General features: G+C 36.8%; 5 protein-coding genes and 1 non-coding gene across 12 annotated transcripts; 1 reads left to right on the top strand and 5 right to left on the bottom strand.

The window, feature by feature from the left end:
* Positions 1 to 4,587: 4,587 nt before the first annotated feature.
* On the bottom strand, positions 4,588 to 8,296 carry LOC110627798 (indole-3-acetic acid-amido synthetase GH3.10). Its single transcript, XM_021774163.2, has 4 exons — positions 7,890 to 8,296; positions 7,396 to 7,497; positions 6,461 to 7,287; positions 4,588 to 5,276 (listed from the first exon to the last, which is right to left on the bottom strand). The coding sequence occupies exons 1-4, from the start codon at positions 8,222 to 8,224 to the stop codon at positions 4,741 to 4,743; spliced, it is 1,800 nt and encodes a 599-aa protein (XP_021629855.1). The 5' UTR covers positions 8,225 to 8,296; the 3' UTR covers positions 4,588 to 4,740.
* Positions 8,297 to 27,017: 18,721 nt separating this feature from the next.
* LOC110627548 (pentatricopeptide repeat-containing protein At1g03560, mitochondrial) lies at positions 27,018 to 29,309 on the bottom strand. Its single transcript, XM_043949085.1, has one exon. The coding sequence runs from the start codon at positions 29,260 to 29,262 to the stop codon at positions 27,307 to 27,309; it is 1,956 nt and encodes a 651-aa protein (XP_043805020.1). The 5' UTR covers positions 29,263 to 29,309; the 3' UTR covers positions 27,018 to 27,306.
* A 92-nt stretch (positions 29,310 to 29,401) lies between these two features.
* On the top strand, positions 29,402 to 29,473 carry TRNAQ-CUG. Its single transcript has one exon. It is a non-coding gene; the product is annotated as a tRNA-Gln (tRNA).
* Positions 29,474 to 31,759: 2,286 nt separating this feature from the next.
* On the bottom strand, positions 31,760 to 41,006 carry LOC110628611 (protein SYM1). Of its 5 annotated transcripts, none has more exons than XM_021775378.2 (7): positions 40,885 to 41,006; positions 37,047 to 37,187; positions 36,823 to 36,936; positions 36,570 to 36,743; positions 36,191 to 36,306; positions 35,731 to 35,812; positions 31,760 to 32,356 (listed from the first exon to the last, which is right to left on the bottom strand). In XM_021775378.2, exons 1-7 carry the CDS (start codon positions 40,912 to 40,914, stop codon positions 32,300 to 32,302), a joined length of 714 nt encoding a protein of 237 aa, XP_021631070.1. In that variant the 5' UTR covers positions 40,915 to 41,006; the 3' UTR covers positions 31,760 to 32,299. The 5 variants fall into 5 exon arrangements, with proteins under 5 accessions (XP_021631070.1, XP_021631072.2, XP_021631071.1 ...); XM_021775380.2 differs by lacking the exon at positions 40,885 to 41,006 and adding an exon at positions 39,170 to 39,259; XM_021775379.2 differs by lacking the exon at positions 40,885 to 41,006 and adding an exon at positions 38,926 to 39,063.
* LOC122721336 (pentatricopeptide repeat-containing protein At1g03560, mitochondrial-like) lies at positions 39,028 to 41,370 on the bottom strand. The gene is made up of 2 exons (XM_043948622.1): positions 39,217 to 41,370; positions 39,028 to 39,073 (listed from the first exon to the last, which is right to left on the bottom strand). Exon 1 carries the CDS (start codon positions 41,297 to 41,299, stop codon positions 39,344 to 39,346), a length of 1,956 nt encoding a protein of 651 aa, XP_043804557.1. The 5' UTR covers positions 41,300 to 41,370; the 3' UTR covers positions 39,028 to 39,073; positions 39,217 to 39,343.
* A 1,876-nt stretch (positions 41,371 to 43,246) lies between these two features.
* On the bottom strand, positions 43,247 to 50,604 carry LOC122721246 (protein SYM1-like). Of its 3 annotated transcripts, none has more exons than XM_043948623.1 (7): positions 50,008 to 50,604; positions 49,434 to 49,574; positions 49,210 to 49,323; positions 48,959 to 49,132; positions 48,507 to 48,622; positions 48,047 to 48,128; positions 43,247 to 43,318 (listed from the first exon to the last, which is right to left on the bottom strand). In XM_043948623.1, the coding sequence occupies exons 1-7, from the start codon at positions 50,434 to 50,436 to the stop codon at positions 43,262 to 43,264; spliced, it is 1,113 nt and encodes a 370-aa protein (XP_043804558.1). In that variant the 5' UTR covers positions 50,437 to 50,604; the 3' UTR covers positions 43,247 to 43,261. The 3 variants fall into 3 exon arrangements, with proteins under 3 accessions (XP_043804558.1, XP_043804559.1, XP_043804560.1); XM_043948624.1 differs by lacking the exon at positions 43,247 to 43,318 and adding an exon at positions 45,067 to 46,189; XM_043948625.1 differs by lacking the exon at positions 43,247 to 43,318 and adding an exon at positions 45,067 to 45,381 and having other exon boundaries at positions 50,008 to 50,603.
* Between the last annotated feature and the right edge of the window lie 21,212 nt (positions 50,605 to 71,816).

Here is a 71,816-nt window from a genome sequence, read left to right on the forward strand (position 1 = left end):
TTTCTTAATTTTTAAAAAATTAATTAGTTTATTTCTATTTTAAATTATTTAATTAAAATATTTTTATATTTTATAAACTAAATTATTTAATTATTCTTTTAAAAAATTTATTAATAGACTTATTCTAATGACCAGCTTTCATATTCATTATTACTAAAATTTGTATAGCGTGTTTACAAAAAAACAAAAAAAAAAATCAATCGCGTCATCATTGAGATATACGTGTACGAACGAAGATAAAGCTTTTATATGCAATATGGCAGTGACCACAGAGGATAATATATGACGACCAGGATTCACGTGCCTCTCCCATTACAGATATCTGAATTGTGGCTCCCACCTGCTGTGGAGATTTGATCAGGACCGTCAATTTGATCTCCAGTTAGCATTAGGATCACAGGTGGCCCATGCGAATTTGGGCTCTCACGTGAAAGTAGATATTGTCCCTTCTTTCTTTTTTCGGCTGACAATTTCATCATCTTCCTCTTCTTTTGATGGTAAGGGAACTCCAAGTCGTGGATTAGGTTTTACACTCAAGTCTTGGTCCCACTTCTCCCCTTCCTCATTGAGAAGATTGGCCCCATGTTATGAATACGACAACTGATCACTGCTATGACTTGCTGGGAAACCTTGATTCTCTACCGCACCGGAACTTGATCTACGTAGCCGGCTGTTGAAGAAGATAAGAGATAGTGCACTGGCGGATGGAGGCCCAATCTTAAAAAAACTATAGACCTTAGGCAGCTTAAACTATCTTTAAGGTTAAAATAAAAAATTTTTGACTGTATTACAAAATTTTATATTTAATAAATTTATAACGATTAAAAAATATAAATTCATTAAAAATATATTAATTAATAAACTTTCATGATTTAGAGATTTACGTAATAATTTTAGGAGTTTTAGCTTTTTTTTCTTTCTTGACCTCTTAGCGAGCTGTGTATATCTTTATTTTTTATTGCTGGCAGATTGGTATTTTTTTGAAAGAGTTTTTCTATAATTACAGCTTATCTTTCAATTTTCTTTTTCTGTGTTTGCTTCTATTTATTATGATTGTGCATGTAGATTGAGCCGCTTTATAAGGGATTGTTAGTAATATACTCTACAGCTAATCTGTTGATTATAGTTGAATATTATTTTTCATATATTTTAAGTGTTTAAATACACTACAAAAACCATTATTTATTTTTAACGTTAATTAAATTTTGAGTAAAAATAAAATCTATCAAACTATATTATTATGTAAAAAAAATTATAATTGTGAAATTTTTATTGTATTTAAATAACGTTTTTAAATTTTTTTTTCAATAACGAATCCAAATATTTTATTAGAGAGTTCAATTTTAATGAATGATCACGTAAAATAAAATAAATATATTAAAATATTTATAAAAAATTAATAAAATATTATAATTAAATTATAATTTATATATACATATATATATTTTTTGTTTTAAAAAAACTTATATATTTTTTTATTAATTAAAATAAATTAATAACCCCTTTACTTTTAATATTTATAAATATAAGCGGATATATAATTTATCTCTTATTCTATTATGAAATCGACTTTTTAATAATATTTATTATAGAAAAAACTCTTTCTATTATGGTTATGATATACAAACGCATAAAAAAATAATACTATTAAAGTAACATAACTATTTAATATAATATTTACTATAAAATATATTTATTTATTTATTAAATTATTTAACCTATTAATTATAGAAATAATATTTTTATTTTATTTTCTTAAATTTAAATAATCTAACTTATTATCTATAAAAATAATATTTGATTTATATTTAAATATTTTTAAATTTAAATTATCTAACCTATTACTTATTAAATTTATATTTTTTAAAATTAAATTATTTTTTAAATTTAAATAGTCTATCAAACACATTAATTAATAAAACATTATTCATAAAACACTTTTATTTACAAAAATTTAAAATTGATTTCTGTAAATTTAGATAGTTTAATAAATAATTTTAATTATATAAATAAATTAAAAACTAATTACGTAAGATAATTACTTTTTAATAATAAAAATAGCATATAAAATTAAATTACGTAATCAATGAATAATTTTTTTAAAAAAATTACATATTGGAGTTGAAATTTTAAAAATAAAAAATAAATTTTTTAGATTAAAAAAAATTTTAAAAAAAATACATATTGGAGTTGAAATTTTAAAAATAAAAAATAAATTTTTTAGATTAAAAAAATAAAAAAAGGAGGGACAAAATAAAATAAATAATTAAAATTAAATAAATTAAAGAATGCGGATGAGGATTTATTTGATAAACAAAATATAAAAAAATTAATTTTATAAAGTATAAATTATTTTAATTGAGTGAGTTTAAAATAAAGACTAATAAATAAATTTTTTAAACATACACAGACTTAATAGTAATTTTTTTTCATTATATGTAAAACTACCTAAATAGATATATAAATTTTAAAAAATTTTAGGGGGCCATAGATCCATTACTGTTCCTAGTCGATATTCTTATTATAATTAGACAATTATTAGAGTTATTGAGACTAATACATCTTATGTTCATTTATTTTTAGATGAAACAACTGATTTCATATATTGAAATATGTAGTATATCTAAAACTAATATGTAGGTGCTTATTTTATAAATAAGTGTATTAAATTGACTCGCCTGAGAAATCAATATGGAAAATAAGCTGTGTCTATGGATTACTTAAGTGATGATCGTATAAGTGATCATTTAACTTGAAATCAATAAATAATCTTATATAGGGACTTTTATATTTTAATTCATGTTACACATTACTTGGTTCATAAGTAATAAATGGGGATAAATTGAATATATTATGAATTGTATGAAGGTATTTATGTGATTAATATAGGATTTATCACCTTAGGTTAAATTAGGGAATGTCTCATTTGTTCTCTACTATCGTTAATAATGAAATCCTTGCGCAAGGTAGAATGAAATTAGCAAATGAGATTTAAAATTTTGAACTTGCAATTAGTAAATGAGATTTAAAATTTTATTCAATAGATCAATGGCCAACAAATGAGAATTAATATAATTTAACGTATGTTCCATGCATTAAATATTAAATCGAGACATTTGTGATAAAAATATATTAATTACACCAACAAACCATGTACAAAAAGGTCTAAGTCAAATGACTTTTGACATTTTGAATATTTGGATAATTTTAATATGTTGCTAGACAACGTTCTTAATCTTTAAATTAATTAATTAGTTAATTATATTTGTTGCCAATATATTTGAAATCTAATAGGTCACACACATAAAAATTTGTATGAGAAAATAAAACGAGAAGTTAATTGCATATAAATTGATATTGGTATAAAATTGTAATTTGAAAGAATTATGATTTTGATTTAATTAATTTAATTAAAATTGTCTACAATTTATATGGTTTGCTTATTAAAGTTCTGGATCATAGTTGTAATTTATTTATTTAAGTATAACTTGATTGCATATAAATTGATATTATATAAAATTATAATTTGAAAGAATTACGATTTTGATTTAATTAATTTAATTAAAATTGTCTACTATTTATATGGCTTGTTTATTAAAATTTTGAACTATAATTATAATTTATTTATTTAAATAATTAAATAAATAAACAAATACTATTATATTAAAACCCTAGGGTTTAAGGGTTTCCGTATGAAAGGGTATATTTTGAGAATTTATACTCACTCTTGTGAGAAATCTTTTGAAAATCTACATAATTTGTAGTAGAGGCAGTTTTGACTGTAGGTTTTAAACACAGCTCGAGAAATGGAGTAGCCACTATTTCGGAGTTAGGCAGGCAAAGCGGCATGAATCAAGGAAAATTCAATGTCACTAAGTCACGTGTCCCAAATCGTGAGAATAATTGTCACTTTCGAATGTGAAAAATTGAAAACCAGTAAGGAGAGATCTCTGATGTTGTCACCACAAGACAAGACTACGTGGCAATGATCTAATGAGTGGGAAACGCAGTCTCAGGTAGAGAAAGAAAGATTCGGACACCTTAACACTTGGTTTATGATCAAGATTCGTCCTCCCCTAAATAAGACGAGTCTCAGTATAACGTTATTGTTAGCAAGCACGACCCAGTATTGCGTTGTTATGCCTGTAATCATCGAATTCCCTACCGGTTAACCCGATGGGATTTCTCATCAAGTTAGGCGGCTACATCATCGCCGAATCATTAGAAAATGCTATATTTATTGTCATCTTACCATATAAAAGGGAAACGATCATAAAAGCAAATGTACGCAATTCTTACACTACTCAAGTTCTAACCAATTCATTATATTCACCTTATTTTTCAGAATACTGACTAGAGATTTTGCCATCTTTGATGCTATGTGATGTGTAGTTTTTAAAGTATAAAAGAAAATAATCATAAAGGTAAATGTAAGCAATTTTTATCCTACATGAGAATTGGAGTGGCCATCGTAGATATCCACCTTATCACGTTCTCCTTTTTGCATATCAAACTAATCATAATACAGCTTTACCTTTTGGCCGCATCACATAGCATCAAAGATGGCAAAATCTCCCGTAAGTGAACTTACAATAATTAATATATTGCTGTAAATAAAACCAGAAAGAACTACGCATTCGTAAAGTCAAAAGAAGTACAATGTGTTTAATTGTATCTGTTGATCTAGAATAGTAAAATTCTAGGTTATAAATAGTTATACTATAGGAATTCTTTCATCTTTCAGCCGTACGCAGTGCTGCGAAACCTTTTAATGGTACACGTATTGAGAATTCTCAAGAGGACCTGGTTGCTTGTGCACCTAGGAGTCTTGAACTGGCTCAATGCAGACCCATTCCCTATAAAATAATCCATGATTTTCTTGAAAGTTCCTCTCTCCACGATGCAAAGCTCTAATGGTCCAATGGAATTGGCTTTTCTTGAAACCACATAACCATGGTCCAGAAAAGATGCATCCATTTCCCTGCAACACTCTTCAAGAACACCCTCTTCTACCTCTCCTTTTATTTCCCAGTAAATTATATAGTAACCAGGTTGGTTCGCGACATCAGCATGGCTAGTAAAATCAACAAGCTCCGCTCTAGCCTTGCTCAGCAGCTGAGAACCCCTTTCCACCACTAGTTGAAGGTCTTTCTCAGTATTCTTGTCAATGTTTACTGTTAGTATTAGCTTTCTCCTGCATATAAAGTTCAATTTGGGGGTTCCTTTGTGGAAACCAGCTACTTCCACTACATCTCCTAACCTGTATCTATAAAGCCCTGAAAGGAAGGAAACATGGAAAAGAGTTCTCTTCATGCATATTAGCTAGAGATAGTTCATAAGTGCATGAAAATTGAAGCAATTATCACTACATAATAAATTCAAGGAACTGTTAAAAATTATTTTTATATATATTTAAATAAAAAAATAAAAATTATATATTTTTAAACGGTTTAAATTTATTTTTGTTATCATAATATAAAATAATAATTTATTTATTTTTTATAATTAATAAAATTAATATAGAAAAAATTCCACTTTTACAGATGATGCAAAAACTGAATGCTACGTTAAACCTTACAAGGTAGAGTAGCGAATAGGGTAATAAATTAACGATGACTCCAGAATCTTGTGCGCCACACAAAACCTAATAGAATACGTGGCAATTATTTACTATTTTTTTTCCTTTAATTGCCACAATGTCTATTATACGTGTCAGTCACTTTCCCTTCCTGTCTCACTGTCACTAATGGATTGTGAGACAGATTATATAAGTAAATAATTTTTCCATTAACTCAAATTCATATCAGATAAATATGAAAAAAAAAATGCTTTCTCATGTAAAAGTTCTGCGCCATCAAAATTTAAATTTAATTATTTTTAATTAAAAAAAATATGTGACATTTCATCTTTCCTATTAAAAATATATTTATTATTATTATTACTTGCAAACTGATTCATAATAGACCAAGAAACACCCAGCATAGTTATTGTGGCATGTGTCTACATGCATGAACAATTAATGTCCCATTCAAATAGTAGAGTCAAAACTTAAACATCGCTCATAACAAGTTGCCGAGAATTTTGAATCGAAATCTATCCATACCATTAATTCATCCCTAGCTAGTAACTTTCCTCGATGTAATAACAGATCTTCTACCATTGAAAGGTTTAGATTTTATGGACTTCTGTGATCTTCAACAGTCCACTTGTCTATGTCAAACAGATGCCTTGCTTTGTTCTAGGCTACTGTGGATTAAAACATAGATAGCTAATGGACAAACTTATAGTGGGACTAAATGTGGGAGGACAAGTTGCCATTCCCATGACACATATATGGTTAGAAATGCTCATTTGGGCCTACCAGTTTGCCATATATCAAACCTATAAGATTTAAATTTCGTGGGATAGCATCATTTCTAAAGAAAAAATAAAAAAAAATATATTAAAAAAAGCAACTTACCAGTAAAAGTAGTGAGGATAATCTCGTACTCTTGTCCAAGCTTAACTTTAGAAAGTGGAACTGGCTCATCTTCTACGAAGTCATCAATGGCTGGACTGCAATCTTGATTCTGCCTGTGAAGTGGCATGAACTCAAAATAAGAAAAAGTGGGTATTACTGCGAAGGTAACATTCTCTGGAGACAAAGATGGATCCATATTAACCCCAATCCAACTCTCTGTGGATCCATAGTCAGCGCTAACTAATGGTAAATCCCCAGCATAATGCCTTAATTTTTTCACGTAAGGTTGCATGGAGCCTGTCATTATGGAATATACATACTTGGCATTAGGCCACAGCTTAGGAATCAAACCAAACCAATCCAGATTTTCTAGCTTGTTGCAGCTTTCTTCAATTCTTGAAGCTAATAACATTGGGTTTGGAGATGAGATGATATTCAACACAGCTTTCCTCATTTCAGGCGAGGTGATTCTTGAACTTAAAGTGCCTTCTTTAAGGTCATTGCATATCTCTCGCCATATCTCTTCAAATGCTGCAAAGGATTGTACTATGCTATAGGCAAAAGTGGAGGTTATGAATTCTACTTGATCATAAAAGAAGAGGCCAAGCAGAAGATGGCAATAAGTGGACTGCTTATAGTCTCCACCAGAAATGACTTCTGGTGGGCTACATGTGAAGGACTTAGTTTTTTCTTGCTTGATCCTGAACTCTTCACTTGCATAATAGTGGGTTGTAGCTGTTCCTACTGTTAAGCCCCCTTTTGTTTTGAATTGTTTGCTACTGTATATGAACTCTAGGATCTTTCCTCCTTCCCTTGTGGGATAAACCCTATATCAACGAGTGAGAGAGAGAGAGGGGGGGAGATAACTAATATGTATGCCAAATAGAGCTTAAATAATATAGTTATCAAACTAAAAAGGAGAGTTCTGATAGAACCTTGATCTGTAAGCAGCTGCCAAGGTGAAAATTTGTAGAGTAGTCCGGGAGCTATGGCGAGTGAAGGGAACAAACTTCGGTCTTCCATCTGTGGTTCCAGAGCTACAAGCCATTACCCATGAAAAGAATATCAGAATATTGAATACAAAGAAAAACAAATCTGAGAGCTGTAGTGGAATCCTATCAAGGCAATATGAAAGTGGCTTGAATATGACCTGGTTTTGCCTCAAGTCTCGCAAGGCTATATAAGATAACCTTGAGCTACCCAATAAAATATGAAATAGAAGGAAAAAAAATAAGAGTGATCTTACCCTTAAACTCATTATTGTATCAAAGGAATTGAGAGTTTAAGTTACTATTTCGCATATGCAAAAGTCAAATCATATCCATTTGATATTACATGTTACTCTATAAGGATTTTTAAGAAAAGGGGACAAACAATAACTATAATAATAAATTTTAAATAAAAAGAGCAAATTAAGAAGGGGACCTGCCTTAAGGAGAGAGTGGATATAGGTTGTTGTGTGAGTAACGGACTTGTGTCCCCATCTGCGATTCTATGAATATAAGGCTCTAAATCTGCATGGCAGGCGAGAGGCACCAAAGAGGTATAAAGAGATTCCAATGCACATGAATCCATATCTTGGACTTTAATATCGCCTATCCATTTCTTGAGATATTCCACACCCCAGTTGAGTTCAAGAATCCGGCGAAGAGTCTCCGTCTGGACGAGGCCAGCTTTCTCTGATATGCTGTCGAACCAAGCAATACTGTCATAGTAACCATGGCTTCCATTAGTGTCAATATTGAAAGAAGCTGCGGATTCCATTACGATGGTGGGAGGAGCAGTATCATAATAGTGGCTGTAGTGGGTGCCAATAAAGCACAGTGAAGGAGAGAAGACGGGGGGGGGGGGGGGGGCTGCTGTGTGGGTCTTTCTTTACATGTACATGGAGGCCTCAAGAGGAGCCCACCTACTGAAATATCCTTCTCTTGGTTGCGTTTATTTCATCTGGAGGTTTGTCCTGTAGGTAAAAGGTCAATGAGACTCCTAATATTGCAGAAGTTCCCATCTTGGTATGGTACGATGGTTTCTACACCACAAGATATGGCTTGTCAGCCGGCCTAAAATCTCATTAAATAATTTTAAATCTATTTTTCACATGTTCAAAATAATTAAATTAAATTATTTAATAATTTCTAAATTATATATTATATATTTCTTTTTCATTTTATATTCCACCGAGATTAAAATCTCATAATTTTTTTGCTAAATTTGCAATTCAATTTGATATGGATCAAGAAAATTTTAAAATACAAATAAATTAAATTTTTTCATAAAAAAATAGATATAAAAGGGAATGTTTTTCTTTATAATTTACTATATAATATTTAAAATTTAATAAGACTTATAACTTAAATCCTATTTTTTAATGGTAGATAATTCATTTTTAGAGTTTTTATTTTATTAATAAAATAATCAACCTATTAAATTTTAATAAAAGAAAGATTTTGTTAATAAAATTTTAATAAAAATATTATCTTATTGGTATTTATTCTTCTTCACTATTTGAAATAAATCATTTATAAAATATTTAATATTTCTATATCTTTTTTGTAGTATTAGATATTTGGAGAGAAGTAAGGGAATTAACTCCTTTTTATCAAGAGAATTTTAAACATATATTGGCAACTCATTTAGAGTGTGGTAGAAATTTTAAACATATATTGGCAACTCATTTAGAGCGTGGTAGATTAAGATTGGTTCAAAAGCTAAGAAAATTAATTAAGAAATTGAGGTTGTTATTTTTCGGAATTTTTAGAGTAGATAAAACTAGAAATTTAACTACAAAATTAAGAAATTAAACTACCAAATTTTTAAGCTAAGTAAAAAAGAAAAATTTGTAATTCAATTAAAATTTTAATTAATTCAAATAAAAACTTAAAATTTTCTAATTAATTATCTTAAAGTGAATAAATAAACAATCGAATTGCACTTAATTAAATTGATTATTTTGATTATTTAATTTAATTTAATTATTAATTTTATAAAATTTTAATTTTTAATTCGATTTGATTGTATAACCAAAATTAGTAGAGAAAATCAAACCTGACTGCATGCATATAAACATATTAAAACCCTAAATTCTGACCCCCATATTTATTTCTCTCACGCTTCTCTGCTGCCGCCCACCCTCCTTCTCCTTCTCCTCTCGCTCATTCCCATCTCTCACTTTATAGATTGACCAACAACCTCCACTCCTTGGGCATTTTTTCTATTTAAATATTTTTCCTTAAATAACATTACCTAAAATCTAGTCTGAAAAAAAAAATTTTCAAGTCAGGACGAATCCCTGCATTAATGTATTTTTAAAGTTGAATAAGTTTTATGAGTGCAGTAATATAGTTTTATTTTTTTATTATAAAAATAATACTTACTAACTTTCGAGTATATTATGATATGTTATTTCGAATATGTTATGATATGTTATGACGGTTATGAAAAGATTAGAACTGTCCATTCTACGCTCATGGCACTATGTAAAGAAAGATCAGGGCTGTCCATTCTACGCCTCTGACACTATGAACATGTTATGTTATATTTAAGAGAAAGTCTTAGGGAACACCCGTCGTGGGCCGAGCACTATTGGAATTTGTAGAGGATTACTGGTGACAAGTTTATCTTGATATGAATTGCTTGTGTTGTGATGTATTCATATGATCATATGTTTCATTGAACTTTTTTTTTTTTTCCGGCTCACTAGGCTCTTATAACTTATCCCTTTCCCTTAACCCTACGCTTGCGAGATCAAAGTTAACTCGGAAAGTCGGCTGAGTTGCTGGTATAGCCTGTTATAATAGTATAGCTATGGACATGTATTAATTTGTGAATTAGAATTGTGTTTTGCCCGGGTTCTTCCTTATAATTCCTGCTTCATGGTCCTTTTATATAAAAGTTTTTAAGTATAAGTTATGTTTGAACTGCGCTTGAGACATATTTTGTTGACCATACTGGAGCATTTGATGAGGGCTCTAGTATGGGTTTTATGTTTTTAATTATGATGCATGTACAGGTTGAGTCTTGGTTCATGTAATGATTATGTTTTTGTTGTTCGTGTGATCATGTATGGGATTATATCAGGTGTAACAGGATGTATAGTAGGCTTGCTACGAGTTTCGATGACTTTAAGTCAATCTGAACTCTAGCGCCAATAGTGATCCGGTTCCCGAGTCGTTACATCAAAACTAAGCACAATCAACAAATATTCCAGCCTATATAAGCTTATGTTGCTAATGTATAACGATTGCATATATACCATAATCGTAATGCATTTCTCCCTTCTATCAATGATAAGCTATAGAGGAAGACATGTCCAGAGAACCACTTGCCAAGTCACAAAGCCGCTTGGGTAGGAGTATGATGAAAGAGGATATTGATAGAAGCAAGAGTGTCACTCTTAATATGCATGGAGCTGAAAGTGAAGATGAAGGAACCAACTCCATGTCCCTAGCAACCACTAGAAAGGCATACAAGAAGAAAGAGAGATTAAAATAAAAGATGGAGAGGCTAAAGGAAGAGTTGTTAGCTAAGCTCAAAAGCCAAAATAAGGCTCCAAGTAAGGTTGAGAATCTCCATTCTCAGCCTGAATCCAGGAAGAAACCATTCCTAAGAAATTTTTTATGCCAATGATGGCAGTGTATGATGGAATGAGCTACCCTAGTGACTGCATAATTAGTTACAAAACCTTCATGGAGTTACAGACTCACTAAGCTACCTTTGTTGTGTAAGGTATTCCCTACTATGCTAATAACAATAGCCTCAACCTAGTTCAACAACCTGAAAATTGAAAGCATGAAGAACTTTATTAATCTGGCCAATGCCTTTATAGGATGGTTTATCGCTAACGTGCTTCCTCAGAGGAAGGCCAAATACTTAGAAACAATCAAGTACAGGAAGGATGAGATGTTGAGGGACTATGTTGCCAAATTTAATACTGAGCCTTTACAGATTCTGGATCTAGACAGCTCTTGAGTCGTGGAAGCAATGAAGAAGGGGAAAATGTCAGTGGAGATTTTCAGTTCTTTGAGCAAGAAGCCACCAACTACCCTATCAGATATAATGCAAAGGGTGGAGAAAGACATCTGACAAGACAATGCTCTAGTGAAGAGTCATTTGCTAGAGAAGTTACGGAGAAAGAGACCTATAATAATGAAAGTAGGAGGGAGTATATAGATAGGAGATTGGATTCGGGTCCTAGAGCTTTAGACAAGCATTTATCTAACAAAGAATCAGACTACTAACCAAGACATAATTTCAGCCTATCATGATACGACACCATTGAATGCTTCTAGGGCAATATTCTCATAGTGGTGCAGAACAAAGACTTTTTTCAATAGTCTCAACAACTCAAGTCTAACCTAAAAAGGTGAGACCCAGACAAATACTCCCAGTATTACCACGTTCTAGGCTATGATACTAATAGTTGTTTTTAGCTAATCAATGAGATCAAGAGACTAATAAAGATAGGCTACTCGAAAAACTTCATCAAGAAAGAAATAGGAAATACCAGGCCAAGAGAAGAGGGGAGACAACTAAATAGAAGAGCACTTGACCTGTAAATGATGGATTTAGAGGGACCATACATATGATAGCGAGGGAGGAAGCAGAGAAATCACTCCGAGCCATAAGAAATGAAGAAGAAACAGGAAGCAAAAGAGGTAAAGGTATTACAAGTTGTAAAACACTTTCTCGCCACGATGTCTTTCTCAACCAATGACGAGAAAGGGGTGGAGAAGCCTCATGATGATGCTTTGGTCATTAAAGCCATCATCAACAATTTTAAAGTCCGTAAGGCTTTTATAGACGACAAAAGCAACGTCAATCCTTTGAGCTACTGAGTGTTTCAAGGCTATGAAGATACTAAAGGAGCGTTTGAATAGAGATCAAGCCTTGCTACACTATGAGAAGACCAAACTATTTCTCACTTTAAGAGCTCTCCCTACTCTTAGACTCAATATGCTCAATTTTTGGTGGTGAAGCTACCTCTTCTGTACAATGCAATACTAGGACACCAATCCTATATGACTCCTATCCTTTTTGCTACCGTAGAACAGCCTGTACCAACTTCCAGTCAACGTCTTTCGGTGCATCGTCTAATGACTCCTCTTCCTCAAACTTGTCCTTCCTTTTGGACTGCATCTGGATTGCCTTTGTTCGAGTCTTTGAGGTATCAATGGAGGCTTCTTCCCGAGTTTTGCATTGCTCGAAAGTAACTTGCAAATCTTTTGACGTACTGGAGTATTTGTCCAATACTCATATTATTGGGATCTGCTTCGTTGACTATAGAGGGTGTGTTTTATTCACTGCTAGGAGTGGAAGAAATGATAACGTCCTCATTAGTAGCAACCTTAGTAGTAACTCGTGAATCGCCGGCCATTTCGAAAGAGAAAAATAAATTTTTTTTAAGAGAAAAGGGGATAAGAGACCAGTTTTAATCTAAATGAACAGAGACAATTCAATGGTTTCCCAACAATTGAACCAAATAATGCAGCCGAAATGATACTGTGCTGCAATTGATCAACCTGCAAGAAAGAGAATGTAAGGGGTTGGCGCCTATGACAGCTATTCCAACGCTCAAGTTAGTAAATTGGAGAGAAGGACAAATGTAATATAATAGTTTAAACTCAAGAATAGTTGTGTATCAATTGCATATCTTTGTCTTTGTCATCACTAGTTTTTATATTGTAAGAAGAGAGAATCAATTATAGTATTTCCTAAAAATCTGATAATGATGTGGCTACCTCATTGATAAGGGATCTCACTAGCTTATTGATCGGGAATCTCGTGATTACAAGCGTAATGGTCGTCTGTTGGATTGTGCCTAATAAAGAGTCGTATGCTGCAGTGTCTAGGTCTTTCTCTCCACGGGTGGGACCGCATATCGGCTTATCAAATTCTTACCATGTGTCTCTATCTTATGGTTACAGTTCATAATTTACTTTGGATGATTGTTAAGTATCAATATAAATAAATTATCACACTAATTGTGTTTAAGAAAATTAACTCATTAGTCAATATAGAGAAAATTAGAGATTAGTTATTATAAAGAAAATTAAGGATCCTACTGTAACAGCCCGGAAACCGAACTGCCACCGGCACTAGGATCCAGATCGACTTAAGGTCGCCGGGACCCGTAGTAAGCCTGCTATCCTGTCTGTATACCTGTGAAATCCCATATATGATCATACATTTGCTGTAAAAACATAAAACTTTTCTTCATTCTCAGGCTTAACCTGTGCATGCAATCTTTCTATTCTCTACTAATCCCTACTAGAGCTCCTCATGGCCCTAGGCGGATCAAACTCATCATGTTAAGCCTGGTTTTACTCATAAACATACAACAATAATGAAACATATATACACTGATCATGTGACTCCACAAAGGGATTACAACTCTTATAGTCAAGCACCATTCTATACACTATACATAAACCTTATCTCTTTACATTTACATGTCCACACTAGCTATTACAAGACTCTGTACTCTTCCTGTACCCTGCTGAGTTCTCTCTGACCTCTGAACCTGCACAACTGAAGTTAGGGGAGAGGGATGAGCTACAATAGCCCAGTGAGCAGAATAGGCAAATACAGGTGATAAAACATGCTCTCATGGAATGCAACACATAATCACATAACCTCGGCCGGACGGATCAAAACTCCCTCTATCTCATCTGGGGTACCTAAGTACCATGTGCCTGGTCCCCGTAGGGCTGTTCCAGGTCTTTGTATATGTGCCTGGTCCCCGTAGGGCTGTTCCAGGTCTTTCCTCTGAGGGCTAATGAATCCTCACGAAGTCCGTGCCGTCTCACATAAGCAATGTACAAGGAGCAATGCCAAGTACAAGGATAAATGCAATGCATCATCGTTGTGTACACTAATGCACTCACCCTATAGCATATTCATGATGCATGAAGCATGATAAAATATTCAGTTCTCATATTAAAACATTAAGTTAATTCCACTCACATGTAGTTCTCTCTGCACTGACTCTGCAGGTTCTGACACTGGACTCACTGCTGACCTCCCTGATTCCTCTGGTCCGTACCTACACAGGTGGACTCAAATGAGGGACTAAACTCACTCAAGAACATCTCTAAGAAACTCCCCAAAACCCCTCTAAACAATCCTCAAACCATCACATAAAACATGCAAAAGAAAGCTGGACAGGGCACTTTCGGCGGCAGGTTCGGCGGCCGAAACCCCACTCCAGAGACGAAACTCATGCATGTTCGGCGGCACCTTCGGCGGCCGAAGGTCTCGTCCAGAGACGAAACTCACACACTTTCGGCGGCCAAACTTCTTCTTTCGGCGGCCGAAAGTCCCTTTCTAAACCGAAAGCCTAGCTTTCGGGGGCAACCTTTGGCAGCCGAACTGCCTCCACAAAGGGTTCGGCGGCCGAACCTTCCTTCGGCGGCCGAACCTGGTTTTGCCCGAAGGGCAGAACCCTGCTCTGTTTCATGCAAACTTTGCCCAAAAACCTACAAACATGCATATCAACTACTCCCAACTAGCATATACACATAGATATGCACAAAGGGGTCTAAAACTATCTTAAAACCCCAAACAAACATAGCACATAACACTTAAACATGCTGGAACACCACAAATCACCAAAAACCTCACCTAAACCTAAACATGCATACTACCCATACAAACTTCATAAAAACCTTTCAAAATCATCAAAGAAGCTAAGGATCTTCACTTACCTCTTCAAGAACTTGAGGATGAAGAATCCTAACGTGGAGATATGAAGAAAAGCTCTTCCAAAGCTCCAAGCTTCAAACCTTGGTTCTTTTGCTCAAAACCTTCATAAATCACCAAAACTCTTAAAACTCTTGAAAGATTTGATGAAAATCATGGAAAACATGAAAGTCAACGTGGGGAGAGGCTGAAACTCACCTCTGGCTGCAAGTGGAGGAGAAATAACCTCCTTCCACCGACCCTTGGCCCTTTTATAGGTGGCTGGCCAGACCACCTTCGGCAGCCGAACGTGAAGCCGCAACCATGCAATGTTCGGCGGCCGAAAGTGACCTTCGGCGGCCGAACCTTTGCATTTCTCCCTTGTTGCTTTTCTTTCAAAACTCAAGGCTTTTTAACAATTCAAAACATAAAAACACTTGGAAAACATATGTCTTACCCTTCTCGAGGGTTCCGACACCCGAGATTCCACCGGACTACAGGAATTCCGATGCCGGACTCGAGCCGGGTATTACATTCTCCCCCCCTTAAGAACATTCATCCCCGAATGTCCCTAACACAACATAAACACATAGAAAAGGGGAAAAACTAACCTTAAAACAGATATGGGTATTGCTGGAGCATGGACTCCCGAGTCTCCCAAGTGCACTCTTCTAGGTTGTGGTGGTTCCACAGCACTTTCACCATTGGTATCTCCTTGTTTCTCAGCTTTCTGATCTGGGTGTCAAGGATCCGCACTGGCTGCTCTACATAGGTGAGATCACTTAAGATTTCCACCTCAGGTTCACTAAGAACCTTCTCTGGATCTGACACAAACTTCCGCAACATAGAAACATGGAATACCGGGTGAATGCGTTCCATAGAAGCAGGTAAATCTAGCTTATACGATACAGGCCCGATCTTCTGCAAGATCTCAAAGGGACCAATGTACCGTGGGGCCAGTTTACCCTTCGTTCCAAACCGAACCACTCCCTTCATCGGAGACACCTTAAGCAATACCATATCCCCCTCCTGGAACTCTATCTGTTTCCTACGGATATCTGCATAGCTTTTCTGTCTGCTTACAGCTGTTCTGATCCTCTCTCTGATGATAGGCACTACCTTGCTGGTTATCTCAACTAACTCTGGCCCTGCAAGAGTTTTCTCTCCTACCTCTTCCCAGCAAACAGGTGTTCGGCACTTCCTCCCATACAAAGCTTCATAAGGGGCCATCCCTATGCTAGCATGATGGCTGTTGTTGTAGGCAAACTCCACCAGAGGTAGATGCTGCCTCCAAGAACCGCCAAAGTCTAACACACACATTCTCAGCATATCTTCAATGGTCTGGATGGTTCTCTCAGACTGACCGTCTGTCTGTGGATGGAAAGCAGTGCTGAAATCCAACCTTGTGCCCATTTCATTTTGCAGACTCCGCCAAAACCTGGAGGTGAACTGAGGTCCTCGATCTGATACGATCGACACTGGAACTCCATGCAACCTTACTATCTCGTCTACATACACCTGCGCCAACTTGTCCACAGAGTAGTTACTTCTGACTGGAATGAAGTGAGCAGATTTAGTGAGTCTATCCACAATCACCCATATGGAGTCTAGTCTGTTAGACGTCGCCGGTAACCCCACTACAAAATCCATAGCGATGTTCTCCCATTTCCATTCTGGAATCGGCAGTGGGTTAAGCATTCCAGCCGGCTTCTGGTGCTCTAGCTTCACCCTTTGACATGTCTCGCAGGCTGACACGAACTGTGCTACTTCTCTCTTCATTGCTGGCCACCAATACACCCTTCGCAGATCTTGATACATCTTGGTGGCTCCCGGGTGAATGCTATACCGCGTATTATGAGCTTCCCTCATAATATCTGCTTTCAACCTGCTATCATCTGGTACACATAACCTCTTACCATGTCGAAGAATCCCCTCACTATCAATTCTGAACTCTGCACTGTTGCCCGACTGAATAGTCCTGGCAATCTTCACTAACTCGGGGTCTTCGTGCTGTTTCAGAGCCACTTGCTCTAGAAACACTGGGGTCACTCTCATCTGTGCGAGCAAAACACCTGTACCAGATAACTGTAACTGTAACCCGTCTTACACGAGCTTGTAGAAATCCTTCACCACCGGTCTTCTCTCTACTGCAATGTGGGATAAACTGCCTAGTGACTTTCGGCTTAAGGCATCAGCTACAACATTCGCCTTGCCCGGATGATACTGGATCTTACAATCGTAATCACTGAGCAATTCTACCCACCGTCTCTGCCTCAAGTTTAACTCTCTCTGACTTAAGATGTGCTGCAGGCTCTTATGATCCGTATAGATCTCACATTTTACCCCATAGAGGTAATGCCTCCACATCTTAAGTGCAAAGATAACAGCTGCCATCTCCAGATCGTGTGTCGGGTAATTTAGCTCGTGCTTCTTCAGCTGTCTAGAAGCATAAGCTATCACTCGGTCATTTTGCATCAACACACAACCTAATCCCACTCGGGATGCATCACAGAACACTGTGAAATCTTCATCACTAATCGGCAGAGCTAACACCGGTGCTGAAGTTAACCGTCTCTTCAACTCTGCAAAACTCTCCTCACATTCCTCTGACCATACAAACTTCTGATTCTTTCTGGTCAGTCTGGTCATAGGAGCAGCTATCTTCGAGAAGTCCTGAACAAACCTCCGATAGTAGCCTGCCAAACCCAGAAAACTCTTGATCTCGGTCACCGTAGTGGGTGTAGGCCAATTGGCTACTGCCTCTACCTTTTTAGGATCTACTGCGATACCGTCTTCTGATACAACATGTCTCAAAAAGGAAATGCTCCTTAACCAGAACTCGCACTTGGAGAACTTGGCATACAAGCCATGCTCTCTCAAGGTTTGCAACACTATCCGCAGATGCTGGGCATGCTCCTCTGCATTCCTGGAGTACACCAAGATATCATCAATAAAGACGATCACAAAACGATCCAAGTACTCCCTGAACACCCTGTTCATGAGATCCATGAATGCTGCAGGGGCGTTAGTCAACCCGAACGGCATCACAAGGAACTCATAATGCCCATATCTGGTTCTGAACGCAGTCTTGGATACATCTCCTTCCCTGATCTTCAACTGATGGTATCCGGATCTCAGATCTATTTTAGAAAAACAACCTGCTCCTGCCAGCTGGTCGAAGAGATCATCGATCCTGGGTAACGGATACTTATTTTTGATAGTGACTTTGTTCAACTGTCTATAGTCGACACAAAGTCTCAGAGGTCCATCCTTCTTTCTAACAAATAAGACTGGAGCACCCCAGGGTGAGGTACTCGGGCGGATGAAACCCTTAGCTACCAAATCCTGTAACTGCTCTTTCAACTCTCGCAACTCTGCTGGTGCCATCCTGTAGGGAGGAATAGAGATCGGTCTGGCATTGGGCATCAACTCAATCTCGAACTCTATTTCCCTATCCGGTGGCAGTCCTGGAAGCTCTTCAGGAAACAAATCTGGGAAGTCTCTGACAACTGGTACTGAGGATGGTTCCCTAACCTGACTGTCTAGCTCTCTCACATAAGCTAGGAACCCCTGACACCCCTTCCTTAACATCCTACGAGCCTGGAGGGCTGATATCAAACCCCTAGGTGTCCCTCTCTTGTCTCCTCTGAAGACACACTCTGATCCATCCTGGTCTCTGACACTGACTACCTTGTCTCTACAGTTCAGGGTAGCATCATACGTAGATAACCAATCCATCCCTAGAATGACATCAAAATCTGTCAACTCTAGAACCACCAGGTCAGCTGGAAGGTATCTACTCTCTATGCACACTGGACTGAACCAACAGACTAACTCTGCCAAAGATGGATCACATTTGGGTCCACTGACCCATAGAGGACACTCTAACTCAGACACCATCAGACCCAACCTCTCTGCAGCTCTAGAAGAAATGAAAGAGTGAGAAGCACCGGGGTCCATTAAAGCATACACCTCTGAACACCCAATGATGAGATTACCTGACACCACCGTGTTCGACGTGTCTGCCTCCTGCTGAGTCAGGGTGAAAATCCGTGCTGGGGCTGACGGACCTGCACCTCGGGAACCCATCCCTGATGAAGAGGCTGCCCCTCTTCCTCTTCCTCTGCCACTGCTTGGTGGTATGGCTGAAGCTACTGGCTGTACTACACTGCCCGTACTCATCTGCTGGGATGGTGCAACCAAAGTCGCCTGAGGACATTCCCGTGCATAATGTCCCTCCTGCCCACATCTATAGCAGGCTGTGGATCCCAACTGACAAGCTCCTCTATGCTGTTTGCCACACCTCTTGCACACTGGAAAATCTGCGCCAGAACTGGAGCCACTACTCATTCCCAGACCCGACTTAAGCCTGTTCCAGAACTTGCCTCTCTTTCCTCTGAATTTCTCCCATCTCTTCTTACTTGCACTTGCTGTACCCTGTGATGAGGAACCTGGTTTAACACCAGAAGACTGTGCCTTAACTACACCTTGACTTATGGCACTGGCCTCCATCTTTCTAGCAGCATCCACAATAGAGTGGAAACTTTCCTTCTCCGCATGAAGAATCAAAGAGAAATACCTGGGATGAAGCCTTGTGGCATATCTCTTTGCCTTTTTCTGATCTGTATCATATGCCTGACCGACATATGGCAACAATTCCAGGAACTTATCTGTATATGCATCAACACTCATCTCCTCCGTCTGTCGCAACTGCTCAAACTCCACAACCTTTAGTTCCCTCGAACTGTCAGGAAAAGCCCATCCAGCAAATTCATTGGCGAACTCTTCCCATGTCATACTCTCAAGTCTCGGGTCCACATAGTTCTTGAACCATTCTCTAGCTTTCTTACACCTTAAAGTGAACCCTGCCATCTCAATGGCTCTACCATCATCTGCTCCCAACTCACTTGTTATCATTCTGACTGCACTGAGATACTCAAAGGGATCATCTCCTGTATTGAATTTCGGAGCATCCAACTTTAAGTACTCGGTCATCTTCACCTTACTTCCCCCTGAAGAACTGGGTTGCTGTGCTTCCACAACAGGGGCTAATGGTTCAGGAGGTGGTGGTGGAGGAACTGGTTCCCTCACTTCAAGCTGTACTGGACTTGGATGAACAGGTGGGGGTGGATACATGTGATATGGTGGATAAAAGGAAGGATAGGGCATATATGGCATGTAGGGTGGATATGGGGCAAAACTGGAGTAATCCGACGTGCCTCCCATCGGATACTCTGGGCCCTGTGGAAAGGGTGGATAGCCAAACCCCGAGGCCTGCATGCCTCCCTGGGACTCCCCCATACCTTCTTCTGACCTTCCTACACCCATGCTTACATCTCTACTCTGACCCTCTTCCATCACACCTCTTTCTTCTACTGACCTTCCCCCTCTGCTTACTCCTCTCCTGCTCTCGTCAGAAGACCTTCTAGGGTCTCGTGACGTTCCTTCCCTGCTTGACCTGTGAGATCTTGCCCTTGGCAAGGCAGGTGGACGAGCAGCTGTACCCTCACTTACAGGTGGGACTCCAGTCAATCTCGCGGATCGACGAGTTCCTCGCATCTTCACTCTCTGGAAAACAACAAATCACATAACACATCAGCAACACATCAAAAACATGCACATGCATAACTCAGGGCATTGCACATCAGCAGAACATCCTATCCTCGTGGACATGTTTTTCCTATAGTGCTTGACCTGCTAAACCTCTCTATGAGCCCAACTCTCTCTATAGGTCCGACCATATGAACCTAGGGCTCTGATACCAATCTGTAACAGCCCGGAAACCGAACTGCCACCGGCACTAGGATCCAGATCGACTTAAGGTCGCCGGGACCCGTAGTAAGCCTGCTATCCTGTCTGTATACCTGTGAAATCCCATATATGATCATACATTTGCTGTAAAAACATAAAACTTTTCTTCATTCTCAGGCTTAACCTGTGCATGCAATCTTTCTATTCTCTACTAATCCCTACTAGAGCTCCTCATGGCCCTAGGCGGATCAAACTCATCATGTTAAGCCTGGTTTTACTCATAAACATACAACAATAATGAAACATATATACACTGATCATGTGACTCCACAAAGGGATTACAACTCTTATAGTCAAGCACCATTCTATACACTATACATAAACCTTATCTCTTTACATTTACATGTCCACACTAGCTATTACAAGACTCTGTACTCTTCCTGTACCCTGCTGAGTTCTCTTTGACCTCTGAACCTGCACAACTGAAGTTAGGGGAGAGGGATGAGCTACAATAGCCCAGTGAGTAGAATAGGCAAATACAGGTGATAAAACATGCTCTCATGGAATGCAACACATAATCACATAACCTCGGCCGGACGGATCAAAACTCCCTCTATCTCATCTGGGGTACCTAAGTACCATGTGCCTGGTCCCCGTAGGGCTGTTCCAGGTCTTTGTATATGTGCCTGGTCCCCGTAGGGCTGTTCCAGGTCTTTCCTCTGAGGGCTAATGAATCCTCACGAAGTCCGTGCCGTCTCACATAAGCAATGTACAAGGAGCAATGCCAAGTACAAGGATAAATGCAATGCATCATCGTTGTGTACACTAATGCACTCACCCTATAGCATATTCATGATGCATGAAGCATGATAAAATATTCAGTTCTCATATTAAAACATTAAGTTAATTCCACTCACCTGTAGTTCTCTCTGCACTGACTCTGCAGGTTCTGACACTGGACTCACTGCTGACCTCCCTGATTCCTCTGGTCCGTACCTACACAGGTGGACTCAAATGAGGGACTAAACTCACTCAAGAACATCTCTAAGAAACTCCCCAAAACCCCTCTAAACAATCCTCAAACCATCACATAAAACATGCAAAAGAAAGCTGGACAGGGCACTTTCGGCGGCAGGTTCAGCGGCCGAAACCCCACTCCAGAGACGAAACTCATGCATGTTCGGCGGCACCTTCGGCGGCCGAAGGTCTCGTCCAGAGACGAAACTCACACACTTTCGGCGGCCGAACTTCTTCTTTCGGCGGCCGAAAGTCCCTTTCTAAACCGAAAGCCTAGCTTTCGGGGGCAACCTTTGGCAGCCGAACTGCCTCCACAAAGGGTTCGGCGGCCGAACCTTCCTTCGGCGGCCGAACCTGGTTTTGCCCGAAGGGCAGAACCCTGCTCTGTTTCATGCAAACTTTGCCCAAAAACCTACAAACATGCATATCAACTACTCCCAACTAGCATATACACATAGATATGCACAAAGGGGTCTAAAACTATCTTAAAACCCCAAACAAACATAGCACATAACACTTAAACATGCTGGAACACCACAAATCACCAAAAACCTCACCTAAACCTAAACATGCATACTACCCATACAAACTTCATAAAAACCTTTCAAAATCATCAAAGAAGCTCAGGATCTTCACTTACCTCTTCAAGAACTTGAGGATGAAGAATCCTAACGTGGAGATATGAAGAAAAGCTCTTCCAAAGCTCCAAGCTTCAAACCTTGGTTCTTTTGCTCAAAACCTTCATAAATCACCAAAACTCTTAAAACTCTTGAAAGATTTGATGAAAATCATGGAAAACATGAAAGTCAACGTGGGGAGAGGCTGAAACTCACCTCTGGCTGCAAGTGGAGGAGAAATAACCTCCTTCCACCGACCCTTGGCCCTTTTATAGGTGGCTGGCCAGACCACCTTCGGCAGCCGAACGTGAAGCCGCAACCATGCAATGTTCGGCGGCCGAAAGTGACCTTCGGCGGCCGAACCTTTGCATTTCTCCCTTGTTGCTTTTCTTTCAAAACTCAAGGCTTTTTAACAATTCAAAACATAAAAACACTTGGAAAACATATGTCTTACCCTTCTCGAGGGTTCCGACACCCGAGATTCCACCGGACTACAGGAATTTCGATGCCGGACTCGAGCCGGGTATTACACCTACCTCTTGTAGTGCAGATCTAATCTTCACATGGTAAACTTTAAACCTATGATCCGTCAACACGAATCAATCTCGGCATGATTCACCATCCATGACCAAAGTCTTTCATGTCCAAATTTTTCTTAAAAGTCAAAAAGAAAAGGCTAAACTTTTCCTCACAAACTAGATGGGATGACTTGTAGAGTTAACAAATTAACTCATAACAGATAAAAATTTTCTCCCTGGCAAGAAGAAGATGAAGTGAAAGATGATAGAACAGAGGAACTCTCAAATTTTAGTGGAAGATAAACTGAAGCCATGCCTCTCTTTCCTCAAATTTTAGTGGAAGATAAACTGAGGCCATGCCTCTCTTTCCTCAAGTCTCTCCATTTACACAGCCTTGGGGTGGTTGGGCAGTGGATAAGAATTGAATTCCCTAACCCTAAATTCTCCCAAATAACTCCTAAATCATATATAATATTATTTTTTTTGTTAAAGATGCATGTATTAATTTTTTTAATTTAATTAATTTAATTAATCTCCACTAATTTAATTAATCAATCTCATAATCATAATTAATTAAATTAATTAAATTCATTAATCGTTATTAATAAATTATTAGACTAAATTAATATTTAGTCATTAACCCAATATAAAATTTTACTATTAAATGACTTAAAATCACTTGAAATAAGGGTTTGATCCATATATTAATTATATAGTCTTAAAAATAATTTCTATATATGTCACACATGTTTATTATTAAATTTAAATTAATTAAATTAATTATTCTCTTTTCAATTAATCATATTAATTAAATATGAATTAGACAAATATTTTGCCAAAAGCCTATTAAAAAAAATAAAATTTAATTTTACAGTTCTATCAAAATATATTTAAGTTACATGATATATTAAATCAAGTCCATATAAAATATGGCTTATAAATTATTTTACATTCTTTAATCCTTTGTCCTGAATGGCTTTAATTTATCAAATAAATTTCATATTTTTAAGATTTACGTTTTACCTGAAATAAGATTAACCATATAAATTTATTTATTTTATTTAAAATCTATATTCCACGTGAATGAAATTTATCACATGAATTTATTATCTCTATTAATTAAATTTTAATTTATCATGTTTAAATTTAATTCAAGTGATGGTAGAAACTTATAATGTAGATCGCTAACTAAATTTATTATTTAATATAATTAATTACACTAATTAAATTTATTATTTAATATAATTAATTAAATATAATTAATTAATTAACTAATCTTACCAAAATTAGTCATTATGTGTATGACTTTGTAGGTATAATCAACTAATAATAGAAATGAAAACAACCTTGTAATTAACATTCTATGCATTCTTGATTTCTACAAATCATGGTTAGTGTTTAACATAGCATGTTATGGTTACTATTTAAGAATGAATGTATTACTTCATTTAATCCAAACTATGATTATATTTAAGAATGAATGTATTACTTCATTTAATCCAAACTATAATTATAAATTATAATATAGTGAGGTCATTTACTCCCAATCATATAACCTTAATTTTAATTTTTAATTAGTAAGATTTAAATTAAAAATCCTGCTAATTAACTCATATTATCTCGACCAAGGAATTATTATCGAGAATAATTAATTCAATTATAAAATTCTATCCGTTTATTCGGGATAATAAATTTCATCTTGATTGATCTCTTATTTTCATATTCAGCGCATACCCATATATTGTACAAATATACAAAGCGATATCAAACTCAAACTACCTGCACATGAGATAAGCATGATCTCATGTCTAAGGACTATATACACTATTGGGCTTTTTTTCAATTTAGGGGCGGGAGACTTTTTATTTGTATATTTGGAGTTAGGATATAAATATTTATGGATTTAGGGTACGGGTGATAGGTAGTAGCCGAAAAACTTGTTTGGCGCCTGTTTGACAGGCGTCAGAGCCTGGCGTCACTTATTATTTAATTATTTAATTTTTTTTTAAATGGCCAGTGACGCCAGGCCATTATTATTATTTTTTTTAAGAATGGTCTGACGCCACTGTGATTGGCCCAGGCCTTGATTTTTTTTAATTTTTTTAATTATTAAAATATTATAATTATATTAATTAATTAATATATTATTTTTATATTATATTTTTTATTATAATAATATTTTATAATATATTTTATTAATTTTAATATATTTTTATAATAATATTATAATTAAATAATATTAATTATAAATTTATTTAGCTGGTGTTAAATATATATAAAAACACTGAATTAAATAATTAATAAAAAAATAAATTAATATAAATATTTGAAATTGTAAAAATTAAATTTATTTTTATTAAACTGTAGAATCCTATATAATCACAGAATAATATTAAGTTTATGATAATGTATATAATTACATAATAATATTAATTTTATACTCAATAATATTTTTAGTTTAAATATTAATAATAAAATATATTAAATATTAATATATAAAATATATATATTAATATTTAGATAAAATAAAATTATACTGTTAATTAATTTATCATGCGATTAAATTAATTAATTTATTTATTTTTCTTTAATAAATTATAAATAATTTAATATTTTTATATAATATCTAATAATAAAATAATATAATAATTTTAAATATATTATGCATTTAAATATTTTTGTATATAATTCTAGTACTCTTATATATTAAAAATATTTTAAATATGATAATTATTTATAATTTATTTTAGTAATTTATAGAGTTATAAAATATGTGATTAAAAAATTACTGATACTATTTAATGACAGTATTACTGTATTAATTTATTAAAATAATAAAATAATATTACTGTATTAATTTATTAAAATAATAAAAAATACCGAATAAATATATACAATATTATTAAATTATTTTTATATATCTAATCGCAACCGAATTATTTTTATATCTCTAATCACAACATAATATTAATATTATAATTTATCAAATATTAATATATTAAAATTATAAAAAAATATTTATTATTATAAAAATATAATATAAATAATATCATTAAATTAATATAATATAATTATTTTATTATAATATATTAATAATTAAAAAAATAAATACATTGTGCCACTCTAAGCTATTATTTATTTTTTCCATTATTTATTTTTTTATTTTATTTGGAAGAGGTGAGGCCATGATTTAATTTTTTATTATTAAAATATTATAATTATATTAATTAATTAATATATTATTTTTATATAATGTTAATTTAATAATTTTATTTATATTATATTTTTTATATAATAATTAAATTTTTTATATTATATTTCATAACTTTCTAAAATATTAAGACCATTAATATTATTATGTGATTACATACGAGTCACAATCCAATAAAAATAAATTTAATTTTTATAATTTTAAATATTCATATTAATTTATTTATTTATTTATTATTAATTATTTAATTTAATCTTTCTTGTATATATATTTAATAATAGTTAAATAAATTTATAATTAATATTATTTAATTACAATATTATTATAAAAATATATTAAAATTAATAAAATATATTATAAAAAATTTATTCTAATAAAAAATTTAATTATTAAGTTAATATAATATAAAAATAATATATTAATTAATATGTCCGGCGCCCGTCACAGTGGCGCCAAGCCATTAAGTGGCGCTTGTTTGACAGGCACCAAACAAATTTTTCGGCTGCCATCTGCCACCCCAACCCCAAATCCGTAAATATTTCTATTCTAACCCCAAATACACAAATAAAAAGTCTCACACTCCTAAATTGACAAAAAACCCTACACTATTACTACACTATTACGATCTAGATGATCGAATTGGTAAGAGTTAAACCTATACGTTCTTCATTTAACGCCACTAGTCCAGTGGTATAATTTCCATCCCAAGGAAGCACAGCCATCTGCATATCAAATGCTGTATGACTTCAATCCAATGGTTGTGTAGATTCATAATCACCAGTTGTTCTAAAGGAGAAGAAAGCACAGAAAATACTTCAGAACCTAAAGAAGATACTTTCTTAACATGAATATGGATGCTAGCAGCAAATGAACACAATTCACCACATTCATCTGCGAAATGATTATCCTTAATGAATTGTTACAATTGCCTTCAGTCTTCAGGCCAGTTAAGTTGAAGCTTCTTCTTGTCATCACTAGTATTATGTGCAAAAATAAGCAAGAGTCGTCATCTCTGAATCAATAACCAAAAAGTTAACTGGTACATCAGAGGCTGACTCAGCTTTCAACAAGAATCCGAAACTTCACTCTCCTCTTAATGCTACCCATTCTGTCATACCCAATGCCTATCTTGCTGTGCATCAACTTCAAGGCCAAGTCTGCATTGCCTGCTTTCCTCAAGGCATTGATTAGAATAGTGCGAACTCTTCCTGGTATTTCTCTGCCTCTATCAACAATCCCATCAGCCAACTTGCAAGCCTCCTTTACACGGCCAGCTTTGCACAGAATATTGAGCATATCCTCAAAAGCTGTCTCCGGAATAACACCCATAGGTGCCAGCTCATCCAAAATCTTACAAGCTCTAGCCACCTTGCCGGATAAACAGAGCCCAATTGATAGAGCCCTGAAAGCAGCTGCAGTCGGCGTGATACCTTTATCAATCATTACATCCCAAAGCTCCAATGCCTCTTCAGTTCTGTGTTCTCTGAACAACCCACTAATGATTATTGTGAATGTATAAACTGTCTGATCACAGCCTTCCATCTCCATTCTCTTAAAGACTGTTAATGCTTCATCAATCTTGCTACACTTAGCAAGGGCATCAATAAGCGCATTATAACAATATGAATCTGGAGGGCATCCTTTCTGGACCATCTCTTCAAAAAGCTTCTCAGCTTCATCCACTCTCCCAAGCTTGCCAAAACCATCAATGAGACTAGAATAAAACATGGCATTCACTGCCACCGCATTACCTCTGCAAAACTCCATAAAGTCCATGGCCTCATCCATTCTCCCACTTTTACACAAACCATTAACAATGACACCATAAGTAACTTCATCTGGTGCAAGCCCTTCTTTTTTCATCCTATCAAAGAGCAACATTGCTTCTCTCATATTACCACATTTTGCATTTGCATCAATCAGAGCTGTATAAATTGCCACATTTGCTTTGCATCCCTTCTCAAACATATTTTCAAAAATAGAATATGCTTCCACGAGTTTCTCCTCTTTACAAAGTCCTCCAATCACTAAACTAAACACATGTGATGGGATCTCCAAGCACTTCTCGTCCATTTCGTGATATAGACCTAAACACGAATCAAATTTTCCCTCTGCATAACAAGCCTGAATCAATGTCATATAAGTAATCTTATCAGGTGCCATATTTCTTAACTCCATATCTCTTAGTTTCTCAAAAGCTTTCTGGGTTTTCCCCACCTCGCAGTACCCTTTAATCATTGTATTGTATGTAACAACATCTGGCCCAATTTTTCCATTCTCCATAACATCAAAAACCCTTTCAGCTGATTCAATAAACTTGGAATTAACCAAACCATTAAGCAGAAAGTTATAAGTAAATAAACTTGGTTCAATCCCATTCTCCTTCATTTTACGCCACACCCATAATAGCTCCTCTACCATCCCCAAACTCCCAAAGCTCTTAATCAAAGAATTCGACGAATGAACAGTCATTAAGAACCGCATTTCTGTAAACTTAGTAAATACGAACTTAACTCTATCCAAATCACCATGCGCAGAGAAAACGTCAATCAAAGAAACATAAGATTCGATGTTGTGAGTGTACTTCTTTTGCTTACCAGCCCAAATGAAGAACCTCCAAGCAACATCAGGATTTTTCTGTACCTCCGTCGACCTCAGAACAAACGAGACAAAACTTGGTGACAACTTGATCAAGAACTTGTGGCAAAAAGAATCCAGATTGGATTCCATTTTCGAAGACCCGTCTAAGAGAGTAATGATTTGGTGGACCCACGGAGAGGGATTAAGGTTTTGAAAGCTTCTTGAGGCTACATCAGAAAGGTCAACAAAGGGGTCTATCCATTCTGGAGGAGGAACAGAACTGGACATGAAAATCCACCTGAAAATTGAAATGAAGCAGGTCGTGCGACCCAACTTTGGCACAGACCCACCATAATTGCAGGTAAGAGGAGGTTGAGACAAGTGCAGAATTGCAGAGAGATGCGAAGGAGGTCTCCAGAGGACTCTCCTCATCAGGGTTTCTGCCGTACGATGCACAGTATAGCTTGGGTAGGTTTTTTCTTTTGGCCGGAGAACCTTGGGTAGTCGGGGGGCTAAAAATGGAATGAAACATTTGCAATATAGTATTTGCTTCACATTTTAGAAAGCAAAAGGTCCCATGGTCTAGTGGTCAGGACATTGGACTCTGAATCCAGTAACCCGAGTTCAAATCTCGGTGGGACCTTTACTTAATGTTTTTTTTTCTCTCACTGTTTTCTTCTTCAATTCTGCCATTATAGAAACTCATGACAACTTAAAACAGCCATATGGTATCCATATGTTTTCTTTTTAATTACGAACAAATTTTTAAATATTAATTTTTTTTATTTATTAAAATATAAAATAAATAATTACACCAAGATAATTTTTTTTAGTTTCTTCGATTTATTTAAAAAAAATTCAAAATTATTTTATAATATATTTTTAAAATAATACTAAATGCTTTAGAAAATAAATATAGTGTAAATTACAAGATGACTTTTAAGGCCGTTTAAAAAAAAAATTGATGATTTTTAAGGTTTGACAAAAATCATGAAGTAGGATAAATATAGAATAACTTACATTGAGATTTTAAAAAGGGAAACATATGTGTTAAACGAATCCAACTGTATGAGCTGTTTTAAAAAACAAAACGTAAACTAATGGAGAGTAGTCGAATTGGTTCATTAAAATTTTTCGAATTCAAAGATGAATTCGATATTTACTTATTTTGAACTTTAATTAAATATTAAAAAATTTAAATTTAACTCATTTAGCAATGAGTTTAAACGAATCGAATTTTTATCGAATTTAATTTCGAATAATATATAAATAATTTAATTTATTTATATATATAATAAGTTTTCATTTAAAATTAATAAATTTAAACTAAAATAATTTTAATTAAATAAATATATCTATAAATTAACTTTTAAATTTATAAAGATAAATTTTTAAATTTTAATGATTTAAATATATACAAGTTTAAGAGTATAATTAAACTATATGAATTTTAAAAATATTTATTATTTAATTTCTTTATATTAAGTATATTTTAAATTTTTATATAATATTTAAAAATTAAAATTGATGAAAAAATAATTAATTAAATTTTCAAAATTTTAAATATATTTTAATATATTTTTTAAAATTAATAAATTTTTATATATCATATAAATTAAATAACAACTTTTTTAACCTAAAAAAATTTGCACAATTTAAAATTGAAAGTTCTATTAAAAGCTAAAAGTTTTAATAATTTTTAGGGTAATTTATGATTTAGTCCCTGAGTATTACCATTATTAACAAGTCAGTCCCTGTATTTTTAGAAACCTATTAAAACGTCCTTATATTTTCTCTCCGTCAACGAAATAGTTCTTCTTCTTCTTCTTCTTCTTTCTCTTCTTCTTCTTCTTCTTCTTTCTCTTCTTCTTCTTTTTCGGAGGAGGAGGAGGAGGAGGAGGAGGAGGACGAAAGAAAAGACAGGAACTATTTCGTTGACAAAAAAAACGATAAGGACGTTTTAATAGATCTGAGAATAGATAGGGACTATTTGGTTGACAAAAAAAATAATAAGAATGTTTTAATAGATTTCTAAAAATACAGGGACTGATTTGTTAATAATGTTAATATCCAGAGACTAAATTGTAAATCACCCTAATTTTTATGCACATGTCACCTAATTCTTATCCATACTTTAGTCTTTTTTATTATTATTATTCTTATATTTTAAAATAATTTTTCTGTTTTTTATCTTCTAAAAAGTCTTCATTTATTCTTCAAGAAAATATTCATCTTCATATTTAATTTTTATTAGAGACACACCATTTCTAATTTTCATATAATTCTTAATCTCCATCTTCATAATCACTATATTTTCGCTCTTATTCGAATCGAATAAATTTTCAACTTAGACTTAATAGTTTATGAAATGACGTCGTATATAATTATATATTTTTTATTTTTAATTATTTTAATAAATAAATGATAACTAAAATTAATTTATATATTTTTTATTATAATTTATGTATATTATTTTATTTGTATACCCATAAGTTGATTTTAATTTTGATTATTTAAAAGTTAAATCTAAAAAATACTATAGGTAATATATATCATAAGTTGATTATATCTTTTTATATACTAAAATTAATTAATTAAATTAAAAAAACTGATCTTAACAATGCAATATTATTTTTATAATTTTAAGTATTAAAAATATTTCCTTTTCAATTAAATTAAAATTAAAAATTAATATTTAAAAATTAGATTAAATAATATTTTATATTAAAAATTACTATTTTAACGTGTTAGGAGAGTTTTATTCGAAAAGCTTAAAGAAATTACGCTTATTTAAACACAAAAGTTGAAGACTTTCTTTCCCCCAATGCAGTTCTGGGCTCTCCTCTGGAATTGAACCTTGACATATTTTTTCCAATTGCAGCAAAAATATAAAATAAAAACAAAAATTGAAAAATGAAAAAAGGTAATGGAAGGTAAAGAATGAGTGAGGAAGGGATTGAAAAATCAGATTCCAACAAAGTTAAAGAGAGTGAAGCACAGGAATCTATGGAAGACTAATTGTAGCATATTCAATATTTTAACTTATACAAATTATAACATTTAAATATAAATTAATTATATTTATTGGGAATCATCCCACAAATTGTGTGCCAGAGGATCTTAGAGGAAGCTCAAGAGGTTAGGGCCATGAGAAGGCTTGGTATTCATGCACTTACGCAAGAACCTCATGTTCATTTTTCGCCTCACCAAGCCGCCTAAGATGCAGATCTCCTTGCACCTTACAACCACAACTTTTTGGCATCATTTAAGAGTTCCTTTGCCATGATAGACCCAAGGTTACCAAGCATGTGGTGCTCTGCATCCATCAGTACTCTCTTGGCGCAAATCATTCATCCTGACACCATTGTTTCTCTTCCTTTCAGTGCCTAGCTTAGTGGGCTACTGGTGTATGGGAAATGGCAAAGGTGTGATCTCCTTCTCATCTTCTTTGACAGCTAGTCCTCCTATTTCACGAGTTCTCTCTTCCAAAATATCTCATCACTTGAAGGTGAAAAGGAAAAGACACCTGTTGAAGAAGGTGAGAAGAAAAATAAGGATTTGCATGCAAAAGAATTGAGGCAAAATTTGGGAGAAACGATATTTGTTATAAAGAAGAGTTCAAAGTAGCAGTGCAATGTAGATAGTAAAAAAGCCATCCACTTGCTTCTTGTCACGTGACTGAAAAAATTTGGTATGGTTACAGTCCGATGTAAGCAATTCTTCGGTTCGGTTGGTTATCTATTGACCTGTCCTAATATAATAAACTTAATTTACCTGTGCTTTTGTTCTTAGAATCAAAATTTCAGATCTTTGAAACGGCAACTCCAAGACTACTGAATTCAAACCAATTAATAATTTAGCCTTATAGTTAGACACTTATCAGGCAATACGAAATAGCTGTTTATATAGCCCACTCTCTAACAAAGTGGATAAAGAATAACATTGAACTCTTTAATGTTCCATACACATTCTTCCTTGGTATCAAATATTCTGCATATGCATGAGTTCATGCAAAGAATAAACCAATATTTGTAACTTTATCTCAATATGAATTGACAATCATGGTATGCACAATATTAAATCAAAATAAGAATTCCTGTGTAGGAGGATGCGTGATCTAATTAAGCTGTGGCATGCATATTTCCAGTTTCATATGCGTAGCTTCGATAACCAGAAAGCTGGACATGGTCGGTCAATCTATTGACAACAATTAAAGACCCTTCTCAATAAGCCACAATTTTCCAATTAATTTACTCCTGCAAGATGACATCAGAAGATGAGAAAAATCAGCTACATAATCAAAGCACGAGGCATATATCAATTCTCCCTGTTTCTTTTCTATTCTCATGCAGTTGCAAGAAGACTAGTAATCAAGTGAAGCTCACATGAACCTTTCACTGAGAATGAAGTTCTGAATTTTACTTCTTAAATGATAATTACTCCAATGTCAAACTAATTATCCTATACTTATATAATTACATTAAAAAGTTTCCGCACTTTATTTCCATCTATGAATAAGGACACCCATCTATTTAGTAACTATTTTTCCATTAGTCATGATGTCAAAAACTCATTTACCCTCAGATGAAATAACCATTTGGGAATGTATTCAGTGTAGTTAAATCAAAACCTTTTATTTCCACCGCCACCTTATAACCTCCATCCTCACATCTCACATCCTCAATATCCACTATAGTTCTTAGCTTCCTCTTAAATATTGCTTTACAAGCAAACCTTTTCACCATTGCTTACATCAGAACAAGTCTTTAATGCCAAATTCACCCAAACAAAGTTCAGCACCCAGATGGTAATGTAAAGAGATGTCACAGCCAGTGGGTTCTTTCAAGACCAAGAGCCTGCCCATACATGCAATCCATTCTTCACAGTCATTGCCAAACGATGGATTTTGTGCTTGTCTTCACCTTTGGCTGTCTACTTGTTCTTATTCTTAGATGAAGACATCAAAGCTGGAACAAGATAGCAAATACCCATGGACCCACACTTCTCTTTAAAGCTTTAATTTCCACAGGAAAAAGAAAAACCTTGCAGAAGTGGCAAGAATGCCTAGTAAAACCAAATAATAAAGGGTAAATTACACTTTAGTCTATGAATTTTAACATAATTAACGAATCAGTCCCTCTACTTTTAGAACCAAACACTTAAACCTCTGTAGTTTTATTCCATCCAAATTGGAGGTCATTCCGTCCTAAAATCTGTTAAAAAGAAGAGAGAAATAATTTAAATTCCATAAACACCCTTCCTTGAACTCTCTTCTTCCCCATTTCATCTTCTCAAATCCCATAATCCTAATGCCAATTTTTCATCTATTTCTATCTTTAAATCAGTCAGAGCATCAGATTATACCCACAAACCCTCCATTCTCAAAAGCTATAAAACAAAACAAAAACTATATAAATTTCAACAAACCCATGCACATAATTTATAAAATTCTCAATAAATCCATTTCTGAAATAATATTTCAACAAACCTATACGCATATAACCTTCAATAAATTTTAACATTTCTAAAATAAAATTTCAACAAATCCATTCACAGTAGCTATATAAAGAAAACCCATCCACAAACTATTTAAAGCGAACTTGAGCTGACCAGTGGCAATGGAGGAGCAGTAGGCCAGCAGCGTGACCGAGAAAGAAGCAGCTGCAGTGGAAGAGCTGCAACGGAGAAATTAGACCACCGAGTGACGGAGGAGGAGCTGCAGTGTCATGCAAAGGTGAGGTTGGGGCAGCCAAGGGCTGCGCGTTTTGCTTTTGAGAGGGAATGTGAAATGGCAGTGAGGTTGAGGTTTTAGTTTGGATCCTGCAGGATAAGTTATCACTCTCTCTCACCTCTTCAAAAGAGGGTTTGTGGGTTTTGAGAAGATGAAATGAGAAAGAGAAGGAGATTCAAAGAAGGGTGTTTATGGAAATTAAACTATTTCTCACTCCTTTTTAATAGATTTTAGGACGGAAGGATCTCCCGTTTGAATGGAATAAAAATACAAAAGTTTAAGCATTCGGTTTTAAAAATAGAGGGACTGATCCGTTAATTATGCTAAAATCCAGGGACTAAAGTATAATTTACCCAATAATAAATTTATCAATCACTAATTTCTATATGGAGACGTAAAATATTTTACTCTCCCATATTATAGCATAGACTGGCTTTAAGAAATGATAGGTTAAACAGCAAGAAAAGAGATTATATGATAGGTTAAACAGCAAGAAAAGGGATTATATGATATGTGAAACAACAAGAAAAGAGAGCACCAAAAAATTTGGATATTGTGTACCAATGTTTTCAAACCCAGATGTGAGGGAGGTTTTCCTATGGGGTTTCATCATATCCAATCAATTTGACTTCCATCTTTTGGCTAGACCTCAAAGCTTGCTTCAAACAGTTAGAATTGCGACATCTCGATCTTGCATCAGAATAATGAATTGCAAATTGAATCTCTTCAAGCCCCAACAACAAATTGCAGAGAAAGAATGGGTATGAATGGAAAAACAGAGAGGGAGAGGAGTGAGTTTTATTTGTTAAGGAGAGGGTAGTTTGGGCATAAAAATTTATTCTTCTCACCTTTAATTAGAAGAAAAAAAAAGTGGACTAATGATAAAAGTAACTGTTGACCTATTTAACTAATGGAATCAAATTATAGGGACATTTTAATGTAATTTAAAAAATACAGGGACATTTTAATTAGTTAGGTGTAATTAACCCTTTTAAATATTAAAAAAAGGGCCAAACTGTAATGATTCAGTACTTGCTACTAGCTATAATATCACAAGAAACAGTAATTTTCAGTTACTAAATGTCCAAAGTAAGTAGATTTTCCTAGAATGTTATTGTGACTGAAAAATTTCCAAACAAGTTCGAGAAGGAAGTGCAATGGTGATGTACCTCAGTCGGATTGCTTGTGGAATTGGCACTTTCTTCTAATGTTGCTTCAGATATCCGAGCCTCTGATTTTTCATTTGAGTAACTACAAAAAACAACCAAAAATATACCTTAATTGTTAAGGAGTACTACTGAAGCATTTTGAGAAGTCAGAAAAAATAATACGCACTTACAAGGACATAATAAAATTTGAAAGCATTTTAATTCTAAAAATTTACTTTCAACACCACAATGTTTGGTCACCAGAAATGCATTGGAGAAGAGGAATAGAATCAAACAAAAGATGTAACATACCATTATGTTATTGGACCTAAATCACAACAGTAAAATTTGTCAAATCTAAACAATGTACAAAGATTAACCAGTAACCACATGAAGGTCTAATTGCTGGCACAGGAGATCTGAAATTACAATCCCTTTATTCTGGGATGTGACTACAGGATTAATTATATTACAAACTTACGTAGAGAGTATGGTAACCCAGATGAGTTCCACGCAGTCCACCCAAAGAAGTCTTTGTTCAACGGGGATAAGACCATAGGTAATCAAATGAGCAAATGGCCAAAGCTTCCATCCTGCCTGCCAAGTGCCAAGCAAATCAACAAAAATGGTTTAAATACATTAGCATGCATTAGAGATTAATAATGACCTTTTCAATTGCTCAGACATGCATCACACAGCTTAACAAACTTCAAATTGGAGCTTTATGTATGAAGTTTTATGTCCATGTATGAAATTTTTTTCCATATATCAAACTTCATCAGTATGATAAATTGCATTATAATCATGTGAAATGCCATTATTCATAACGTGTGCATGGAAAACTGGAAAGAGCTTCTTACAGTCAACATAGGCCAAAAGGTTGCTCTCAGTTCACTAAAAATATTTTCTGGGGATTCCAAACGCAGGAAACCCAACACCGTGAAATAGATGCTGTTCCAGACTGCAGACCACATTGTTTGGTCAAAAGCAACTTTGGCAGGGACCACCCACCACTCTTCAAAAGGGAAAAGAGCCTAGAAACCAAATTAAACAATTTCAGCTATTAGCTCATGGTATAAGACTAAACGAAGGAACGTGAACCATAATTATCACCTCACAGAATTGGTAGTAATAATGAGACAGGGATCCATGAAGGGTAAACCCAACAAGGCCTGACCTAAACATGCGTGTCAGGTCAAACTCAAATAGTGGCTTTCCTTCATAGCACTGCATATTTAGAAGTAAAAAACTAAGGAATTATGAAAATAAGTTGATAATCCTGCTAAGCCACAAATGAAAAACATAATGAGAAGGAAAAGGGGCAAAAACAAATTTACTTGTGCAATCCAATCTCCCATAGAATATACAATCCCACTGATAGCCATTTTAGCTAAAACAGGGTTTGTTTTGAGAGCTTGTTCATATGCAATCCAATTGTGTTCAGGTGCGTACCTTAGCACCTCATAAAGGGTCCATCCCTGAGGATTGAATAAAATTATCAGAAAAGTCAAGGTCAAGAAAAACAAGCTAAAAATAGGATGATAGATTTGCTCACTGCTGATGGAAATATCAAGGAAATCAATTTCATACTAAATTTCAGCGTTTTATATCATTGATTTGTTTATTCCACAGTCTTAGAAGGAATTTATGTGAGGCTTCATAACTAGTCTACAAATTTATAATCAGCTCATCCTCACTAAAACAGAGTTTTATAAGATGTTATGAAACGACCAAGATTTACAAGCTCTTTAGGAAAAATTAGGAAAAGTGAGCAATTAATAACACATACAATATTAATGAAAAAGAATGTGAAACAATTAATACCCATTTGCTAACCACAAGCAAAATGAAACTGCAAAGGACTGAACTTTATTCACTTACATGCCAATGATCATGATCAACAGATTAATTATAATTAAATTAATTATAATTATGAGATTGATTAATTAAATTAGTGGTGATTAATTTAATTAATTAAATTCATTAATCAATAGTAATAAATTATTGAACTTCAACAACGTTTGAAATGAGCCCAATATAAAATTTTATATTAAAGTCTTAAGAATAATTTCTATATATGTCACACAGGTCTATTATTAAATCTAGATTAATTAAATTAATCAAATTAAGTTAATTAATTATTCTTAGACGAATATTTTGTTTTTAAGCCTATTAAGAGAATAAGATTTAATTTCTTAATTCTATCAAAATATATTTAAGTTACATATTTCATTAAATTAAATCCTATTAAATATGGCTAATAAAATATTTTATATTCTTCCAATCCTCTATTTTGAATGGCTTTAATTTATCAAATGAATTTATCTTTTTTTAAAATCCATGTCTTCCCTGAAATAAAATTAATCATATGAATTTATTTTTTTTATTTAAGATCTATATTCCACATGAATTTATTATCTCCATTAATTAAATTTTAATTTATCAAGTTTGAATTTAGTTCAAATGATGCTAAAGACTTACAATTTGCATCGCTAACTAAATTTATTATTAATATAATTAATTACATTAATTAAATTTATTATTTAATATAATTAATTAATTAGTTAATTAACTAATCCTGCCAAAATTAGTCATTATGTGTATGACTTTGTATTATGTGTATGACTTTGCAGTTATAATCAACTGATAATGGAAATGAAAACAACCTTATCATTTACTTCGATAACATTTCGAGCATTTTTTATTTCTACAAATCATGGTTAGTGGTTAGTGTTTAACGCTTGTCATGGATATCATTTACGAATAAATGTATTATTTCATTTAATCCGCACTAGAATCCTTTTACTATAAAATTTCAATTTAATCTAAGACCACGGTAGATGTCAAACCCCAATAATATGAATCATATAACCTTAATTTTAATTCTTGATTAGTAAGATTTACATTAAAAACTCTTCTAATTAACTCATACTATCTCAAGTAAGGACTTATTATCAAGAATAATTAACTCGATTATAGAACTCTATCCATTTATTCGGACTAATGAATTTCATTTCGTTTTGATTGATCTCTTACTTACAGGTACAACTAACTAACTTGAGCTAACAATCACTATACCCATATAATATATAAATATATGAAGCGATATCAAATTCAAACTGCCAGCACATGAGATAAATATAACCTCATGTCTAAGGACATATGCACTATTATGATTTAGATGAACGAACATAGATAGATAAGAGTTAAACCTACGTGTTTCATTTAACGCCACTAGTCCAATCCACTCATCACCGTTGAATAGGTGGTATAATTTCCATCCCAAGGAAGCACAGCCATCTGCATAACAAATGCTGTGCGACTTCAATCCAATGGTTGTGCAGATTCATAATCACCAGTTGTTCTAAAGGAGAAGAAAGCACAGAAAATACTTCAGAACCTAAAGAAGATACTTTCTTAACATGAATATGGATTCTAGCAGCAAATGAACACAATTCACCACATTCATCTGCGAAATGATTATCCCTAATGAATTGCTACAACTACCTTCAGTCTTCAGGCCAGTTAAGTTGAAGCTTCTTCTTGTCATCACTAGTATTATATGCAAAAATAAGCAAGAGTCGTCATCTCTGAATCAATAACCAAAAAGTTAACTGGTACATCAGAGGCTGACTTAGCTTTCAACAAGAATCCGAAACTTCACTCTCCTCTTAATGCTACCCATTCTGTCATACCCAATGCCTATCTTGCTGTGCATCAACTTCAAGGCCAAGTCTGCATTGCCTGCTTTCCTCAAGGCATTGATTAGAATAGTGCGAACTCTTCCTGGTATTTCTCTGCCCCTATCAACAATCCCATCAGCCAACTTGCAAGCCTCCTTTACACGGCCAGCTTTGCACAGAATATTGAGCATATCCTCAAAAGCTGTCTCCAGAATAACACCCATAGGTGCCAGCTCATCCAAAATCTTACAAGCTCTAGCCACCTTGCCGGATAAACAGAGCCCAATTGATAGAGCCCTGAAAGCAGCTGCAGTCGGCGTGATACCCTTATCAATCATTACATCCCAAAGCTCCAATGCCTCTTCAGTTCTGTGTTCTCTGAACAACCCACTAATGATTATTGTGAATGTATAAACTGTCTGATCACAGCCTTCCATCTCCATTCTCTTAAAGACTGTTAATGCTTCATCAATCTTGCTACACTTAGCAAGCGCATCATTAAGCGCATTATAACAATATGAATCTGGAGGGCATCCTTTCTGGACCATCTCTTCAAAAAGCTTCTCAGCTTCATCCACTCTCCCAAGCTTGCCAAAACCATCAATGAGACTAGAATAAAACATGGCATTCACTGCCACCGCATTACCTCTGCAAAACTCCATAAAGTCCATGGCCTCATCCATTCTCCCACTTTTACACAAACCATTAACAATGACACCATAAGTAACTTCATCTGGTGCAAGCCCTTCTTTTTTTATCCTATCAAAGAGCAACATTGCTTCTCTCATATTACCACATTTTGCATTTGCATCAATCAGAGCTGTATAAATTGCCACATTTGCTTTGCATCCCTTCTCAAACATATTTTCAAAAATAGAATATGCTTCCACGAGTTTCTCCTCTTTACAAAGTCCTCCAATCACTAAACTAAACACATGGGATGGGATCTCCAAGCACTTCTCGTCCATTTCGTGATATAGACCTAAACAAGAATCAAAATTTCCCTCTGCATAACAAGCCTGAATCAATGTCATATAAGTAATCTTATCAGGTGCCATATTTCTTAGCTCCATATCTCTTAGTTTCTCAAAAGCTTTCTGGGTTTTCCCCACCTCGCAGTACCCTTTAATCATTGTATTGTATGTAACAACATCTGGCCCAATTTTTCCATTCTCCATAACATCAAAAACCCTTTCAGCTGATTCAATAAACTTGGAATTAACCAAACCATTAAGCAGAAAGTTATAAGTAAATAAACTTGGTTCAATCCCATTCTCCTTCATTTTACGCCACACCCATAATAGCTCCTCTACCATCCCCAAACTCCCAAAGCTCTTAATCAAAGAATTCGACGAATGAACAGTCATTAAGAACCGCATTTCTGTAAACTTAGTAAATACGAACTTAACTCTATCCAAATCACCATGCGCAGAGAAAACGTCAATCAAAGAAACATAAGATTCGATGTTGTGAGTGTACTTCTTTTGCTTACCAGCCCAAATGAAGAACCTCCAAGCAACATGAGGATTTTTCTGTACCTCCGTCGACCTCAGAACAAACGAGACAAAACTTGGTGACAACTTGATCAAGAACTTGTGGCAAAAAGAATCCAGATTGGATTCCATTTTCGAAGACCCGTCTAAGAGACTAATGATTTGGTGGACCCACGGAGAGGGATTAAGGTTTTGACAGCTTCTTGAGGCTAAATCAGAAAGGTCAACAAAGGGGTCTATCCATTCTGGAGGAGGAAGAGAACTGGACATGAAAACCCACCTGAAAATTGAAGTGAAGCAGGTCGTGCGACCCAACTTTGGCACAGACCCATCACAATTGCAGGTAAGAGGAGGTTGAGACAAGTGAAGAATTGCAGAGAGATGCGAAGGAGGTCTCCAGAGGACTCTCCTCATCAGGGTTTCTGGTGTTAACCTTCAAATTCACAACCCCATCAAATTATTTCTACCTCTGTAACTTTCTGCTGTACGATGCACAGTAAAGCTTGGGTAGTTTTTTCTTTTGGCCAAAGAACCTTGGACTCTGAATCCAGTAACCCGAGTTCAAATCTCGGTGGGACCTTTAATTATATATATATATAATTAAATTAATTTGAAAGTATCGAGCACCTCCGAATCGATATAAAATTTAAATAATTTGTATATAAAACTGTTTGAACAATTAAATCTATTTGAGTTCTCCATGCGGATCAAAAAATATTAAGATTCTCTAAATATTTTTTAAAATTTTTACGAAATTTCTTTTGATTTTTATATATTATTTGTATTTTTTTATTTATATTAAATTAAATATGAATTTTTAAAATTATAGAGACAAATCTGAAATTTTAATCAATTACAGCGCAATACCTAAAATTTCAAAAATCAATAATTTAATATCAAATAAAGAGATTTTTAAATTTAAAATTAAATTTGAGGAATGCATTATAAATTTTGTGTTTTGAATTTTTTACGTTTTTACATTTAATATAGTATCATGATCGTAAATAATATTAATACGTAGATTATAACTTGTATTATAATAGTTTTTTAAGATTAGCATAACTTAGAAAATACAAATTCTTATGGTCTTTTTCTTTTATTTCTTCCATGCATTATGTATAGAATATTTTCATAAAATTTTATAATTTTTTTAAATATGTTTAATATTTTTAATTGAATTTTAATTTTTAATATTAAGATTATCAATAATCAAATAAGAATTTTTAATAGTTATAGTCTTTATATTTTTGGTTATTTTTTTTATTTTAATTTTTTAATTCATATTATTAATTTGTATTTGAGAATTAAAATAGATAGTAGATGGTGTCTAAAATTTTCTTTCATTAGCTAGGAGGGCCAAATCTCTCTTCCATAATGATTTGTTTTAATTTTTTTATTCTCTTAGATTTATTTATTTTTTTCAAATTCATATTTAAATAGATTATTTAATTACTATATTTTTCTTAATTCTTATTATTTCTTATATTATCTAATTTATTTTTACCATATTTTAATTTATCTCTTGCATATTTTTTTTAGCTGTCATGTTTAATTTATTTTCTTTCCTGTTTTCATAATTTTTTTCCTTATCTAGTTTTATTGCCTATTACTTTGTCAATATATGTTTCATGTTGGAATAAATTTCTTGCTTAAATTAAAAAAGTAAAAAATATTTTTTTATCTTGTTTATTTATTTCTTTTCTTAGTAAAAATATTTTTTCCGTTAATTTATTCTTTTTCATATTTGAATTATTTTTTTGAATTATTTCTTTTTAGTTTTAAATTTAATTTTTTATTGGTTTATATATTTTTTATTTTGTCTTTTTTAATTATGGTAAGTTTTAACTCTTAATTTTTCTATTTTGACCAAATAGCAATTATTGTTTTAGTGACCTTGTTGGACCTATAGAACAGGTGTAAATCCATTTGAATATAGACCTATTGAAATGTCTTAAAAACCCTTTATAAGGGGTGATAGGTCTAAAAGGCTTGTAATAGCTTAGGTTTAGTTAGTAAATTTTAATTTTATTCTTATAAGTTTGTAAATTAATTATTTTTTCCTCTCATCTTTTATGGTCATTGCCATCAATTCTAGAGGAAGCTCAAGAGGTTAGGGCCATGAGAAGGCTTGGTATTCATGCACTTACGCAAGAACCTCATGTTCATTTTTTGCCTCACCAAGCCACCTAAGATGCAAATCTCCTTTGCCATGATAGACGCAAGGTTACCAAGCATGTGGTGCTTTGCATCCATCAGTACTCTCTTGGCACAAATCCTTCATCCTGACACCATTGTTTCTCTTCCTTTCAGTGCCTAGCTTTGTGGCCACTGGTGTATGCGAAATGGCAAGAGGTGTGATCTCCTTCTCATCTTCTTTCACGAGTTCTCTCTTCCAAAATGTCTCATCACTTGAAGGTGAAAAGGAGAAGACACCTGTTGAAGAAGGTGAGAAGAAAAATAAGAATTTGCATGCAAAAGAATTGAGGCAAAATTTGAGAGAAACGATATTTGTTATAAAGAAGAGTTCAAAGTAGCAGTGCAATGTAGACAGTAAAAGTTACTCTGATTAGGAAGTCCTACACTTTCTGTATCGCGTTCTTATTAATTGTTGTTTAGTTTTTTCTTGGGAGATGATTTTATGTATTCTAATTTTAATTTGATGAGATAATACAACATAAAGATTTTTATATCTAAATATGTTAATCAAACGAAATATAAATAACATATAGAAATTGTAATGTAAAAATTTAATTCGATAGTGATGAAACTCAATCTCAAGACTCTGCATTGTCCTACTCTGCTTTGATTATTTCATTTATTCAAACCAAAAACTAAGATTTTATGAAATTTAGAACAATTTAGACCACCCTTGAAGAAAGAAGTTCATATATTTCTTTATATTAATTAGGAGTCTGCAATTCCTATTCTGATTCAGAGTTTACTTAGGAATTAAAAAAATTTGGTATGATTCTAGTTTGATTTCTTGCTGTTTCAGTTTCGGTTCAATATGGTTCTTAATTTTTAATTTCGATTTGGTATGATAGTTGTTTGTTCTTAAAATAAATTTATACAAATTTTTTCATAAAAAATTATATTTAAAATACCATTTAAATTTTAAAGGCAGCTAGTAATTCAAAATATATATAATACACATTTAAATTATTTGTAATTTATATATATATATATATATATATATATATATATATAATTAACCATGAAAATAATAATACAAATATATTATTATACAAAATTATGCATTTTAATTACTTTTTCATTATATAATATTAATTATAGGATAGATGTGTAATTAATGATTATATATATCATAAATATTATAATAAACTTGTAATTAAGAATAATAAAATAAAAAATCACTGAAAACTTATTAATTGATTTCTTTATTTTAGAAAATAGATTAAACATTTTAATATTTTAAAAAGTTTACTAACTAACTTTACCATTAATTTTAACCGTTAAATATTTTATTATTTAGCTTTTATGATTTTGAACAACTCATTAATCTCTCAAATTTCTTCTCCCAAATTTTTAAAAAATCTATTAATTAGTTTTTTTATATAAAGAATATTTTAAAATTTTTTATAATAATTATAAAAATTTAATAAATTTTTTCATAATGTAAAGACTAAATGATAATTTTTTTTATAATAAAATGATTTATTTTTTTTATCAGCAATAAAATTGTATTACATGATTGCAACAGTAATAAATGATTTAATATTTTATAATTAAAATTACTAAAAATAATAGTATATAAATTGTCCACATTTATCATATATATACACATATTCTGAGATACAATTATGTTTATACTATATAATATATCTAAAAAAATATAAAAAATATATGTATAAAATTGATTCTCACTTCAGTTCCAACACAGTACAAGTCCGGTAAAGTTCAAAAACGATTTTGATATGATTCTTAATAAAAAATTAAAATTATAAAATAAATTCAGTTTGGTGCTCTTCGGTTCAGGTAATCCATTAACCTGTCCTAATATAATAAACTTAATTTACCTGTGCTTTTGTTCTTTAGAATCAAAATTTCACATCTTTGAAACGGCAACTCCAAGACTACTGAATTAAAACCCATTAATAATTAGACACTTATCAGGCAATACGAAATAGCTGTTCATATAGTCCAGTCTCTAACAAAGTGGATAAAGAACAACATTGAACTCTTTAATGTCCTCGGTATCAAATATTCTGCATATGCATGAGTTCATGCAAAGAATAAACCAATATTAATTTGTAACTTTATCTCAATATGAATCGACAATGATGGTATGCACAATATTAAATCAAAATAAGAATTCCTGTGTAGGAGGGTGCGTGATCTGATTAAGCTGTGGCATGCATATTTCCAGTTTAATATGCGTAGCTTCGATAACCAGAAAGCTGGACATGGTCGGTCAATCTATTGACAACAATTAAAGACCCTTCTCAATAAGCCACAATTTTCCAATTAATTTACTCCTGCAAGATGATATCAGAAGATGAGAAAAATCAGCTACATAATCAAAGCACGAGGCATATATCAATTCTCCCTGTTTCTTTTCTATTCTCATGCAGTTGCAAGAAGACTAGTAATCAAGTGAAGCTCACATGAACCTTTCACTGAGAATGAAGTTCTGAATTTTACTTCTTAAATGATAATTACTCCAATGTCAAACTAATTATCCTATACTTATATAATTACATTAAAAAGTTGCCGCACTTTATTTCCATCTATGAATAAGGACACCCATCTATTTAGTAACTATTTTTCCATTAGTCATGATGTCAAAAACTCATTTACCCTCAGATGAAATAACCATTTGGGAATGTATTCAGTGTAGTTAAATCAAAACCTTTTATTTCCACCGCCACCTTATAACCTCCATCCTCACATCTCACATCCTCAATATCCACTATAGTTCTTAGCTTCCTCTTAAATATTGCTTTACAAGCAAACCTTTTCACCATTGCTTACATCAGAACAAGTCTTTAATGCCAAATTCACCCAAACAAAGTTCAGCACCCAGATGGTAATGTGCAGAGATGTCACAGCCAGTGGGTTCTTTCAATACCAAAAGCCTGCCCATACATGCAATCCATTCTTCACAGTCATTGCCAAACGATGGATTTTGTGCTTGTCTTCAACTTTGGCTGTCTACTTGTTCTTATTCTTCGATGAAGACATCAAAGCTGGAACAAGATAGCAATTACCCATGGACCCACACTTCTCTTTAAAGCTTTAATTTCTACGGGAAAAAGAAAAACCTGGCAGAAGTGGCAAGAATGCCTAGTAAAACCAAATAATAAAGGGTAAATTACACTTTAGTCTATGAATTTTAACATAATTAACGAATCAGTCCCTCTACTTTTAGAACCAAACACTTAAACCTCTATAGTTTTATTCCATCCAAATTGGAGGTCATTCCGTCCTAAAATCTGTTAAAAAGAAGAGAGAAATAATTTAAATTCCATAAACACCCTTCCTTGAACTCTCTTCTTCCCCATTTCATCTTCTCAAATCCCATAATCCTAATGCCAATTTTTCATCTATTTCTATCTTTAAATCAGTCAGAGCATCAGATTATACCCACAAACCCTCCATTCTCAAAAGCTATAAAACAAAACAAAAACTATATAAATTTCAACAAACCCATGCACATAATTTATAAAATTTTCAATAAATCCATTTTTTAAATAATATTTCAACAAACCCATACGCATATATCCTTCAATAAATTTTAACATTTCTAAAATAAAATGTCAAGAAATCCATTCACACTAGCTATATAAAGAAAACCCATCCACAAGCTATGTAAAGCAAACTTGAGCTGACCAGTGGCAATGTAGGAGCAGTAGGCCAGCGGCGTGACCGAGAAAGAAGCAGCTGCAGTGGAAGAGCTGCAACGGAGAAATTGGACCACCGAGTGACGGAGGAGGAGCTGCAGTGGCATGCAAAGGTGAGGTTGGAGCAGCCAAGGGCTGCGCGTTTTGCTTTTGAGAGGGAATGTGAAATAGCAGTGAGGTTGAGGTTTTAGTTTGGATCCTGCTGGATAAGTTATCACTCTCTCTCACCTCTTTTGAAAATAGAGGGTTTGTGGGTTTTAAGAAGATGGAATGAGGAAGAGAAGGAGAGTTCAAAGAAGGGTGTTTATGGAATTTAAATTATTTCTCTCTCCTTTTTAACAGATTTTAGGACGGAAGGATCTCCAATTTGGAAGGAATAAAAATACAAGAGTTTAAGTGTTCGGTTTTAAAAATAGGACTGATTTGTTAATTATGCTAAAATCTAAGGACTAAAATATAATTCACTCAATTATAAATTTATCAATCACTCATTTTTATATGGAGACGTAAAATATTTTACTCTCCCGTATTATAGCATAGATTGGCTTTAAGAAATGATAGGTTAAACAGCAAGAAAAGAGATTATATAATAGGTTAAACAGCAAGAAAAGGGATTATATGATATGTGAAACAACAAGAAAAGAGATCACCAAAAAATTTGGATATTGTGTACGAATGTTTTCAAACCCAGATGTGAGGGAGGTTTCCTATGGGGCTTCATCATATCCAATCCATTCGACTTCCATCTTTTGGCTAGACCTCAAAGCTTGCTTCAAACAGATAGATTTGCAACATCTCGATCTTGCATCAGAATAATGAATTGCAAATTGAATCTCTTCAAGCCCCAACAACAAATTGCAGAGAAAGAATGGGTATGAATGGAAAAATAGAGAGGGAGAGGAGTAAGTTTTATTTGTTAAGGAGAGGGTAGTTTGGGCATAAAACTTTAGTCTTCTCACCTTTAATTAGAAGAAAAAAGAGTGGACTAATGATAAAAGTAACTGTTGACCTATTTAACTAATGGAATCAAATTATAGGGACATTTTAATGTAATTTAAAAAATACACGGACATTTTAATTAGTTAGGTCCGCAAACTATAAGGGTACGATAGTAATTAACCCTTTTAAATATTAAAAAAGGCCAAACTGTAATGATTCAGTACTTGCTACTAGCTATAATATCACAAGAAACAGTAATTTTCAGTTACTAAATGTCCAAAGTAAGTAGATTTTCCTAGAATGTTATTGTGACTGCAAAATTTCCAAACAAGTGCGAGAAGGAAGTGCAATCGTGATGTACCTCATTCGGATTGCTTGTGGAATTGGCACTTTCTTCTAATGTTGCTTCAGATATCCGAGCCTCTGATTTTTCATTTGAGTAACTACAGAAAACAACAAAAAATATACCTTAATTGTTAAGGAGTACTACAGAAGCATTTTGAGAAGTCAGAAAACATAACACGCACTTACAAGGACATAATAAAATTTGAAAGCATTTTAATTCTAAAAATTTACTTTTAACACCACATTGTTTGGTCACCAGAAATGCATTGGAGAAGAGGAATAGAATAAAACAAAAGATGTAACATACCATTATGTTATTGGACCTAAATCACAACAGTAAAATTTGTCAAATCTAAACAATGTACAAAGATTAACCAGTAACCACATGAAGGTCTAATTGCTGGCACAGGAGATCTGAAATTACAATCCCTTTATTCTGGGATGTGACTGCAGGATTAATTATATTAGAAACTTACGTAGAGAGTATGGTAACCCAGATGAGTTCCACGCAGTCCACCCAAAGAAGTCTTTGTTCAACGGGGATAAGACCATAGGTAATCAAATGAGCAAATGGCCAAAGCTTCCATCCTGCCTGCCAAGTGCCAAGCAAATCAACAAAAATGGTCTGCAATCAGATACTTATGACAGGAAATAATAATGATATAAATTGTTCTTGAAGTATAATCGGACCTCAAAGACATTTAAATACATAAGCATGCATTAGAGATTAATAATAACCTTTTCAATTGCTCAGACATGCATCAAACAGCTTAACAAACTTCAAATTGGAGCTTTATGTATGAAGTTTTATGTCCATGTATGAGATTTTTTTCCATATATCAAACTTCAGTATGATAAATTGCATTATAATCATGTGAAATGCCATTATTCATAACGTGCGCATGGAAAACTGGAAAGAGTTTCTTACAGTCAACATAGGCCAAAAAGTTGCTCTCAGTTCACTAAAAATATTTTCTGGGGATTCCAAACGCAGGAAACCCAACACCGTGAAATAGATGCTGTTCCAGACTGCAGACCAAATTGTTTGGTCAAAAGCAACTTTGGCAGGTACCACCCACCACTCTTCAAAAGGAAAAAGAGCCTAGAAACCAAATTAAACAATTTCAGCTATTAACTCGGTATAAGACTAAACGAAGGAACGTGAACCATAATTATCACCTCACAGAATTGGTAGTAATAATGAGACAGGGATCCATGAAGGGTAAACCCAACAAGGCCTGACCTAAACATGCGTGTCAGGTCAAACTCAAATAGTGGCTTTCCTTCATAGCACTGCATATTTAGAAGTAAAAAACTAAGGAATTATGAAAATAAGTTGATAATCCTGCTAAGCCAAAAATGAAAAACATAATGAGAAGGAAAAGGGGCAAAAACAAATTTACTTGCGCAATCCAATCTCCTATAGAGTATACAATCCCACTGATAGCCATTTTAGCTAAAACAGGGTTTGTTTTGAGAGCTTGTTCATATGCAATCCAATTGTGTTCAGGTGCGTACCTTAGCACCTCATAAAGGGTCCATCCCTGAGGATTGAATAAAATTATCAGAAAAGTCAAGGTCAAGAAAAACAAGCTAAAAATAGGATGATAGATTTGCTCACTGCTGATGCAAATATCAAGGAAATCAATTTCATATTAAATTTCAGCGTTTTATATCATTGATTTTTTTATTCCATAGTCTTAGAAGGAATTTATGTGAGGCTTCATAACTAGTCTACAAATTTATAATCAGCTCATCCTCACTAAAACAGAGTTTTATAAGATGTTATGAAACGTCCAAGATTTACAAGCCCTTTAGGAAAAATTAGGAAAAGTGAGCAATTAATAACACACACAATATTAATGAAAAAGAAGCAACAAAAGACAGAAATAAGTGCTAAGAATGTGAAACAATTAATACCCATTTGCTAACCACAAGCAAAATGAAACTGCAAAGGACTGAACTTTGTTCACTTACATGCCAATAATCATGATCAACAGTAAGCAACTTACTGACAGCAACAGTCCCAAAACCCAAAACAATAGTAGCATTAATCGCTCTACTCAATAACTTATCATTATCATCATCAACTTCTCCTTTCCCTTTAGACCCAGTAAGAAGCGAAGGGTTGTCTTGGTCCTTTGGAGGGCTATCCTTGAAAGGAACCGCTTCCCTATCCTCGGTAATCGATCCAATCGCCCATCTATTTCTGTTATGGGTTGAAAGGAATGAACAGTTTAACGGTTCGGGTTTTCTGAATCGTCTGGTAGAGAGAAGAGAAAAGGATTTGTGTTTATGGAATTGCGTGACGGGGTTAATCAGTACAGAGAGTTGGTGAGAGGTGATAGGGTTAAGAGTCGTCATGGATGCTAAATTGATTAAGGCTTCAAATGGGAACGCCGACATGCCACATGCGAGACCGCATACAATAGAGATTCGATCGAGGTACCAGAACACGACTACGATGGCGGAGGGCCTTTTCTGCTCTTTCTTTTATTTTTCTTCGAAGCTTTTCTTGAGTCAACTCCAGATTTTCCTTTCCAAATCTTTAAGCTCTAATCCATAACAAGCAAAACTTTCACATTTAATTAGAGTATAATTAAAACTTTCAATTATATACTATAATATTTTAACTTTATTATTATTATAATTAAAACTTAAAATAACTTTTAACTAAATTTTAAATTGATACATATATTATATCAAGTATTATTTATTAGCAAAAAATTCAAATCAATCCCTCATTTATTATTTGAAGAACAAATAAGTCTAATTTAAGATTTTAACTCATAGTAACCTCCAACTATGTATAAAAGGCCAAATGAGGCCGAACTTTATAAGATACAAGACAATTGAAAGTCACACTCAAAAAAATAATAATAAAAAAATTATTTAATATAATTAAAAATAAAAAAAATCTCACTAAATAAAAAGAAATATATGATTACTGCCTTTTTATTTGGACTTCACTTCTCTTTCTTTCTCTTTCACTTTAGTCCATTCCATTTCCATTTTTTTCCGGGTAAATAGTTTTTCCAAGTCATTCTAGTGGTTTGCGTCTCTAATAATTACCTCACTATAAGAGTGGGTTATGCATGATGAAAGGGAGAAAAAAAAATGATGAAATTGAGGCAAAAATATCAATATAAACACATGGACATTTACTAAATGGAAAACTTTTAATTTATCTCATTTATTATTTTTAGAAAAAATTACTTTTTAATCCTTGAGATTTAACGTAATTAACACTTCTGTTTTTCTATTTTGGCGACCCAACACTTAAGTCCTTCACTTTTTCTTCTGTTTAAATTCGTAGTCCTTCCGTCCAAAATAGTCGTTTGGGACACGTGAATTGACAAAATAGACCCTCACTAAAAGTCCCGCTATTTCAAAATCACGAAACCCAAATCCAATGCCTTTTCATGGTAGATTCTTCTTCTTCTTCTTCTTCTTCTTCTTCTTCTTCTTCTTCTTCTTCTTCACCATAACTCCTATCCTTTCTGCAACTTCTTCTTCTTCTTCACCATGACTCCTACCCTTTCTACAACTCTCAAATAATGCTTCAAGAAGAAAAAAGATGGAAAAGAGAAAAAAAAAAAAAAGAAAAATCAACAATGTCAAAAGGAAATAGATAAAATATGAGGGAGAACAAAGATGAAAAAGAGAAAAAAAAATCAACAATGTCAAAAAAAATAGAGAAAATATAAGGGAGAAAAAAGATAAAAAAGAGAAAAAAAAAAAAAAGAAAAATCAACAATGTCAAAAGGAAATAGAGAAAATACGAGGGAGAAGAAAGATGAAAAAAAAAAGAGAGAGAAAAAAGAGGAAAACTAACAATGGATAAAAGGAAATGGAGAAGATATGAAAGAGAAGAAAAATAAGGATTTCACGTTGAGAGGATGATATTTTTGGAAAAAATTATCACCTCTCATCTTTGAATCTTTGACCAAACGGTTTAAATGGACGAAAGGACTAAATTTGGACGGAAGAGAAAGTGAGGGACTTAAGTGTTGGGTCGCCAAAATAGAGGGACAAAAGTGTTAATTATGTTAAATCTCAGGGACTAAAAAGTAATTTTTTCTTATTTTTATGGAAGAAGTTGAATGTGGTAAGAGTTAAATTCAATTAGAAGTATAGTGTTGCTCTGTTATAATAGAAGAAAATAGAGCAAAAACACGAGAAGAAATAAATATTATTGTGATTCTCATACCTCTTTTGGGGTAAAATCACTAGCTCCTGCAATGCTAAAACTAAGTAAACAAAAAAGTATAAAAATATATAGCTCAAATATGATGGATAGATATCCATAAGTAGGTGAAAAAATTGGTTTCAAAAGCAAATATAAAAACATGGAAATACTTATGAAATAACAACATTTAAATTATAAAAAACGCATGAAATAAAACTAAATTATTAATATATGAAAAGAATCAATATACCAATAAAAGAAAATCAATAAATCTTGAATTTTTCTTGAGAAAATCATTTCTTAATTCTTAATTTCATGTTATAATTTAATATTTGTCCATAAACAATAGGATGAAGAGATCCTGCTATGGGCCTTGGGAAGATCTTTACGACTTTGCTTTTGTTGAGCTGATAAAAATTGTACAAAAGAGTCATAAATGAGTTTGGCAACGGTCCTAAATAAGAGATTTTAGTTGAAAATTATTTCTTAATATAAGATGGTTGATTAAACCATATTTTCACATAGTTTTAACCATACTTTTTAAAATTTCTATGCGACACAACATGATTATGTTTCACTGCAACTTATCTAATAGAGCATAGAAATGCAGCATTTGGGAGAAAGAACCTCTCTCTACTGCAAGCAACTAAGAATTTTTATATACATATATAAATGTATTTAAAAAAAAAGTGAAAGAATGCATTCCTGAAAGAATTCTTTAAAAACACAAATAAAATATTTAATACATTAGTTGCATACTTTAGTTTAAATAATTCTATTGCCTTAACAATGAAGTAAACTAAGCACCCAATAAATTCAGGAACCAAAATCTAAAGTTCGATTATATAGTTGATAATTGATGGAATACCCTTGCACTCTCTACCAGACTAAAAACAATTGTTTTATGTTGTCTTGTGACGAAGTTTCTTGCTTACTTCATGGAGCTAATGCTATGAAGTTTGAATGAATTTATTGAATCTGCTTTCTTTTATTTTATTAGAGATTTATTCCACTCTGAAATATAAACTACTTATTTTAATTATTTTTCTTTTTCTATTATTTTATTAGAGATTTATTCCATTCAATTGCTTTATCGTTCGGTGTATTCCATTCCAAACACTAGGAGTCTGACATGTTATTGCATTGATCTAACCAATCATGAAGAAGTTCGGGAAAATATGGGCCAAAATTTAAAAATGAGATTATTTGGCCTTAATTAAAAGTTTAGGAGTGGTTTTCACCTTATTACCATTATTTATTTATATTTTTTAAATATTAGTTAAATGGGAAAATTACTTTTTAGTCCCTGAGGTTTAACGTAATTAACACTTCTGTCCCTCTATTTTGGTGACCCAACACTTAAGTCCCTCACTTTCTCTTCCGTCCAAATTCGTAGTCCTTCCGTCCATTTAAATCGTTTGGTCAAAGAGTCAAAGGTGAAATGTGATAATTTTTTCCAAAAATACCCTTCTTTCAATGTGAAATTCCAGAAGAAGAAGAAGAAGAAGAAGAAGAAGAAGAAAGAAGAAGAAGAAGAAGAAGAAGAAGAAGAAGAAAGAAGAAGAAGAAGAAGTTGCAGAGGGTAGGAAGAAGAAGAAGAAGAAGAAGAAGAAGAAGAAGAAGAAGAAGAGGGTTAATTTTGTCAATTCACTTGTCCCAAACGGCTATTTTGGACGGAAGGACTACGAATTTGGACAGAAAAGAAAGTGAGGGACTTAAGTGTTGGATCGCCAAAATAGAGGGACAGAAGTGTTAATTACGTTAAACCTCAGGGACTATAAAGTAATTTTCCCTAATTAAATTCATGTATGTAATCTCTACGTTCTAGTATTTATATACTTTAAACATACCTAAATTTTATTATCCTAATTTTTAATTTAAACTCTAAAATCTCTAATTTACAATTACTTAAATTTAGAAGTTCATTTAAAATAGAAATTTTAAAGCTTAAATGGGGATAAGATAATAAGAGTAGGGTGTTTTTAAGTATATAAATAATTAAAGCTAAGAAATTGCTATGCATATTTGTCTAATATTTAAAAAGGTTAAATATATTTTATGTTGTGCTTATTATATTATGCTTACTCCTTTTATATATTACATTGACTGTGAAATAATTATTAATACATACATTGTTCTCTAATTTTATATATATTTTTTTAAACTAACTCTCTATTTTTATTCTATAATTATTCTTCATAGCAATATGTATAACATATTTATTTCATTACTATAATACTGTGTCGTTTTTTAATATATTATATTGCTATTTTAAAGTAATATTTTTTAGTTGATGACCGCTGGATTTCACCATTCCGTTACGAGGCCGGATTCATAACAACAGTCCCCATTTTAAGGCTTCTAAGTCTTCTTAATGGGCCGGCCCAGTCTGTTCGGCCCTAAGATCAGACCTCCTTTGGGCTTCAGCCAGCCCATCCGCCTAGTGGGTCCATCCGCATGCGTGCCAGGAGAGAATTAAATGGCCATTACGCATGGAGAAAATATCTGATATTCTCGTACGTCCGTATCCATATGGAAGCGACAGGTGGCCCAATGGCAGTGAAACCGTTACACGTCACTGACAGATAAAGGAAAAGAATAAAAGGGGGGAAACATTCTCCTCTGAGATCAAGCTTACTTAACCCTCGTAAAACCCTATTTTCTGGATCTCAGACTACCAATTGGCGCCGTCTGTGGGAATGAAGGAGATCTTTTCATCGCCGGAGTTTCACTCTTACAATACCCATTGAGATCAACGATGGCCAACCATAATAAAAACAACCTCGTTAATACCCCAAATGACCTGAGCTCTGCTCAGGAGGGACAACAGTTCTCTTTTTCCAGTCCCACAATCCCAAACAACCAACCACCAATCCCCTTCAACCCCTCGCTAAACTCGGCAAGGAACATGCCCGGAGCTGCCTTATCCAACCAGGACTCCAAGCCATGGCTCTTCAACTACAAAACACAGCCCACTGGTTGGGGCAGATGATGCAACAGAGGGGCCTCAATACCCCAATGAACGTGTTGCCTGTAGTAGAGGAACCCCGAACAAATGAACCCCAGTCTACCTTTAACCACCTCCAAACAAACAGCAGAGAAACCGAAGAAAGAGGCAGGAGGGCCGGGGAAGAAGAAGAACCGGAAGCCAGAGTTCGCGGGAGAAGGGTGAGGGAGTTGATAGAAAACGACGAGGCAGACAGTTATTCTGCCAGAACAACCAGGAGAACGGAGGAAGATGAATGGAAGGAAGAAGATCGTCTGGAGAAGCGGCCCAAACAGGAAGAGGAGGGTGTGGATCAAAAGCTGCAGAAAATGAAGGAGCAACTCTTGGCTGAGTTGGGAGCGAAAGATCATAACCAGGCTCTCTTGCCTACCTCTTCACCTTTCTCGAAATGGGTGCAGCAGGAGACCGTCCCCAAGGAGTTTATGATGCCACCCATGGCAGCTTATGATGTAGCGGGAAACCCAAGGGAGCACGTCCTCAACTACAAGACCTTTATGGAGCTGCAGACTCTATCGGATGCCTTGATGTGCAAGGTATTCCCCACGACGCTCACAGGGCCAGCACGGGCGTGGTTTAATAGTCTGGAGGCAGGAAGTATCAGAAGTTTTGGAGATTTGGCCAACACCTTCATCAGCTGGTTCATAGCCGAAGTGCCAGCTGATAGGAAGACCAGCTACTTGGAGACGGTCAGGCAGAGAAGAAATAAATCGTTGAGGGATTATGTTGCCCGTTTCAATATAGAGGCCTTACAGATCCCTGAGCTGGATAAAGGCAGAGCGATGGAGGCTATGCAGAAAGAGACGATCTCGCCCAAGTTTTTTGGCTCGTTGAGTAGAAAGCCCCCCACCACGCTGGCAGAGCTGATGAAGAGGGCAGAGAAGTACATAAGGTAGGATGACGCCTTAGTAACGAGTAGATTTGCTAAGAAGTCAGCAGACAGGGGAAAAGCCTTAGAAGAAAGGAGGCCGGAGAGGCATGATAAAAAGAAAAGCAAAAGGCCTGAGCCGTACAAACAGCCCTGGTATCAAAGGGACCAAAGACCCTTCCCCCCTCGGGTTCCAGAACAAAAGCCGTTTCCCCCGCGAATTCCAGAGAACCTGACCCCACTCAACGCTTCCAGAGCCGAAGTGCTCATGGCAATCCAGAACAAGGAGTTCCTCCAGTGGCCAAAACCAATGAGGGCTGAGGCGAGCCAACGAGATCCTGACAAGTACCGCCAGTACCATCGCACACACGGCCATGGCACCAATAACTGCTACCAGCTGATCAGTGAGATCGAAAGGCTGATTAAGAGGGGACACTTGCGAAACTTTGTGAAGAAACCAGAGGGAGAAAGGCCTCAACCGAACCCTACAGCAGAGAGACCCCAGAGAGTTGGAGCAGGACCGATGAATGATGGCTTCAGTGGGACCATCAACATGATTGTAGGAGGAACCGGAGGTCGGATGAGCCGAAGGAGAAAGAAGAGAGGCCGAGACGGGGAGGGCAGCAGTGCCGAGGTCATGTAGGTAGTTGAACATTCTCCAGTGACCATCTCCTTCTCTCCGGAGGATGCCCAGGGCATTCAGATGCCTCACGACGACGCTCTTGTTGTCGAGGTCGTCATCCACAACTACCGAGTGAAGAAGGTTCTCGTCGACAACGGAAGCAAAGTGAATTTATTACCATACAGGGTCTTCCAGCAGATGAGAATCTCTGAGGAACAGCTGGTTCGGGACCAGGCTCCAATCAAAGGGATCGGAGGAGTCCCAGTACCTGTGGAGGGAAAGGTGAAGCTAGCCCTCACTCTCGGAGAAGCACCTCTGGCTCGAATGCACCACGCGGTGTTTCTAGTGGTGAAGCTCCCCCTAAACTACAACGCAATATTGGGAAGACCTGTGCTGTTTGATTTTGAGATCGTAACCAGCATTAGATATCTGGCTATGAAATTTCCAACAGAAGCAGGCATGGGAGTAGTCAGAGGAAGTCAAGAAGAGGCGAGAGCAGTGTACCTGGCCACGGTATCAGAGCCGAGCTCGGCAGGGGAAAGGTTTGACTCAGAAGTTCTGGAGGTCCGAGATGAAAAAAAAGAGGCCTGAACAGAGCCGGTCGGAGAGCTGAAAACCTTTCCCTTATCAGAAGCAGAGACAGACAAGGTTTTCAGCCTTAACACCGGCCTGACTGAAGAGTAGAAAACTAAAGTCATGGCCCTGATCCGAGGTCACGCATCAAGCTTCGCTTGGAAGCCTTCCGACATGCCTGGGATAGACCCTGAAGTGATGACTCACAAGCTGAACGTCCTTCCAGAGGCCAGGCCGGTGAAGCAAAAGAAGAGAGTGGTAGGAAGAGAGAAGCAGCAGGCCACCAGGGAGGAAGTGCAAAAGCTAGAAGAGGCCGGGTTTATTAGAGAGGTTATGTACCCACAATGGCTAGCAAATCCTGTATTAGTAAAAAAAGCCAATGGCAAATATAGGATGTGTATAGATTTTACCGACCTCAACCAGGCATGTCCCAAAGATTGTTATCTCCTCCCTGATATTAATAAAATGGTTGACTCCACGGCCGATTTTGATTACATGTCGTCTTTGGATGCAATGTCCGGTTACCACCAAATTCCAATGGACAGGTCGGATGAAGAAAAGACCTCATTCATAATAGAAGATGGGACCTACTGCTATAAGGCCATGCCTTTCGGACTGAAGAATGCCGGGGCAACATACCAAAGGCTAATGAATAAAATCTTCAAAGACCAAATCGACAGAAATATAGAAGTATACGTGGACGACATGGTGGTGAAAAGCCCCACTTTTCAGCAGCACTTGATAGACCTGAGGGAGGTGTTCGAGGTATTAGAGCAGTACAGAATGAGGCTGAACCCAGCAAAGTGTGCCTTCTTCATCAGGGGAGGAAAGTTCTTAGGATACATGGTGAGTGGAAAAGGCATCGAGCCCAATCCTGAGAAGGTGGAAGCCATCCTGAAGATGCCCGAACCGACCTGTGTAAGGGACGTCCAGAGACTTACTGGAAAGGTAGTAGCACCCAATCGCTTCATGTCGAGGTCGGCTGAGAGATGCTTGCCATTTTTTAAGAAGTTGAGGAAAGTTCCGAACTTTGAATGGATTGAAGACTGCCGAGAGGCTTTCAAATAGCTCAAAAGCTATCTTAGTTCGCCTCATGTACTCAGTAGTCCATTGGAAGGAGAAGAGCTCCTGATCTACTTATCAGCCTCAGAGCAAGCTTTCAGTGCCGTATTGGTGAGAGCGGAAGGAGGAGAGTAGAAGCCAGTTTTCTATGTCAGCAAAGTGCTCAAAGATGCCGAGGTGAGATACCTGAACATTGAAAAAATAGCGTACGCTCTGTTGCTAGCAGTCAGAAAATTCAGAGTTTACCTAGAAAGCCATCAAGGAGTAGTAATGACAGACCAACCGCTGAAAAAGATTCTACATAGACTGGAAACCTCAGGTCGGATGCTTGCTTGGTCCATCGAGATCAGCGCGTACTGTTTGGAATACCGGCCTCACACTGCTATAAAGTCTCAAGCCCTCGCTGACTTCATAGCAGAGTGTTCTTTCAGTGAGAAACAAGCAGGACCTGGTGAGATACCCCCGGAAGCACCAGAAGAGGAAAGAGAAAGACAGTCCCCTCGAGAATTCAACTGGAAGTTGTATGTGGACGGGGCATCCAGCGCTGGGGGTAGCGGTGCAGGAATAATGCTAAAAGGACCTGAGGGTTTCAAAGTCTGTTATGCTCTGCACCTGGAATTCAAAGTCTCTAACAATGTAGCGGAATATGAAGCCCTGATAAATGGGATGCTAATCGCAATGGAGGTAGGGATAACTGATCTCGAAATAAATAGCGACTCCCAGCTAGTGATCAATTAGATAACAGGGGCATATCAGGCAAGAGACCAAACAATGCAGAGCTACTTGGTGAAGGTAAAAGCCATAGAGGCCGAGCTCGTCGAACAGGGGATTAGGGTACGGTACCAGAGGATACCCCGGGAGGACAATGAGGAGGCAAACCTTCTTAGCCGATTGTCCAAAGAAGAGCTGGAACAACTCCCTGACGAGGTATACATACAACATGTCAGCACACCTGCTTTTGACAAACGGCCACTGTAATGCAGGTTGAGCAGGGCCAAAGCTGGATGACCCCATACCTGGAATACCTTGAGAAGGGAAAGCTCCCTGAGGACAAGAATGAAGCAAAGAAAATAGCTGCTCGAGCTGCCAACTACCAAGCAGTGAGAGGGACCCTATATAGAAGAGGGAAGTCTACCTCATGGCTTCGATGCGTGAGGGATATGCGGAGCCCACGAGGGAGCAGGGACACTGGCACATAAGATATTCAGGCAAGGATACTACTAGCCCACCGTTAAAAGGGAGGCTGAAGAGTTCGTCCGCAGATGCGATGTATGCCAGAGGTTTGCCAATGCCATCAACGTTTCGGCCACTCCTCAGTCCAGTATATCCAGCCCGTGGCTGTTCTCACAGTGGGGCATAGACATCCTGGGTCCTTTCCCTAAGACCACGAGGCAGAAGAAGTTTGTAGTAGTGGCTGTAGAGTATTTCTCAAAATGGCCAGAGGCAGAGGCAATCCCCACAATTACAGCCCGAAAGATGATAGACTTTGTCTGGGGCATTTACCATTGTTTCCATCATCTTTTCAAGGTGCTGGATGGAATTTTGAGGTGCTGGTTGGGCTTGATTCCTTTGATAGTTCTGATAGTTCTGATAGTTCTGGTTGTTGTTGGCCCTTCCATAGCTGAGATTGGGGTGGTCTCTCCAACCTGGATTGTATGTGTTTGAGTATGGATCATGTCTAGGCTGGTTGTTGTACCCTCCAATGGCATTAACTTGCTGGTTGTCTTCTTGAAGAGTAGGACATTGATCAGTTGGATGTCCTACATATGCACAAATCCCACATGGCCTAGGTGGTTGGGATGCTTGAACCTATTGGACTAGTCCTATGGTAAAATCTTTCATAATAGATGTCAGTTCAGAAATCTGAGAAGAATTAGGAGCTGAACTTACCTCATGGACTCCTTTCTGCAGTTGCTTTTCTTCTCCATATTGCCTAGATGAGGCTGCAAGTGTTGAGATCAACTCTCTCATCTCCCTAGGTGTCTTGTCTGCAATGGATCCTCCACAAGCTACATCAATGAATCTCCTTTCTGAAGAAAGCAGTCCTCCATAGAAGAATTCTATGAGTGCCTTATCTGAAATATCATGTTGAGGACAACCTGTACACAACCTTTTAAATCTTTCCCAATAATCATATAAGTCCTCAGATGATTTTTGTCTAATACTTGAAATTTCTCTTCTAACACCAATAGCCTTATGAGTTGGGAAATATTTATTTAAGAAGGTTATTACCATGTCATCCCAAGAAGTAATAGATCCAGGTGACAAGTAAAATAGCCAATCCTTAGCATAATCATCAAGTGAAAAAGGAAAAGCTCTTAACTTAACATGATTGTAACGACCTGAAAATCGGACCGCTACCGGCGCTAGGATCCAGATCGGCTTAAGGCCGCCGGGACCCGTAGCAAGCCTGACATACAACCTGTAAACCTATGTAATCCCATACATGATCATACAAAGACATAAACATGTAAACTTTTTCTTTCATAAATCAAGCTTAACCTGTGCATGCACACTAACATAACCATAAACCTCACACTGGAGCCCTCATCACATGCTCCAATGGGGTATCAATAACATACATTAAGCTTGATTACTCATCTCATCAATAATAATAGTGATCATGCATTAAAAGGGATACCATACACATAGGGTCAAGCACAACCTCTAATCCTCAATATCATTTTACATATCATGACTACATAAGACATTACATTACAATTTCATCATGTCCACAACTTCTAACTATTACATGAAAACAGACTTTACTCCTACCGACCTCCTGGTCTACCCTGTACCTGCAAACCTGGGGGATAAGGGGAAAGGGGTGAGCTACAAGAGCCCAGTGAGCAGAATAATATAACATTCAATTTATTTTTCATGCTTTCATGAGATGCAACATATCACAAACAATTCATATCAAGTATGAACTTGTCACCAATAGCCCACTACTGAATCCAATAGTGCCAGGGGTGTAGTGCAGGCCACATCTGGTCTTTCTCTTATACATAACATATCATAACATTTCCAATCATGCCGGGGGCGTAGTACAGGCCACTTCCGGTCTTTCTCTTACATAGTGCCAGGGGCGTAGTGCAAGCCACATCTGGTCTTTCCTCATCATATCATTACGTAGTGCGGCTAAAGGATCATCCAACATTCATCCACATGAGCAACATATTATGCAATGCAACATATTCGTGATTTCTAATGCAAACAACCTAAAATATCACATGGCATTCATGATGCATGAATATGCTCAAGATTTTCATTTTATTTAAAAGATAAGAGTTTATTCTACTCACCTCAGCTAGCTCTGACAATGACTGAAGCAGCTGACTCACTGCTGGGGTCCTCGGGTCCGAACCTACACAGGTGGACTCAAATGAGGGACCAAACAACTAGAACATAACTCTAAAACATCCCCCAAAACCCCCCTTAAAACACCTCAAAACATCCATGGAAAGCATGCAAAGGAAGGCTGAACATGGCACTTTCGGCGGCAGGTTCGGCGGCCGAAAGTCCCTCCAGAGCCGAAAGTCAGGCAGGTTCGGCGGCACCTTCGGCGGCCGAAACTCCCAGACAGAGACGAAACTCATGCATGTTCGGCGGCACTTTCGGCGGCCGAAACTGCCCTCCAGAGACGAAAGTCCTCTTTCGGGGGCAGGCTTCGGCAGCCGAAGGCTGCCTCTATGTAATACCCGGCTAGACTCCGGTATCTGAATCCCTACCGTCCGGTGGGATCTCGAACGTCGGAAATCTCTAGAAGGGTAAGAACATGTTTTATAAAATGTCTTCATGTATTTTAATGATTTTAAGTATGAAATTTAATGAGTTTTTACATGAAAAGTCTTTGGAGGAAAACCCAGGTTCGGCCGCCGAAAGTCAAGTTCGGCCGCCGAACATGCATGCGTTTTGGAGGCACGTTAGGCCCCCGAAAGCATGAGTGAGGGAAGTCCAGGTTCGGCCGCCGAACCTCATGTTCGGCCGCCGAACATGGAATGCATGCGGAGGCACATTCGGCCCCCGAACGTGGTCTGGCCAGCCACTATAAAAGGGTCCCTTAGCCGAAAACGGGCGAGTTTTTCCCCATTTTCGGCCAAGGTGAGCTTTCCGCCGCCCCTCACCCGTTTTTGATGTTCTTCCTCTAAATCTTTCAAGATTTTCACTTGTTTTCCCTTGGTTTTGAAGATTTAAGCTTTTGAAACAAGTTTTGGAGCTTGGAAGTCTTGGAGCTAAATCCCTCCATTTTCCGAGCTAGGGTCGTTCTTCCTCTCGATCTTCAAGAGGTAAGCTTCGATCTATGCTTCTTTTATGTTTTATGAAAGTTTTATGCAAGTTGATGGGGTAGAATGCATGTTTAGGCTTGTTGTTAGGTTTATGGGTTTATGTTGTGATTTGAACAATGTATGTTGGAAATGTGTTGTTTGAAGTGTTGTAGTTGGGGTATATTATAGTTTGAGACCCCTAGGTGTGATGTATGATGTGTATGCATGTGTAGAAACAAGTTTATGCATGTTTTGAGGCGTTTTGGAGGCTGTGGACACAAGGGAGCCAAGTTTCTGCCCTTCGGCAGAAACTCAGGTTCGGCCACCGAAGTGACTTTCGGCCGCCGAACCCCCTTGTGGAGGCAGTTTCGGCTGCCGAAGCCTGCCCCCGAAACTCAAGTTTCGTCTCTGTCTGGGAGGTTCGGCCGCCGAAAGTGCCGCCGAACCTGCATGACTTTCGGCTGCAGAGGGACTTTCGGCCGCCGAACCTGCCGCCGAAAGTGCCCTGTTCAGCCATTTCTTGCATGTTTTCATGTGATGTTTTCAGGATGTTTTAGGGGGTTTTTGGGGAGTATTTTAGAGTTATGTTCAAGTATGTTAGGTCCTTCATTTGAGTCCACCTGTGTAGGTTCGGACCCGAGGAACCGAGACCCCCAGCAGTGAGCCAGCTGCTTCAGAGTCTCTTCAGAGCTAGCCAGAGGTGAGTGGAATAAACTTTAAGTTTTAAAGCAAATTAATGAAATGTTTTAGCATGATTCACGCATCATGAATGCCATGAGATATATTAGGTTGTTTGCATTAGAATTCACGAATATGTTGCATCGCATACTTTGTTGTTGATGTGGATGAATGTTGAATGATCCATTAGCCCTTGTATGTCATGATAGCCTATGTGAGTCCAGGTGTGCCTGCTACGGCTCTACGCCCCTGGCATTATGACAGATTATGGAAGTCCGAGTGTGCCTGCTACGGCTCTACGCCCCCGGCATGTATAAGTAAGAAAGATAGGGGCTAAATGGTGACAAGTTCATCCTTGTTGTGAAATGTTTGTGTTATGGCGCATACATGAAAGCATGATTTAAACTGATGTTTTATTATTCTGCTCACTGGGCTCTAGTAGCTCACCCCACTCCCTTTATCCCCAGAGTTGCAGGTACAGGATAGATCAGGAAGTCGGCTAGAGGGAAGTTAAGTCATGTATGTTGTAATGGATAGTAGTGGACATGAACATGATGTAATGAGTATTTATGACCGTGTAATGTAAAGAATGATTTGATGATGTATTGAGGATTATAGTAGTGCTTGACCTAGAGGTGTGTGAATCCCCATTATGTACAGAGTGTTTAATGAGTATTGATGTTAATGACCATGATTATCCAAGCTGAAATGTATGATGATGATACCCCATTGGAGTATTTGATGAGGACTCCAGTGTGGGGTTTATGTATGATTTTGTGCATGCACAGGTTTTGCTTGGATAAGAGAAAAAAAAAAATTTTTACAGATCATGTATATGTTGTTATGTATGGGATTCCACAGGTTTACAGGAGGTATGTAGGCTTGCTACGGGTCCCGGCGGCCTTAAGCCGATCTGGATCCTAGCGCCGGTAACAGGTCGGATTTCCGGGTCGTTACAGAGTGGTATCAGAGCCCTAGGTTCATATGGTCGGACCTAGTGTGTCGGGCTCATAGATGTTCTAGAAGGTCAAGCACACTAGGAAAATCATGTCCACTAGGATAGGATGTAGAGTCCTGTCTATATGATGATATGATATGCCATGATGATATGCATGTGCATAAATGCTATGATGTGATGCTATGTATGTGATGAGGGTTCATGTGTTTCCACATGAACCATATGATGCTAATGATTGCTTATACTATGTGCTGTTTTTCAGAAGATAGGATGAGAGGAACTCGTCGATCTGCACGATTGACTGGAGTGCCACCTCAGGACGAGGGCACTGATGCCCGTCCTCCAGCATTGCCTAGGGCAATGTCCAGTAGGTCCAACAGAGACAAAGTAGCTAGAGACCCTAGAAGGTCTTTGGATCTGGGTAGAAGCAGATCAGTAAGGGGAACAGTGCAGGGAGGAATGTCTGAGGATATGGAAGTAGATCAGAGGAGGGATGGCAGTCTCGGTGTGAGCATGCCGGAAGAGGGCATGGGAGAATCAGAAGGAGGCACTCAGGCCTCGAGTTATGTCCAGCCACATCACTACCCACCCTATTCACACCATCCAGGGTATTCGATGGGAGGTACATCGGATTACCCCAGTTTTAGCCCTTGTCCTCCACATATGCCATACCCACCTTACTACCCACCATACTCTCAGTACCCCATGTACCCACCTCCACCTCCCTATACCAGTACAGCAAACCCTACCCCAGGGGATGTTGCACCTCCACCACCCCCAGTACCTACTGTCCCGGAAACACAAGTACCCAAACCTACCTCATCTGGAGGGAGCAAGGTCAAGATGACCCATTACATGAAGTTGGGTGCTCCCCAGTACAGAGCAGGCGATGACCCATTTGAGTATCTGAGCAGGGTCAAGACTATTACAGATGAGATAGGGGCTGATGACAGTAGAGCCATTCAGATGGCTGGGTTCACACTGGAGTGCAAGAAGGCACGTGGTTGGTTTAAGAACTATGTGAACCCGAGAGCGGACAGTATGTCCTGGGAGGAGTTCGCAAATGAGTTTGCAGGATGGGCTTTCCCTGAGAGCTCTAGAGAGCAGAAGATGATAGAATTCGAACAGTTGAGGCAGACTGAACAGATGAGTGTGGAGGAGTACACAGACAGGTTCCTGGAGTTGTTGCCATATGCTGGGCAGAATTTGGACACAGATCAAAAGAAGTCAAGGAGATATATTATGAGGCTGCACTCCAGGTATTCCTCTTTGATACAGTCAGCAGAGAGGGAGAGTTTCCATGCCATAGTGGATATGGCTAGGAGAATGGAGGCTAGTGCTATCGTTGAGGGGAAGGTAAAACAGTCAGTGGCACAGTCTTCTAGTTCCAAGACCCCAGGTGGGGAAAGGTTAGACTCTTCTTCTCTGAGTGCAGCAGTTGCAGGCAGTAAGAAGTGGGACAGAGGCCACAGAAAATCTAAGAAGAATAAGTTCTGGAACAAGATCAAGTCAGGTCTGGGTTTAGGCAGTGGCTCAAGCTCTGGCGCAGAGGTTACAGCATGTATGAGATGTGGGAGACCACACAAGGGAGTATGTCTGGCAGGGACAAACACCTGTTTCAGATGCGGACAGGCGGGTCATTTGGCTCGAGATTGTCCTAGAGCAGCCTTTGCAGCACCGTCTCAGCAGACAGCCTCCGGCAGTGTGGTGCAGCCAGTAGCTCCAGCCGCAACACAGGCCAGTGGCAGAGGCAGAGGGAGAGGGTCAGCCTCTTCATCAGCAGGATACAGAGGTGAAGGTCCATCAGCTCCGGCACGGATCTTCACTATGACTCAGCAGGAGGCCAACACATCCAACACTGTGGTGGCAGGTAATCTCATCATTGGTTGTTCTGATGTGTATGCCTTAATGGACCCAGGTGCATCTCATTCTTTTATTGCTCCGAGAGTCGTGGAGAGGGTAGGATTGACGGTCTCTGGGTTAGAGTGTCCCCTATGGGTCAGTGGACCCAAGTGTGACCCGTCAGTGGCAGAGGCAGTCTGCCAATGTAGTCCAGTTTTCATAGAGGGAAGATGCCTTTCCGCCGACCTCGTGGTTCTAGATTTGACAGATTTTGACGTCATTCTAGGGATGGATTGGTTATCGACCCATGGTGCTACCTTGGACTGTAGAGACAAGGTAATCAGATTCAGAGATCAGGATGGGTCAGAGGTCGTCTTCAGAGGAGACAAGAGGGGTACACCTAGAGGTCTGATCTCAGCTCTTCAGGCTCGTAGGTTGCTTAGGAGGGGATGTCAGGGGTTTTTAGCTCATGTGAGGGAGTTAGATAGTCATGTCAGAGAGCCCGCCTCAGTGCCTGTAGTGAGTGAGTTCTTAGATGTTTTCCCAGACGAGCTGCCAGGGTTACCACCTGCTAGGGAGATAGAGTTCGAGATTGAGTTAATGCCTGGTACCAGACCGATCTCTATCCCTCCCTACAGGATGGCACCAGCTGAATTGAAAGAACTGAAGGAACAGTTGCAAGAGCTGGTAGATAAGGGTTTCATCCGACCGAGTACTTCACCTTGGGGTGCTCCGGTTTTGTTTGTGAGGAAGAAGGATGGATCCCTCAGACTTTGTATCGACTACAGACAGTTGAACAAGGTCACTACCAAGAACAAGTACCCTTTGCCGAGGATCGACGATCTATTCGACCAGCTAGCAGGAGCAGGTTGTTTCTCCAAAATAGATCTGAGATCAGGGTACCATCAGTTGAGGATAAGGAATGAAGATGTACCGAAGACAGCTTTCAGGACCAGGTATGGGCACTATGAGTTCCTTGTGATGCCGTTTGGGTTGACCAACGCCCCTGCAGCATTCATGGACCTCATGAACAGAGTATTCAGTCAGTATCTGGATCACTTCGTTATTGTCTTCATAGATGATATCTTAGTGTATTCCAGAAATGCAGAGGAGCATGCCCATCACCTGAGGACAGTTTTGCAGACCTTGAGAGAGCATGGCTTGTATGCCAAGTTCTCCAAGTGTGAGTTTTGGCTTAGGAGCATTTCATTCTTGGGGCACATTGTGTCAGAACAGGGTATTGAAGTAGACCCCAAGAAGGTAGAGGCTGTAGCTAACTGGCCTAGACCCACCACAGTGACCGAGATCAAGAGTTTTCTGGGTTTAGCAGGTTACTACAGGAGGTTCGTTCAGGACTTCTCAAGGATTGCTGCTCCTATGACCAAATTGACAAAGAAGAATCAGAAGTTCATATGGACCGATCAGTGTGAGGAAAGCTTTGAGGAGCTTAAGAGGAGGTTGACTTCAGCACCGGTGTTAGCTCTGCCAAAAAGTGATGATGACTTCTCAGTATATTGTGATGCGTCCCGTGTGGGACTGGGTTGTGTGCTAATGCAGAATGAGAGAGTGATCGCTTATGCTTCTAGGCAGCTGAAGAAGCATGAGCTGAATTACCCCACACCTGACCTAGAGATGGCAGTAGTGATCTTTGCACTCAAGATGTGGAGGCATTACCTTTATGGGGTAAAGTGTGAGATCTTCACAGATCATAAGAGCCTGCAGTACATCCTGAGTCAGAGAGAACTGAACTTGAGGCAGAGGAGATGGGTAGAGCTGTTGAGTGACTATGATTGCAAGATTCAGTACCATCCGGGTAAGGCGAATGTTGTGGCAGACGCCCTAAGCCGGAAATCACTCGGCAGTCTATCCCACATTTCAGCAGAGAGGAGGCCGGTGGTGAAGGAGTTCCACAGACTTATGAGTGAGGGATTACAGTTGGAGTTGTCTGGCACAGGTGCCTTAGTGGCTCAGATGAGAGTGACACCCGTGTTTCTGGAGCAGGTAGCTCAGAAACAGCATGAGGACCCAGAGTTAGTGAAGATTGCCAGGACTGTTCAGTCAGGCAAGAATGAAGAGTTCAGGTTTGATGATAAGGGGATCCTCCGCTACGGGAACAGATTATGTGTGCCAGATGACATTGGTCTGAAGGGAGATATTATGGGGGAAGCCCATAATACCAGGTATAGTGTTCACCCTGGAGCCACCAAGATGTATCAGGATCTGAAGAGAGTGTATTGGTGGTCAGCTATGAAGAAGGACGTGGCACTGTTCGTGTCAGCCTGCGATGTGTGTCAGAGGGTGAAACTAGAGCATCAGAAGCCGGCTGGAATGTTGAATCCACTACCGATTCCAGAGTGGAAATGGGAGAATATAGCTATGGACTTCGTAGTGGGGTTACCGGCGACGTCCAACAGATTGGACTCCATATGGGTGATTGTGGACAGACTCACCAAATTTGCTCACTTCATCCCTGTCAGGAGTGGTTACTCTGTGGACAAGTTGGCGCAGGTGTACGTAGATGAGATTGTCAGACTGCATGGGGTCCCGGTATCTATAGTGTCAGATAGAGGGCCCCAGTTCACCTCCAGGTTTTGGCGGAGTCTGCAGAACGCTATGGGTACCAGATTAGACTTCAGTACTGCCTTCCACCCACAGACAGACGGACAGTCAGAGAGGACCATCCAGACAATAGAGGATATGCTCAGAATGTGTGTGCTAGATTTTGGCGGTTCTTGGAGGCAGCATCTACCTTTGGTGGAGTTTGCCTACAATAACAGCTATCATGCTAGCATAGGGATGGCTCCATACGAAGCTTTGTATGGGAGGAAGTGCAGATCACCTATCTGCTGGGAGGAAGTAGGAGAGAGGACTCTTGCGGGTCCGGAGTTAGTAGAGCTTACCAGCAGGGTGGTACCCATAATCGGAGAGAGGATCAAGACTGCTGCTAGTCGGCAGAAGAGTTATGCAGATATCCGCAACAGCTAGAGTTTCAGGAGGGGGATTTGGTTTTGCTCAAGGTGTCTCCTATGAAAGGAGTGGTTCGATTCGGGAAGAAGGGTAAGTTAGCTCCACGGTACATCGGTCCTTTCGAGGTGCTTCAGAGGGTCGGTAATGTGTCGTACAAGCTAGACTTGCCTGCTTCGATGGAGAGAATCCATCCGGTTTTCCATGTTTCTCTGTTACGGAAGTTCGTGTCGGATCCTGAAAAGGTTCTTAGTGAGCCTGATATGGAGATCCATGAGGATCTCACCTATGTAGAACAGCCAGTGCAGATCCTAGACACTCAGATCAGAAAGTTAAGAAACAAGGAAATCCCAATGGTGAAAGTCCTTTGGAACCACCACAACATAGAAGAATGCACTTGGGAGACACGGGAGTCTATGCTCCAGCAATATCCCCACCTCTTTTAAGGTTAGTCCCTATGCGTTTTGTACGTATGTTATGTTGTTTTTCTATACGTGTACTAGTTGAGGAACATTCGGGGACGAATGTTCTTAAGGGGGGGAGAATGTAATACCCGGCTAGACTCCGGTATCTGAATCCCTACCGTCCGGTGGGATCTCGAACGTCGGAAATCTCTAGAAGGGTAAGAACATGTTTTATAAAATGTCTTCATGTATTTTAATGATTTTAAGTATGAAATTTAATGAGTTTTTACATGAAAAGTCTTTGGAGGAAAACCCAGGTTCGGCCGCCGAAAGTCAAGTTCGGCCGCCGAACATGCATGCGTTTTGGAGGCACGTTAGGCCCCCGAAAGCATGAGTGAGGGAAGTCCAGGTTCGGCCGCCGAACCTCATGTTTGGGCGCCGAACATGGCATGCATGCGGAGGCACATTCGGCCCCCGAACGTGGTCTGGCCAGCCACTATAAAAGGGTCCCTTAGCCGAAAACGGGCGAGTTTTTCCCCATTTTCGGCCAAGGTGAGCTTTCCGCCGCCCCTCACCCGTTTTTGATGTTCTTCCTCTAAATCTTTCAAGATTTTCACTTGTTTTCCCTTGGTTTTGAAGATTTAAGCTTTTGAAACAAGTTTTGGAGCTTGGAAGTCTTGGAGCTAAATCCCTCCATTTTCCGAGCTAGGGTCGTTCTTCCTCTCGATCTTCAAGAGGTAAGCTTCGATCTATGCTTCTTTTATGTTTTATGAAAGTTTTATGCAAGTTGATGGGGTAGAATGCATGTTTAGGCTTGTTGTTAGGTTTATGGGTTTATGTTGTGATTTGAACAATGTATGTTGGAAATGTGTTGTTTGAAGTGTTGTAGTTGGGGTATATTATAGTTTGAGACCCCTAGGTGTGATGTATGATGTGTATGCATGTGTAGAAACAAGTTTATGCATGTTTTGAGGCGTTTTGGAGGCTGTGGACACAAGGGAGCCAAGTTTCTGCCCTTCGGCAGAAACTCAGGTTCGGCCACCGAAGTGACTTTCGGCCGCCGAACCCCCTTGTGGAGGCAGTTTCGGCTGCCGAAGCCTGCCCCCGAAACTCAAGTTTCGTCTCTGTCTGGGAGGTTCGGCCGCCGAAAGTGCCGCCGAACCTGCATGACTTTCGGCTGCAGAGGGACTTTCGGCCGCCGAACCTGCCGCCGAAAGTGCCCTGTTCAGCCATTTCTTGCATGTTTTCATGTGATGTTTTCAGGATGTTTTAGGGGGTTTTTGGGGAGTATTTTAGAGTTATGTTCAAGTATGTTAGGTCCCTCATTTGAGTCCACCTGTGTAGGTTCGGACCCGAGGAACCGAGACCCCCAGCAGTGAGCCAGCTGCTTCAGAGTCTCTTCAGAGCTAGCCAGAGGTGAGTGGAATAAACTTTAAGTTTTAAAGCAAATTAATGAAATGTTTTAGCATGATTCACGCATCATGAATGCCATGAGATATATTAGGTTGTTTGCATTAGAATTCACGAATATGTTGCATCGCATACTTTGTTGTTGATGTGGATGAATGTTGAATGATCCATTAGCCCTTGTATGTCATGATAGCCTATGTGAGTCCAGGTGTGCCTGCTACGGCTCTACGCCCCTGGCACTATGACAGATTATGGAAGTCCGGGTGTGCCTGCTACGGCTCTACGCCCCCGGCATGTATAAGTAAGAAAGATAGGGGCTAAATGGTGACAAGTTCATCCTTGTTGTGAAATGTTTGTGTTATGGCGCATACATGAAAGCATGATTTAAACTGATGTTTTATTATTCTGCTCACTGGGCTCTAGTAGCTCACCCCACTCCCTTTATCCCCAGAGTTGCAGGTACAGGATAGATCAGGAAGTCGGCTAGAGGGAAGTTAAGTCATGTATGTTGTAATGGATAGTAGTGGACATGAACATGATGTAATGAGTATTTATGACCGTGTAATGTAAAGAATGATTTGATGATGTATTGAGGATTATAGTAGTGCTTGACCTAGAGGTGTGTGAATCCCCATTATGTACAGAGTGTTTAATGAGTATTGATGTTAATGACCATGATTATCCAAGCTGAAATGTATGATGATGATACCCCATTGGAGTATTTGATGAGGACTCCAGTGTGGGGTTTATGTATGATTTTGTGCATGCACAGGTTTTGCTTGGATAAGAGAAAAAAAAAAAAATTTTTACAGATCATGTATATGTTGTTATGTATGGGATTCCACAGGTTTACAGGAGGTATGTAGGCTTGCTACGGGTCTCGGCGGCCTTAAGCCGATCTGGATCCTAGCGCCGGTAACGGGTCGGATTTCCGAGTCGTTACA

This window comes from Manihot esculenta, chromosome 12, assembly GCF_001659605.2.
Source record: "Manihot esculenta cultivar AM560-2 chromosome 12, M.esculenta_v8, whole genome shotgun sequence".
Classification (NCBI taxonomy): domain Eukaryota; kingdom Viridiplantae; phylum Streptophyta; class Magnoliopsida; order Malpighiales; family Euphorbiaceae; genus Manihot; species Manihot esculenta.

What these genes read in the sequence shown, in the direction of transcription:
- LOC110628611 (XM_021775380.2), bottom strand. Translation starts at nt 39,259, where the DNA reads ATGACAAGAAGAAGCTTCAACTTAACTGGCCTGAAGACTGAAGGTAGT. An exon ending in ATTACTACCAATTCTGTGAG is followed by an intron (nt 36,744 to 36,822) that starts GTGATAATTATG and finishes TTTGGTTTCTAG; the next exon opens with GCTCTTTTCCCTTTTGAAGA. An exon ending in CCACAAGCAATCCGACTGAG is followed by an intron (nt 32,357 to 35,730) that starts GTACATCACCAT and finishes CTTCTTCAACAG; the next exon opens with GTGTCTTTTCCTTTTCACCT.
- LOC110627798 (XM_021774163.2), bottom strand. Translation starts at nt 8,224, where the DNA reads ATGGAATCCGCAGCTTCTTTCAATATTGACACTAATGGAAGCCATGGT. An exon ending in GCAGCTGCTTACAGATCAAG is followed by an intron (nt 7,288 to 7,395) that starts GTTCTATCAGAA and finishes TCGTTGATATAG; the next exon opens with GGTTTATCCCACAAGGGAAG. An exon ending in TATCCTCACTACTTTTACTG is followed by an intron (nt 5,277 to 6,460) that starts GTAAGTTGCTTT and finishes CCTTCCTTTCAG; the next exon opens with GGCTTTATAGATACAGGTTA.
- LOC122721336 (XM_043948622.1), bottom strand. Translation starts at nt 41,299, where the DNA reads ATGAGGAGAGTCCTCTGGAGACCTCCTTCGCATCTCTCTGCAATTCTT.
- LOC110627548 (XM_043949085.1), bottom strand. Translation starts at nt 29,262, where the DNA reads ATGAGGAGAGTCCTCTGGAGACCTCCTTCGCATCTCTCTGCAATTCTG.
- LOC122721246 (XM_043948623.1), bottom strand. Translation starts at nt 50,436, where the DNA reads ATGTCGGCGTTCCCATTTGAAGCCTTAATCAATTTAGCATCCATGACG. An exon ending in CTTTTTGGCCTATGTTGACT is followed by an intron (nt 48,623 to 48,958) that starts GTAAGAAACTCT and finishes GGCACTTGGCAG; the next exon opens with GCAGGATGGAAGCTTTGGCC. An exon ending in TGGGTTACCATACTCTCTAC is followed by an intron (nt 48,129 to 48,506) that starts GTAAGTTTCTAA and finishes TGTTTTCTGTAG; the next exon opens with TTACTCAAATGAAAAATCAG.